The 72,089-nt window shown below is 35.6% G+C and overlaps 2 protein-coding genes across 3 annotated transcripts in view; both read right to left on the reverse strand.

Moving 5' to 3' along the window:
- ACOS5 (acyl-CoA synthetase 5) overlaps window positions 1–5,494 on the reverse strand; it is a 6,806-nt gene extending 1,312 nt beyond the window's left edge. The window contains exons 1-5 of the mRNA XM_086457185.1: window positions 4,670–5,494; window positions 3,954–4,541; window positions 2,215–2,413; window positions 1,046–1,191; window positions 276–343 (exon numbers count right to left, since the gene is read on the reverse strand). Of these exons, the coding sequence (XP_086313311.1) occupies window positions 276–343; window positions 1,046–1,191; window positions 2,215–2,413; window positions 3,954–4,541; window positions 4,670–5,089 (1,421 nt within the window). The 5' untranslated portion in view covers window positions 5,090–5,494. The remainder of the gene's footprint in view (window positions 1–275; window positions 344–1,045; window positions 1,192–2,214; window positions 2,414–3,953; window positions 4,542–4,669) is intronic.
- Window positions 5,495–6,696: 1,202 nt separating this feature from the next.
- LOC147393132 (CemA-like proton extrusion protein-like protein) lies at window positions 6,697–39,162 on the reverse strand. 2 transcript variants are annotated; one of them, XM_086457187.1, is made up of 9 exons: window positions 38,247–39,162; window positions 29,163–29,248; window positions 22,253–22,426; window positions 16,681–16,795; window positions 9,704–9,801; window positions 9,028–9,163; window positions 8,317–8,435; window positions 8,050–8,209; window positions 6,697–7,446 (listed from the first exon to the last, which is right to left on the reverse strand). In XM_086457187.1, the coding sequence occupies exons 1-7, from the start codon at window positions 38,850–38,852 to the stop codon at window positions 8,367–8,369; spliced, it is 1,284 nt and encodes a 427-aa protein (XP_086313313.1). In that variant the 5' UTR covers window positions 38,853–39,162; the 3' UTR covers window positions 6,697–7,446; window positions 8,050–8,209; window positions 8,317–8,366. The 2 variants fall into 2 exon arrangements, with proteins under 2 accessions (XP_086313313.1, XP_086313312.1); XM_086457186.1 differs by lacking the exon at window positions 6,697–7,446 and having other exon boundaries at window positions 7,913–8,209.
- Between the last annotated feature and the right edge of the window lie 32,927 nt (window positions 39,163–72,089).

Consider the following 72,089-nt stretch of genomic DNA (forward strand, 5'->3'; position numbering starts at 1 on the left):
CAAATGTGGCTAGGCCAGTAATTTTGATAAAACATCCTAAAAACTTGAATCCAAGCTTTTAATAATTTTTTTCTTGGCTTTAATCTAGGGAATGTAGTTGGACCAAACAATAATATATAGTGACATAATTATTAATCTATCTTTAATCTCAACTATGAATAGCCAAAAGGTGAATAAGAGGAATCTGATCTATGGTTCTAAAATTATATATCTTGTATCAAAGCATACCAAATAATAGTTATTAAAAAGAAAATGAGATCACAAGTAACACTTACGGGACAACTGCAGCATCTTCAACTGAAGGGTGAGAAAGAAGAATGGCCTCCAACTCAGCAGGAGCTACCTACATATATCTCAAGGCTTTTAGAGTTGTAGCCTTAGAATCTTAGGTCACTATGAAGCCTGTTTGGCTTTTTATATTTATAAATCCTTATCTTGGCATTTTGTATGCCGACACGACATGATATGACATTTTTGTACACTTGTAGTGGAACCAGTTTTTACTTATTTAATTTTTTTCAAATGAGTGTGGGTTATAAACTTTGAGTAACTTGGATAATTAACTAACTCAAAAAGTTTTCTATATACATTACCCACCTAAAAGATTGGATTGGTTTTACCACAAAATTAATATTTATACTAAATTACTAACCACTTACCACCACTACTATGTGTCAAGGCAATATTGATCATCTAAAGTCTAATATAACTAATATATCTTTAATCTTAGATGGAATAAATTGAGTCCAACTTTGAAGCCATCAGTCGCTTTAGAATTTTGAAGGAACCCTCCTTGTAACATAACACATAGTTTTTTATTTATTTATTTTTATTTAGTTAAGTGGGGTAAATTAGACGTGTAGTACTACTTTTTCATTAATATTTGGAATAACCACGTGTTACTTAAAAGGATAGGGTTCTACCGAAATTTTGACATTGGACGGACGCTTCAAAGTTTTTTTTAAAGAGTAAATTGGGTGTTTACTGATTCTGACTTCACTAAAGAGAAAAATCAATGAAAACTAAGACATCTTCATCATCTTACTTGAAAACCTTTGTACTTGATTAATTCCTTGATTCGATCCACAATAAACAAGTCTCCATCATCATCGATATACCCAATATCACCAGTGTGGAGCCACCCTTTAGCATCAATGGTTCGATCAGTTTCCTCTTTATTTTTATAGTAACCTGTGAAGCTTGTTGGTTAAAACAACGATCCTAAAATATATATCTATATATATATATATATATATATCTATATATATATATATATATATATAGGGAAATGTTCAGCACCCTAAGTTTTACCACACACTTTAACAAACGTTTTTTGTCCTACATGGGTTAGAAGTTTTAGAATGAGCTGATTTTTGGAGAGGATGATCTCTATGATTAGAAGATCATCCTCCCCAAAAATCAGCCCATTCCGAAATGTTTAGCCCCATGTTTACAAGTTGAAAAATCGTGAACCGTCCATTTTTTGTAAATCATTTTTGATGGGATTAGAAGTTTTGGAATGAGCTGATTTTTTGTGAGGATGATCTCCTCACCATAGAGATCATCCTCACCAAAAATCAGCCCATTCCGAAACTTCTAACCCATGCAGGACAAAACGCGTTTGTTAAAGTGTGTGGTAAAACTTAGGGTGCCGAACGGGACCCATATATATATATATATATATTATATATATATATATATATATATATATATATATAGGGGGGCGTTCAATGGCCAACTTTTTAGCAAACTTTTTGGCAAAACATTTTTCAAAACATGGGTTAGAGGTTTTGCAATAGGCTGATTTTTGGTGAGGATGATCTCTACGGTGAGGAGATCATCATCACCAAAAATCAGCCCATTCCAAAACTTCTAACCCATGTTTACAAGCTGAAAAATTGTGGACCGTCCATTTTTTGTAAATCATTTTTGATGGGGTTAGAAGTTTTGGAATGAGCTGATTTTTGGTGAGGATGATCTCCTCACCATAGAAATCATCCTCACCAAAAATCAGCCCATTCAAAAACTTCTAACCCATGTAGGACAAAACATGTTTGTTAAAGTGTAGGGTAAAGCTTAGGGTGGGGAACAGGACCTATATATATATATATATATTGACCAAACATATGTGAAAATAATTTGACCCATTTATTGGTCCCTTAAGTTAAAACCAGTGAATTTGATTTTGGCCATCCAATCTGTTTAACATTTTACCTTGCATTACACATTGGCTTCTAACGCAAATTTCACCAGGGTTGTTCTTAGGGAGAGATCGTCCGGTCTCGGGATCGATGAATTTGATCTCGAGGTTGGGAAGGATGAACCCAACTGAGTTCTTCTTTGCTATGCCATGTTCATTCATGGGGTCCCCATGGCTAAGAGTAATGCAGCTGTGCTCGGTCATTCCATAAGCCTAGTGGTAGTGAAACAAAACAAAAAAATAACCAAGAAATTAGTCCCTCCCTACTCTTTTCCTCAAAGACAAATATAAGAGAAGATATTTTGATAGGTTACTCTGAACCAATGACACATAATCACTTTTTCCTATTAAAATTCATTTTTAAATTATTCTAGAGCACTGATTGTTCATCAACTATGACCTCATTTTAGTGTAGTTTTGCTTTAAATAGAAGTGATTTCATCTAATCACTTCTATAAGAATCACAATTACTACTTTGATTGTTTGAAGATAACAATGTTTAGACAAATGCTTTTTGAGGTCTAGAAGTGCTTCTGAAAACTATCATGGTGTTTTGTGAAAAGTAGCTTTGTGCACATTTTGGTCATTAATTAAAAATCCCATAAACATTTCAAGGTATTTTGATCACTAAATCAAATGTCAAGAAAATTTTAATCCAAAAGTTCCTTTCTATGTCATGTTCCAGTTCTTGCAGAATTGGAATTTGAAAGCTAGTTTACCGCTTTTAGATTTTGACTTGTGCAAGAATCTGAATGCTAACGTGACAAACAATAATTTAAATTGTAGTTTTAAAGCTCATAGAGACGATTCAACTTGATTGGATTTTAAGGTGATTCGGGCTTAAACTCGATGGATCCAACTTGTTCAATCAACTCATAAACTCTGTCGAGTCAACCCAAAAATGCACCGAATAACGTTAGAAACTCAATTGAATCTTTCAGTTGTATCTAACCTAAGCTAAACTAGTGTATATTCTTTCAATAATAATAATATTGTTTCCAGCTGAGGCATTCAACACCTAAGCTAGAGTTATTTTCAAAATAGTAATAATTTTTGGTTCAGTTGAGTCATTCAACCATTGGTACGAGTGCCTTCCTTGCTGGCCACAAGTGCACAAATTTTCAAATAATCAAATCTTGCCCCCCACGAGTTGTCAAAAGTAGGGGTGCAACTTGGTCCGGTTCAATTCGAGAATTGAACCAAATCGATAGTTTTGGGATGGTTTGATTTGGAATAACTTGCGGTTCGATTCCTAGTTACGAAATGGAGAACTGATCAATTTGGTTCGACTCTCAGATCAAACTTGTATGAAACCGAATCAAATTGAGAATCGAACCCTTATGCAATAAATAAATATATAAGTATATAATAATTATTATGAATTATTTTAGGAGTTAGGACATAGATTAGCAATCTTTTATGAATAAACTAATGAATTTTTATGGATAGATTTGTCATTTATTGTATAAAATTTTATGTTTGTTTTTTCATTAAAAAATATTACTTATAATTTATAGAATATTGGCAATCCGTAGAACCGAATCGAATCAAACCATACCAACTTTAATTCAGTTTGGGTTGGTTTGGTTCCAATGGAATTTGGTTCGGTTCTGGAACCAAACCAAACCGAATTACTCTCTATGTGAACTTTGAGTTCCATTTCAATCTGGGATGAAGATTGAAATGGATTTCATCTTAATCTAGAACAGAATATATATATTATGAAAGAAGAGGGTTGAACAGTAAATTTTACCTCTTGGACTTGGACACCAGGGAACTTGTCCTCAAAGGCTGCTAGTATCTCTGGTGCAAGAGGAGCTGCTGCAGTCATAACTGCCCTCAACTTGAGTCGACTCAGATCAAATTCTTCAACAACTGGATTCTTAACCAAAGCCAACATGATTGGTGGCACAATTGGAGCAAAACTCACTTCATGTTTGATTAAAACATTCAGAAATGTTCTTAGTTCAAACCTTCCCATCACCACAATCTTACCTTTGTTTCTTAATGTGGCACAACATATTCCAGTGATCCCATATATATGGAAAAATGGTATTAGGCCCAATGTTGTGACATGGCCCACTAGCTCAGGCCCAACACTGAAGAGTGTGGAGCATAGGTTGGCTACTAGGTTTCTGTGGGTCAGCATTACACCTTTTGATGTCCCTGTTGTCCCTGATGAGAATGGAAGGGCGCATAGATCTGTCTGATTGATGGTTTCATTGGCCCCATTAGTGGTGGGTCCGGCACGGTCGGCTGCTTTCAGCAAATCATCCCATGATATAGTATTTTCTATCTGTTCTTCACCCAATATTATGACTGGCACCTCTAGATCCTTTACCTGTTTGAAGTTTTTAATGTACAATTGCTATAATTCAATTTGATGAGCAAGTCTACTTATATTCTATGGTTAAGAAATTATATCTTATATTTATAACATGATTAATCATTTTAAGTACACACCATCACCTTCTCATATATGGAACCGTTCGTGACGATCAGCTTAGCATCAGCTGCTTCAATGTGCTTCCGTATCTCAGATGCATGAGAGGACGGGTTTGCACCAGAGAAAACACCCCCAGCACCCATTATCCCAAGGGCGATAATGGAATACTCGGGCACGTTCGGGAGCAAGACCACAACTATGCATCCCTTCCTGAGTCCAAGAGACCTCAATGCCTTAACAAACCTCTTGGTGTCTTGGATTACTTGACCATATGTGTACTCCTTTCCAGTTATGGCATCTACTATTGCTACATTGTCGGAGTACAACTCAGCCTCATGGAGAACAAACTCGGGCAATGTCATGTCATCTGGTACAGGGACCGCTGGGAAGTGGCTTCGGAACACATGTTGTTCATCATCTTCTTCTAGGATTTCTTTTGCCATAATAATAATAATGGTCAAAAATGCAAGTCTAGGGGAGAGAGAGTAGGGAGAGGGATTTTAAAGGAGATAATAAGTTGAAATCATGGTTTCTTTGTGTGCATGGGGTGAGTTAAGTAAGAAGGTGAGAGTGTCATGGGAGGGAGGAGCAGGTTTGATAGGTACGAGTTAGTTGAGTCATGTTGCATTAACAGCTTTCTTATATCAAGTTAAAAGTTGATTCAAAAGGTTAATGTAGACAACTGTGGACTGTTGGATTGGATCGTATGGCCCAGGATTCACCACAATTATTTTGGGGTGATTGATGGTCAGTGTAGTAGAAATGATGATAACCAGGCACATTTCCTAGGTACTAATTAGGTGTCAAGTTGGCTCATTGGCGGCTAATCTAATGAGGACTAGCCCACCCCCCCCAAAACAAATTAAGGGGTAGCCCATGTACTTGAGCTACTAGTGTCAGGCTTATAATTCTCAAACCCAAAAAATTCCCATCTTGGGCTTGGGCTTTTAGAGATCCACACAATGACATCAGCTTTTGTATGATTGCCAATGGAAAATGTGAGTTTCAGGTTTATAGTTGCACCTTTTTCCATGGAAACCATTTTCCTATTTTTCCGCTTAGGCAGAAAATCAATTTCCAAATCCACCCCCACAGGAATTTGATATTCTCCCTACCACTCTTCATAACATTTTCCAAGGAGCAATTGAACACCAAAATTCATTTTTCTTGGGAAATTTTTTTCCTAAAATCCTAAGAGACCAGATTCTTTTTTCCCCCTTACGCAAGTCATGGGAACCAAGCAGTCGATACAAATCCCCAAAGCAGCAAATTTCTTTTCTGATAGTGCGGAACGAAATAAGAAAACAACCAAAAGATCCCAACCACCATTAGGGTGCCGGACCTTCTCTTTTTTCTTATTCTTTTTTGTTTTTTTTTTTTTTCATTTCAATTTTTTATTATATTTTTTTTTTCTCTTTTTTGATAATCAAGAAAGGTTAGTGGTTATGAATTTGTAGGTGAAGGCGGGTTACGAACCCAGATTGTGATCAGTGATGTCAAATGTGATCGCTTATGCCATGACATATACGATGATTTAACGTTTTTGGTTCATTATGCCATGACATAAAACAATAGGCAATGTATATTACTCCAATGAGCAAAGATTTGAATATTAGAACATTAAATTCAAGTTTCTTTAATCTATCTTCTCCTACAACTACCCTATTTCCATTCCACAATCCTGTATTGTTCTAAACTATTTCTTTTATTCTTTCACTTGCATATATTCTACAATCTTATTTTTTTTATTTTCAAAATATTGGGTTTATGCATTCTAACATAAGATCATAGTATTCAATGATTAAAATATTAAAACGAATCCACTTCAATTATCTAGAACTAGAACTTGATAATTAAAGTAAACCACCTTGGTATCATGAGTATTTTATATATTATTGACTATTTAGCTTCTTAAATTCTTTAATTCTTGTTACTAAATGACTAAATGTAACCAATTTTATTCAATTTGAAAAATAAGTGCTATCCAAATATGTTGTCATAGGTAAGTTTTTATTTTCTTATATTTTTCTAGTTTTTTAAACATTATTTCCTCTCTTTTTTTCCTTACTTTTTATTATTTTTATTTTTATTTTTTGAAATAAAAAAATATTGTGCAATATGCCACGACATATGCCATATATGATTTCGCATATGCTATTTGATAACATTGATCGTGATATTAACACTCACAGACTTTACCAACTTATCAAGCTGTGAGCCTACAAATGGCTGGTTGGGGTCTAAGAAAGTCAAACTATCGAGTCAGTGACCCAGCTTTCAGATGGTCAATATCAATTTATCGGCAACCACCCCAAACATATCCTGTAATTGGGCAGTCCGTGCTGATTGGCCAGATAGTAGAAACATTCTCACATAATTGTAATACCCAAATGAACGATGTCCAGATCAAAAGAGGATAGTATGTACTGTCCTTTACTATCGTACCTGTGACATGCAAATGTGTCGGAACCAACCATTTAGTGCTGGCCAGAAAACAATCTTGCATGACCGATCAAATTAAGCGATTGTAGCCAACCTAGTCAATCATATAAATTTTGGAGTTCAAGAAAGAAGTCTATAGATCAGATAGTTATGATCATCAGAATTTATCAGATTTTGGCCCAGGTGGGCATGCTTGGGTCTGAATGAACGTGTTTCCCCCCAAGGAGAGTAAATATGGAATATATGAGTTTAAATAGTTTTGGAGGTCACGAGATGAAAATAAATACTTAATTACACCATATGGAGCAGGACAAACAAACAAAAAAAAATTAGTGTATTGGGATCCATTGTTGATGCTCTGCAACACAAGTGAAAATAAAATAGGAAAAAGGAAATTCTCTCAAACTAGATGAAAGAAGATGCTCATGAAATTTGGTTTGGTTAGGCTGAGTGATACCAATTACTTGGTAAGAATTAAGAAGGATCACTTAGCCAAGTGGTAAGACCTTGTGGAGGTTGTTCCCAAGGTCTTAGGTTCAAACCCCTTGAGAACCCCTTCTTATACTAAATACTAACTGTCAACCACCAACCCCACCAAGCAAAAAAAAATTACTTGGTAAGAACTGAGCAATTATTATTGTAAATTAACCATCTAAGGGGTTGGTGAGATGGCCAAGATCACACATAAGGAAGTGAAGGCCTTGAGTTCGACTCAAGGATTTATCCCAGAAATTACCGTGTGCATGTGGGGCGACGGGACTGCACGTGCCCTGAGGATTAGTCAGTTGCTTTAAGAGACCCAGATACCTCAGTTTCACACAAAAAAAGAAAGAGAAAAAAGTATTTATTGTAAATTAGATAACTTTGAGATTTTTCTTTTACTAAAGGGGAAAAAATGATTCTAAGAGTTGGTACAAGTAATATACATGAATAGGACATCCTCTGAAAGATGTGATAATACCTGCAAATAGCTTTGGTAAGGGCATCTGAATAACAACAAACTCCTCCGTGACTTGCAACATGTGTCAGTGCAAATAGCTTGGGTAAGGGCATCTGAATAACAACCCAACTCCTCGATGACTTGCAACATGTTTCAGTTCCACTTAAAGCATGCCTGAGACCTGAGTTGATATTCTAATAATGACTACAGGTACAGAGCAGCCTATATAAAAGAAAATGAAGGAAAAACCATGAGCGAGAACTAAGATAGCAATGATTATGTACTAACCTGGTTTGGTGGTTTCTTCGATGGTCAAACAAAATCCAAACGAGAAACCTCTAATGACGCTTCATTTCCCGGAAAATATTTGCCACCCTCGGAGACAGTCTTGGGAGGAATTTGAATAACTGTACAACAAACAACGGAAAATAAACCATGTTTAGCCATATATGGAATCTTCCTCCTAGAACACTTCAGTAGTGATTAACATCGCTTACACAATCCAAACACTTCATTTCCAAAATAGCTAATCCCATATTAGAATGCTAAACTAGAAGATTACCACTAGTTGAAAAGTGTCATATGCAAGAGCATCCATGCTGTTGTGCTTGTCCGAAAGACAACACATGAGCATGCATTTATTTGCATGACATGCAATTCATAATCAACTAATAGAAGCATTAGGACACAGTTTAGTTTCCATTCATAACTACATGTATGAAAATTTGTTGTCTTGCACGACCATGCACACAAGCGACTTTTGTATATACATGGATGAGTAAAGATGGTATGCACAAACTTTTAAGCAACGATAGAATCAAGAAAGTATTGAGGCATCCATTATTCATAGGTTCCCATAGATACCTTTACATGTTGATCAGCATCAGAACAATATCCCACTATTTAACATGAATCCTATTCCTCCACTCTATTGTATCATGAACCAGGTTGCAAATACATATAATAGTGTATAAAAATATTTTAAAATGTAAAACATACCCAAAGCTTCACACATGCATCCATAATGACTGGAACAAGGCAGATAAAAATGGTAATCACAGCTTGATCCACCTCAAGCCCAAAATGCTCAACAATTATTTCTAACAAAGTCTGCCATCCAGATTCAGAATGATACCTGCAAATAAACATATTTTAGTGGTTTATTTTGAACACAGGAAGGCAAATCTACAAAATAATGGAAAAGTTTGTTTATACCATTCAACTCTAGAGAACTTCAACTTCGTGCAAGGCACAATCCACCACCTCTGATCACTATCAGGTGGAAAGATTGTGCCATCTACAGCTTTTATATCGAAAGGGACCCCAACATATTATCTTGAGATATTAGAGTTGGAAGATGCGAGGTTTGAAAAGAAAAAAAAAAGCATAAAGAGGCATGTGGAAAGGTTTTTGATAGTCATAAAATTTTGATCAACTTACACAGATTTTAATTAACAAGTCATTCCATTTCCAACTTGGAAAAAAAAATATACACATAAAAATCAAATTCATTGGGGAACAAAACCAGAAACCATCACGGCCATATATGCATGATTGTAGGAATAAGTTGACATCAAATTATTCCCCTATGGAATTAACTTTACAGTCATAGATTCTTGCTTAGTTTGTCTACTGGAAAGAAGTTGTATCAATAGTTCCAAAGAACAAAAATTACCCCAAAAAAATGTCGGTAATAAGAATGATAAGGAATGCCTTTCCAGTATCTGAAACATTATTAATTATTTTATAACCTGTAAATTTCAGCAAAGCTACCTGCACAAGCAAAAAAAAAAAAAAAAACATGCAATAGTAAGGAGAAAGATACATTATCAATTCGAAGGTTGACTATAATACAACTTAATCTGCATAATATATTAGCTAATTTTTGCCTACATATTGATGTGGAAGCAGAGTAAAAATACATTTGTCAAGGAAAACAATGCCCATGGAGTACGCATAAAACCAACTCAACAATAAATAGTATTTTAATATATTTTAAGTCAAAATATCAAATATATGAGAAGCCCATAGAAAATGGAAAGCAGTTTAATAGCAAGTGTAAAATCATGTCCAAGTAAACTCTATGGGTCTCTTCAAACAATTAAGAAATGATGAAATGCTATATGCTTAAATACATAAGCATTTCTAGATGTGAAGAGAAAATAAAATTAGTGCCTATAAAAGAAATTTGAACCTGAGTTACCCAATTCGTTAAAGAGGTAGCGAACCGGTTCGCAGTACAATTCGCTCTAGGTACGTGAACATTAGCAAATTACCTTGTTTTGCCTTAATTTCTTCACCCCCCCTCCCCGGTCCACGCTCTACATGTTGATACATTGAGATACCCCCTTAAATTTTAAATTGATAGAATACCCCTTTGACCTTGGTCTTTATAAGTAAACTGATGAAAAATGACCAAATACCTTAATCTCTTTACCTTATTCATCACTTCAACCTTCAAATGCCCTCATCTTTGTCTACCCCTACGAACCAGGTTTGTTCTCAAGTGGTGAACCACGAATCGCGAACCCATGAATCAAGTAACATAGATTGAACAATATATATTACGACTCCCAATTCCCACCTTCCACCTTCACTTTCACACTTCTCATAAATATCATGAATGAAAAACTTATGGTAATTGAACATGTGGTACTTATAATTCATGGGCTTAGTGAAATGTCCTATATCAGAAGAGCAGGTCATGGAGAGTAAGTAGCTATCAAACTCGTGTTTTGTACAGCTTCGAAAGAGAAGGATGTCACTCCAAAAGGGCCCCACTTATTCACGTAATACATACTACATAGTATGACAGTCACATGGCAAACCCAAGTAGGTAGAGAGCAATACAACTAGTCTGAAATACATCACATGCTACAATAATAAGGTTCAAGCTAGATTTATCTCTTAATACCTATGCAGCATTTTTTTAAGAAACTATGAGAAGTCCCAAGTGTTAAGAGTATCTTAGAGTTTAAGGGTATTTCTGTCTTGTCTTTTCTTTTGGGTATTCTTATATAAACCCATTCTCTTCTTGTAATAGCTTAGGGTTTTCTAATGCAAATAGATCTCTTTCTTCTTTCTATTTTGTCTAACATGGTATCAGAGCACCAATTCTAGGGCTCTATAGCATCTTGTTTCGCATCTCAATTCTATAGCATCCCCTACTCATCGCAGCAGCAACAACGACCTCACAGCAGCCTCTCAGCAACAGTAGCAACCACCTCGCAGCAGCAACTACAACCTCCTCTTCGCAACAACATCAACTTCATTACTACCTCTCATTGCAACAACCACCACAACATTGCAACAACTTCGGTGATGATCTTGGGTGCACAAGGTCTATATGATGAAAACTATGTGACAATCCATGCGCAATAAATCAGAAGATTTCAGCAGCAACTTTTGACGATGATATTGGGTGCACAAGGTGTGTTTGATGACATGTCTGTGACAATCCATGTACAACTTTGATGATATCGGTTTGCATGATTGTGATTTTCTAATTATCTCCTTTCGATCCCGATTTCTTCTCCTTTGTTAATCAATTTCATCTTTTTATATATTTTCTTGAGATTAATTATTACATTGGGTCATTACCTTGATTTGAATTGCAATATCAAGTGAACGAGATGATTCTTTTCAGTACATTAGTGTTCGACATAATGAAAATAATTACTCCTATTGGAGTTCTGTGATGAAAAATTTTCTCAAGGGAAAGAAAATGTAGGGATATGTTACTGGTGATTTGACTATACCATCAAATAGGGCAGATGTGAAATATGTTAAGTTGTTAGCTACATGGGAAGTCAACAATTCCAAGGTTATCATATGGTTCAACAACTCTGTTGAACAATCTATTGGTATTCAACTATCCAAATACGACACAGCCAAGGAGATTTGGAATCATATATCCAGATTGTTAACCCAATCAAACTTTAAGAGATATCAATTAGAAATAGGCAATAAGGTAGTTCAACAAGGAGATGAAACTATTTAGGAGTTTTATTCAGTTATGACTGACTTTTGAGATCAGTTGTCTCTCACTGAGTCAACTACACTCAGTTCGTATGCTCCCCCTACTTGGCTTATAAAGAGGAGCAATGCCTTGTTCAATTCTTAATGGATTTGCGTGACGACTTTGAAGCTCTTCGAGGGTCCATTCTTCACCATAGTTCTATGCCTTCTGTTGACTCTGTTGTTAGTGAGCTTCTGGCTGAGGAGGTGCGCCTCAAGTCTCAGGCTGGAAAGGGTCTTCTCCCTGTGCCCACTTAAGCAGTAATGACGGTTCCCTCTAGATCATTCTCGCATTCATAGAATTAGAGTTGACATAGATCGAAGGTTGTTGGCATAGATGAGTATAGCGTTTGCAAGCAAAATGGTCATTGGAAGGCCCAATGCCCTATGCTCATTACCCATGGCCAACACTCTCAGCATCAACAGCACACTTCTAGACCTGGACAGTTTCACTCTGCAACTATTACTTCTCTTCCTGGACATGTACCAGTAGTTGCTTCCTCTCTTGGCGATTCAACAGTATCTTCTTTTGCTTTGTCTGGACTTGTAAAATAGTTCCAAAGATTTTTATCTACACAACCTCAAACTTTCATCTCTTCTTTGCCTATAAGTCTGTCATCCTCAACCTCCTCAGGTATACCTCGGTCTACCTGGGTCTTTGACTCAGGAGCTTCTCACCATATGACATATGATTCCTCTTTGTTTACTTCATTATTTTCATCGTCATCTTCTATTCCAATTATGACTATTAATGGCACTTCTATGTCATTAGCAAGTGTTAGCTCCATAGCTAACTCACATTTGACTCTTTCAGATGTTTATTACATTCCTCAACTTACTTTGAGTCTTATTTGTATTGGTCAATTATGTGACTCTGGATTTTCGATTCATTTCACATCTACTTCTTGTTATGTGCAGGACCTTCATTCGTAGAGGCTCATTAGGATAGGCCGTAGAGAAGGAGGTTTATACTTGTTGGAAGAACTTCATGTTCCCGTCATTGTTGCTTCTAGTATTGATCTGTCGTCTTTTTCGTCTTAGTTCTTCTTCTTCTAGTTTTTACTTATGGCATTCTTGTCTTAATCATATCTCTAGTTCTAGGTTGAAATATTTAGCTCCTGGTGTCTTGGGAACTTTACAAACTCACGATATTTCAGATTGTAGTGGTTGCAAACTTGCTAAGTTCTCTGCTTTACCTTTTAACAAAAGTACTTCAATTTCTCGTGCTCCATTTGATTTGGTTCACTCTGATGTTTGGGGACATGCCCCTATTGCTACTAAAAAAGGGTCTAGATATTACATTTCTTTCATTGATGATTATACTCGTTATTGTTGGGTGTATCTTATAAAGCATCGTTCTGATTTTCTTCATAATTTTAATAATTTTCGTGTTTTTGTTAAAACGCAACACACAACTACTATTAAATGCTTTAGATGTCACTTAAGTGGGGGAATACACTTCCGGTGACTTTTCTAATCTTCTTGACTCTGATGGAACTATCCACCAATCTTCTTGCATTGACATTCCCAAGTAGAATGGTGTTGCTAAACGAAAACATAGACATATTATTGAGCCTGCTCGTTCCCTTCTTCTCTCTGTCAGTGTTCCTAGTGTGTTTGGGAGAAGCAATTTTCACTACTGTGCACTTGATCAATAGGATTCCTACTACTCTCACCTTTGGCATTTCACTTTTTGAGAGCTTCTAGATATAGTTCCACATTACTCATGTCTGAAAGTTTTTTGTTGCACTTGTTTTGTTCTCAGACCTCATGCTGAACGTACTAAACTTTCTGCTCGATTTGCTATTTGTGTCTTTCTTGGCTATGGTGAGGACCAGAAGGGATATCGTTGTTTTGATCCCATCACTCATAAGCTATATGTATCTCATCATATTGTGTTTTTGGACCATATTCCTTTCTTCTCTGTTCTTCATAGTTCCCATAGTCTCACTAAATCTAATCTTATTTACATTGATCATTTTCCAAACGATGATTATATGTTACCCACTGAATGTTCCACTCCCACACCACCTCCTTCTACACTTGTTCCTTGTGCAGATCCTGATGGTCTTCCTCCCTCCTTGGACTACCATGCAATTCCTGAGACTAAAGTTCTTATTCCTCCAAGTTATCCTCAGCATGTTTGTAAGCCTCTTCCTAGAAATTGGGATTCTCTAACTCTTGTTATTCTGATGCATTCTCTTCTTTTTTTAGTATTTGTTCACGATCTTTCTGAGCCAACCTCCTATAAAGAGGCTATTATTGATCCCCTTTGGCAGTAGGCTATGGATGAGGAACTCTATGCTCTGCATTTGACAGGCACTTGGGATTTAGTGTCACCTCCAACCGGCAAGCGTACTGTTGGTTCTTGTTGGGTTTACAAAATCAAGACTAAGTCTGATGGTTTTGTCGAGAGATACAAGGCTCACTTGGTTGCAAAGGGCTTCACACAGCAGTATGGGTTTGATAATGAAGAGACATTTGCTCATGTAGCCAAGATGCCATTATTCGTACTCTCATTGTAGTTGCATTTGTCCATCAGTGGGCTCTCTCTCAGCTTGATATCAAGAATGCCTTTTTGAATAAGGATCTCACTAAGGAAGTTCACATGACCCTTCCTCCTGGCGTGTTCCATAATCCTGGTGAGATATGCAGGCTCAGGAAGGCATTATATGGTCTCAAACAAGCTCCTCGAGCTTGGTTTGAGAAATTCTCTATCATTGTGGGTTCCCTTGGCTTCTGCTCTAGTGATCACGACTCTGCATTATTTGTTCGCTCCACTTCTCCTGGCCACATCATTCTCCTTTATGTTGATGATACGATCCTAACTGGTAATGACACTGATGGGATTGCTCAATTAAAACTTTAGTTGAGTCATTAGTTTGAAATGAAGGATTTGGGTCCCCTTCACTACTTTCTTGGCATCGAGGTAGCCACTTCTCCTAAAGACTATCTCCTCTCTCAATCCAATTACACTACTGACATCATTGAGCTCCCTCGCATGACTAACTCTCATACTCTTTAGACTCCCCTTGGGCTTAATGCACGGTATACTCCTTCTGATGGTCTTCCTCTACCTAACCCGAGTCTCTACCACACCATAGTTGGCAGTTTGGTTTATCTTACCATCACTCGGTCAGATATTGCATATGTTGTCCATATTGTTGGTAAGTTTGCTTCAACTCCCACCACTGTTCATTGGGTAGCAATTGTTCACATTCTTCGCTATCTTCGGGGGTCTCTACATCAGAGTTTATTATTTTCCTCCACGTCTGCTCTGGAGCTTCGAGCGTACTTTAATGCTGACTGGGCTGGTGATTGCTCTGCTCGCAAGTCCCCCATTGGCTTCCATATTTTTCTAGGTGACTCTCTCATTGCCTAGAAGAGTAAGAAACAATCTGTTGTTTCTCGTTCCTCCATAGAAGTTGAGTACCGTGTTATGGCCTCCACCACTACTGAGATAGTTTGATTACGTTGGTTGCTTTTCAATATGGGTGTAATTCTCTCCAACCCCACTCCTATGTATTGTTATAATAGAAGTGCGATCCAGATTGCCCACAACTATGTGTTTCATGAGCGCACTAAACATATAGAGATTTACAACCATCTCACCTGTCATCATAGCACCATCACCTTGCCTTTCATCTCTTCAGCCTTGCAATTGGTCAATTTCTCTGTGAAATCTCACACAATTTAACGTTTCCACTTTCTTATTGACAAATTCTCGCTACTTCTAACTGCCACATCGTGAGTTTGAGGGGGGATGTTATAGTATATATTAGAGTATGTTAGAGTTTAAAGGCATTTCTGTCTTTTCCTTTCTTTTGGGTATTCTTATTATTCTCTTCTTGTAATAGCTTAGAACATTTTGTCTAACACCAAGAACATTTTAAAACAAAAGGGCCAGTTGTAGAACTGCAAGAATCAAATAACACAAAAATCAGATATCTCTCAAGCTCAGTTGGTTGACATGTTGAAATAAAACGTTGAGGTTGTGGCCCTTGTGGGTTCAAGTTCAGATTATCCATCCCCAAAATTGGTCATTTTAATGTTTCTTGGGAAATATGTGCGCGCACACACACACACAAGGCTCTGGTAAAGTAGAGAAGGATTGACCTGAGATAAAAAGGAAACCACAAATTTGTAATAATGACGTCCATTTATGATGTTAAATAAGTATGTGAAGTTCAATGATTATGCAGTTTATACTGAGACTTGAGAATGAAGTAATAAGCATTGATAATTAATTAGTTTGTTGTGTAAATAAGGTCATGTAAGCGTAGAGTAAAAGATGAAAAAGAAAGCATAAAGAATGGGCTAAGCGTGTTTAATTAATTATATGGTGTGCAAATTACAGTCGTGTGCCTCTTCTTGTAAGCTAATGTTATTAGTTGGTTTTTCATAGTAAAATCACATGTATAAGGTAATGGCTTAAGTTGACAGTATAAATCTAATTGGTAATGCAAGGATATAAAGAGTTATAAGTTGAGTTTTGGTTATTCGGCACGTGCGCGTGTATGTGTCTCCCTCTATATATATTTTGTGTGTGTGTGTGTGTGGCTATATATATATATATATATATAGAGAGAGAGAGAGAGAGGCACGCTTCAGTTGAAAAGTGAAATGGTAACTCACTTGGCTCTGGTTGAAGTATATTAGAATGAATAATGAAATCCCAAATACCATATCCGACCATATATTGGCAAATGCTCTCCGATTCTCTACCCTATATTCATCTCTCAACTCTAACCTGGTTGAGACAAAGACAGATTCAATAAAGCATCATTAAAAAAAAAATACATATCTTAACACTAACTTCAGCCATACTAGTGAACTAAAACTAAATTCTGGAAAGCAAACACTTAAAAGGTATAAAGCATAGTTTCAAAAGGGTATTGTATATATATCATGTAAGACTTCTTGATGAAGTGTAAAATATTTCCTTAAGTGGCATGCCTAGATTACAGAAAGAAGAGTCCCAATTACAAATAGATAAATGGCACCAGAAGGAAAAAAAGATTCACTGCAACAAAAAACAATGAATGGACTGCTTGTAAAAGAGTAGAGGTGGCGGACGCCATACTAGGATCATGCCATGTCAATTACTGTAATAAAAAGAATATCAATGTTTGGACTTGACAAAACAGTATAAGAAGCATTTACGAATGATAGATTCACACAAAAGACACAAAATTGGAATAAATATAGGATGTTTTTACATATTTGGATGACAAGAACCGAATTTCATGATAGGATTCTTACAACAAAAAGAGTTTCTTTCACTGATGCGTCAAGTCTTTATAGGGTGTTTATTACTCATAACTCATTTTTGTAATTAATGTTTTATTCCAATTATTTCTTCAATTAACAAACAGAAAGAGACATGGCAGGTTTTGACGTGGTTCATTCATTTGGATTAATGATGGGTTTGGCAAGATCGCATCCCTGCTATGTGCCTCATGTTGTAAACTTATTTAGATATCTATTGAGCTTCATGTCTGATTTACTGCAAGAAGTTCTGTTGTGATGGTGCAAAGTTGAAAACATGTCTTAAACTTCCAGTGCAACAAACCCCATATAACATACAGTAGAAATGAAATGGAAAAAAGAAGGATATGCGTATTTTTCTCACACTAAGTCAGGAAATTAAGAAACAATAGAAAGTTTTTTTTTTAGAGTTTGGTTCAGCCCACTTCTCTTTCAGGAGTATATTTATGCACTTGCTCATTATCATGGTTCAAATAGATTGATTCTTGTGGAAAATTTCCATTTAGGTTATGACAAAAAATCCAGGCTGCATCTAACAAGTGAATCGGGGAGAGTGGAAGAGGAACATGAGGACACTAGAGAGCACATTTTAGCATATTGTTTCTGACCCATAGATGAACACACAACATCCAAAATGGGCTTCTTTGTGAAAAAGCAATTGAACTCTTGAAAAGAGTAGATGTCTCTCAAGATGAATATACACTCTTTTTAGATATTTCTATCCTATCAAACTGTTGGGAAGAAGCTATTCTACCTTCATTACTCTTCATTCAGTCAGGGTTGGTCAATCAGAAACAAATTGTTTTTATCAAATATTTGGTACAACAAACAAATTGGTTCTCTGATATATTTGTTTTTTGTCGAATTTGGAAGTGTTTTTGATAGGCATGAAATTCAATACCCCTCTCCCAAATGCAAGCTCATCCAATGCTCCATAGCTTCTTATTAAGCAATTTATGGGCTAGTTCCCATGTTAGGAGTTATAAATGATTAGTTGGAGAGAATTGTTCTCCATTTCATTTTAGTTTTAGCACTTCAACGAACCACATCAATTTGGTATCAGACCTTCAATCGGCCTTTAATTAGCCAATTTGGCCTCAACAATGGGGCTAATTTAATCAAATGGTCAGCAGTGATTAGCTAAGTGTTTGGATAGATTTTTAGTTGTTTCTTAGTTTTCTATGAAACTTGGTTTCCTCCAAGAAATGCATGATATCCAAAAGTAGAGAGATGATCTGTGGCTGCTCCTACCCAATTGGCATTTGTATATCTTGATATGTCAAGATCACCATGAGAATGATATATAAGTCCACAATTGAGACTAAACTTGATGTTACCGAAGAATGTGATGGACAGTAGCATGGTGAGAAGCATGATAAGAAGGCATGAATTTGCTCACCAGGCTAGCCACAAATGTGATGTATGGCCGATTGATAGTAGATAAATCCAGCAACCCATAAGATGTTGGTACTCTAGATGATCAAAATGATCGCCCTCACTCTCATGAAACAAATGTCTAGAAACCATAGGTGATGAAGAGAGTTTATAAACCCCAAGCATACTAAAAACACTAAGAAGATCAAGCACATAATTCCTTGGAGAAAGAAATATTCCTTTCTTAGATCGAGCCACCTTAAAACCCAGAAAGTACTTTAAATTGTCCCAGTCTTTGAACCAAAAAATAGGACCAAGCTCACTCTTCACATGAGGAATAAATGACGAGTCATCCTCAGTAAGAATAATCTTGTCAAGATAGACCAATAGCATAGTACGCCCAATCACATTAGAATGAACGAAAATAGGATTGTCAAAGTGGCATCTTTGATAACCCATATTAATAACAACAATGATGAAGCGATGGAACCAAGCACAAGGTGACTACTTCAAACCATATACAAATTTTCAAAGACCACAAACCTCCCCAGTCTCCCCCTAAAGCGGGAAACTGGAAAGGGGATCCATCTATTTCTCTTCTCTGAGATTCCCATGAAGAAAAAAATTCTTCACATCCATAAGATATAAAGGCCAATCCTAATTAACAAGGGAAAATAAAACATGGACATACATCAATTTTTCCATATGAGCAAGTATGGCATCATAATCCATGCCATAAGACTGAGTAAAACCCTATTCAATAAGACAATCCTTGTACCAAGTGACACTCGCTATACTTCATAGCAAAGACAGAACTGCAACTAACAACGTACTTCCTTGATGGAAGAGTGACCATGTTTGATGTACGATTACATTGCAACGTAGTCATCTCATTCTCCATCGTATCTTTCTAACCAAGATGAAGAAGAGCAAGATGTAAAGAGTTAGGAATATATATAGTATCAATGGAAAAAAAAGATATCCATTGTATGAAGGAGACACAATTTGATAACACACATATTGATCAACAAGGTAAGGAGTAGAAACACACCTAAAAATCCCTTATGAAGAGCAATAGGGAACTCAAGGTCAGAAGTAGTAGGAGCAATCCAGTGTTAGATAAAACAAGAGATGAAAATAAATGATTGAGAAGCTTCGATTCCCCATTATAGAGGTTTGGTTTTGAGTGTCTCCGAAGTCCTTCTTGATCGATGGTCCCCATTAGCATTAGTGCCAATGAAATTATCAACCGCTTTTTTGGAAGACGAGGTACTCATGTGTGATCTCGTATTATCACTTATTTTAAGGGATCCCCAGGTTGTGGTTTGTTGTACAAGACCAATGGTCATAATCATCTGCAGGGGTATATAGATGCAGATTGGGTTGGTTCTCCTTCTGAAAAGAGATCCACCATTGGGTATTATACCTTCTTGAAAGTTAGTTGACGGGGACATCAGATCATCACCCTCTAAATATTACTATAGGAGAAGGAAATCACAAGCTTCCTTGTGGATTGATGATAGCTACAGAGAGGACTTGAAGACTACATATGCAAGATCTTTTAAAGACTCCACATTGGAAAGTGCATATGAGTTGCATTTGGATCGAAGAAGACTTGTTAGTTGAATTAGAACGACCAACGCGTGCCCGTGTTAAAATACTTAGGATTTATTTAATTTTCTGTTTTGGACTCTATTTTGGATTTTTTATGTTTTGGGCTTATTTTTATGTTTTATTGGCCTATGGTCATAATATAAATGCTTGCGAGTAGTTTAGTAACTTTAGGTTGTCTTTTATTTAAGTTTTTAAGGTTTGAAATTTTAGGAGAGAGAAAGTTACGAAAATTAGATAATTTTTGTAATTTATATTTTACTTAAAGGTAACTTAATTTTCTCTTTATAGTTTTATTTTTACTATTTAAAGACATCTTTATGTTATTTTATGGAGTTTTTTTAATACAATTTACAGAATTTATGGTTTTCCTATCTTGAATGTTGGGGCATTCATCTTGGTGAGCAAGAATCATCTCTCTTCTATTTTCTTCTTGGTTTGTAGGTATAGTCTAATTTTATTCTTCTTTTCATCTAATTTTCATAGTTTTCTGTGAATTTTTTCTATTACTAAACCCTAAGTGAGCCCTTACCAACATCTTTTAGAGATCCTTCACATACTAGAACCTACCAAAACTCTCCCAAAACTACCATGTTGCTGCCCAGCCCAAACCAATCCAAAAACCCTTGTCTAGTCAACCTAAATGAACCACAAAATCATCCATATTTACTGCCCAATAATTTACAGCAAGCTTAGACCATCCTAAAATCCTTATTTTTATTAATCTAACCTTATTCCAACTCTAAATCTAACCTTAAGAATCTTAATTTTCTAGATCTTTTTAGATATTGTTAGACTAATACCCTAGGCTCGTTGGAAGTTCTACCTTCCATAAGATCCCTCAATTTAATATTTTAGATTCAGACCAGAGGGATTTAAAACATTGTCTAGAATTATTTGTTAACTATTTACAAGACTTCTCTTATTTCTTTGCGGTAGTATCTGGTTGCTTATAATATTCATTGTCCTTGATGAAAATTTTTGTAATCTCAGAACCATCACTTTAGTTAGTTCATAGTCCTACATCATTAATTGTGACATGGAAGAGTAGAAGAAGACAATTATTGCTAGATCTAGTGCAGAGATTGAGTATAGTGCCATGTCTCATATTTCTTGTGAACTATTGTGACTGAAACACTTCCTTTAGGAGCTAGGCTTTACAGTTATAACCTATAAGACTCTTTATGATAATCAGGCAGCCATGCACATTACAGCCAATCCTATGTTACACGAGAGGACTAAACATATGGAAAGATATTGACACTTTGCTAGTGACAAGCGGCTTAGTGGGGAAATTACTATTCCTAGTTTTTGAAATCCGAAGATCAACAAGCTGATTTGTTGAAGAAGCCATTGGGTTGTAGTAGAGCGGATTATATACTTTTAATAAGATGGGATTATATTATATGTATTCTCCATCTTGATGGGGAATTCTAGGAATAAAAAGTTACTAGTAATAGACTAGTGGGGTATATGTGTAATTTCATTTATGTTAAACTTAATACATATATATAGAGCCGATTGTTAGGGTTGGAATTACTTTCACTTCTCCCAAGTTTTCTCCATTCTCTTTGCTTCTCTTCTCTCCTCAAACTCTTATTCTGCATATTATCCTCATGCCTTTTACTTTGGTAGGGTTCCTTGTACGTCAGTCTCCTCGATTTCCTCTTATTTTTATAATATAAATTAAATTGTATTTATCGGGAGAAGATAAATAATAAAAAAACTAATGTTTCCAATATTTGCTCCTTCACTTATATGTTGTACTCCTATGATATACTTGCTTAGAAACATGTTCCAAAAGGCAAACTATCATAAAGAGATTGAAATACTAATTAAAAGAGCATAGAATTCATCATGAAAACAGTGAAATAAAACATGTGACATTAAAAATAAGATAGAGAAAGAAAAAAAATATCATGGGGGAATGAAGATCAAACAATCGTGATCTTACGCTTTATGTCGTAACTCCAACCAAACCTCTTCATCAGAAAGAGGAGGAGATTTACCGATCTCTACTTCAAACCGGAATCTTGCTTTATCAACTTTTAATGTCTTTATCATCTCAAGCTTTTGAGGTCTTCTCACATCAAAAAATTCTGCTGCGAGTGGTACAGTCCTCACATACCTATTCAAAAACATAAAAAGTGGCTAAAGCATATGTGTAAGCACATATAAGGTAAATGAATGGAAGAACAAGACAAAAACAACATAATGACAAGGTAAATGAATGGAAGAACAAGACAAAAACAAGGAAACAAAAACTTTTAATCATTTCCTACATACAAGTTCCCATCTTAAAAGGATTGTACCATAAGAAAATGCAGTCAAAACACGAAGGATGACCTCATGAACTGATTGTTCCTTCCTCTTATAAGTGTAGTTATTTCTCTCCTAGTACCCAATAAGCAACGGAGGACAAACTCCATAAAATCCCTTTTTTACCCATCCAAATACAGGTATGCAGGCTTTGAAGGGGATAGAGTAGATATAGGAAGAACCTACTAAAAATGACAGAGAAATGAAATGGAACCAAATAACCCATATAAGGGCATTGAATGATCGGGCAATTGATGGATTTACCATTATACCTCGAGTGATGACATGGTCCAAAGTCCAAATTCTAGTCAAGGCAAACACATGAAAAATGCTACCTTGGATGGGACTATGGACCCCAAATGGTTTAAGCGAAGAAATCACAAGATGACAAACGAGCTAAAGACAAGTAAACAATTGAAGTGAGAACACTCCGACACAGCTCCTTGGCCACACCTGATGATTTTCATCCAAAAGAGAGGGATGATTGAATATTCAGTTAACCAAGCTAGCAAGAGATTCAATGAAATTCCTAATGAAACCAAAATCCTAAGATAACTCACGTCTAGACTGAATCATGAAACTCTAGATCTAGTAAAAGTTTTTTAAAAGAAAGAGAGTAAAGATTTGGCAATTGTCCTATAAGATTAGGAATACCACATCAACAAATCTTCTCATAGCAGGATAATGCTCCCTCAATTGACTCTGAAAGCTATCCTTTTATGAAACTCGTGAAACATTTTGAGGACACTTCTCCACACACAAAACTCATATGACACTCACGCTAAACAACCTCCCACCTCATTCCCAAACCATAGTTCATCTGAATGTGTTGAATAATTCTGGTTTATTAGAGTGTTTTTAGTTATTTATCCTTTTTAGTCTTTTCCATTTTTAAGTCTTATAATTCTTAGTTAAAAGCCCAATTAGGGCAGATAAACATAATTAACTTTTCTCTCTATCGTTTTCTAACTTGGTATCAGAGCTTACTCTATCGACATCTTCTTTACTACAAACTCCATCTCTTCAACAGCAGAGTTGTTGTTTCTAGGTTGTTTGTAGTTGTTGAACCATACGATGGCCATTGAACTATCCTCAGCAACTTGCAACAACAGTCCTGTGGCTGTTTGACATTCACGACAATAGCAGAGGTGTTGTTTGTCATCCACGACAACAGTAGAGGTGCAGTTGGGACTTGCGATCACTGCAAAAGAGATTTTAGGTAGCTACGATCCCTGCAGAGGTGCTGTTGAGGCTTGTGACCATCGCAGAAGGGGTTTTGGGCGGCTACGATCACTGAAGAGGTGCAGTTTAGGTAGCTACGATCACTGTAGAGGTGCTGATTTTTGGTTTTTAATCAGAAAATTTGCAAGGTGCAGTTTTGAATCACTGCAAAGGTGTTGTTTTTTTAATCTAAAATCATAAACTAACTTAGCAATCTCTGTACTTGGAGGCTACGACACTCTAGACTCTGTAGTTTGGTGGCTGCGATCACAGCATATCCTGATTTGAAAGCTACTATCCTTCTACGATCCCTCCAAACACTGTTAGAAGGCTACGATCATAGCAACCTTGCTGTTTGTAGGTTACAGCACCCCGCATAATTTTTTATTTTTATTTTTTATTTGACCTCCCTTCAAACCACACCTCATACATTCTCTTGATGGCCTCTGAGACATCTTCTTCCTCAATCACCGGTAATAGCGATGGATCGGGAGGTCTTCCCTCTCATACAACCGACTTTCCAGGCATTCAAATTACCACCGTAAAATTAGATGGTCCTAATTACCTTCTTTGGGCCTGATCAGTTGAAATGTTTATTGGTGGAAAAGGGAAGATCGATTACCTCACAAAGGTGGAAAAGTAACTGACACCGACTGACATCACTTATCCCCAATGGTTTGCTAATGACTCTATGGTCCGTTCTTGGCTAGTTACATTATACAACCACATATTGCGGTTGGATTTATGTTCTCCAAGACAGCCAAACAGATATGGGATTCCGCAAAGAATATCTACTCGTAACGTCAAAACAATGTCCAGATCTTTAACTTGGAGCGTGAGATTTCCAGCCTTTCACAAGGTGACTCTTCAGTTACCTCCTACATATCCCAGCTTCGGGCTCGATGGGAAGAGTTGACCTTCTACTCTTCGTCCTATGCTTAGAAGGACTTTACTAATGAGGCATTATATGCATCGATTCTAGATAAGAATCGAGTTTTTCAGTTTCTAACTGGGCTCCGGGATGAGTTTGAGTATGTGAGAGTTCATTTATTGGGTATGGATCCCTTTCCGTCCCTACAGACTGCATATTCTTATGTCTTGGCTGATGAGAGTCGTCGCACAGCTATCCTACCTCATTCTTCAGGAGACCACTCAGGTATGCTTGCTCACCTACCTTCTCCACAGCCTCTTAGTGGGTTTCTACCTACCCATCAACGACATAAGTGTGATCATTGTGGAAAGTTGGGTCACATGAAGACTTGTTGTTATGCACTTTATGGTCGTTTTAATCAGCAGCATCAACAGTCTCAACGATCTTCAGCTCATGTAGTCTCTCAGCCGACTACTGATCTAGCACCTCCTTCAACTCCTACCTCTTCTTCGGATTCTGTATCTCTATCCCAATCCGAGCTTGACAAGTTCAAGAAATTCTTCAATCAGATGGAGGCTTCATCTCAGCTAGTCTCTACTTTCGCTCACTCAGGTACATTTGCATCTGCATACAGTGTTTTCATCATTTCCTCACCATGGATCATTGATTCTGGTGCCTCAAATAATATAACCGGTACATCCTCCCTATTCCAAACTTATAGTGTTTGTTCTGATCATCGTAAGGTTCGCCTTGCTGATGGTTATTTGTCATCTATAGCTGGTCAAGGTCAATTTTCTGTTACACCTTCTTTATCCTTAACTAATACACTGCATGTTCCTCAACTTACTACTAATCTCATATCTGTTAGTAGCATTACCAAAAATTTGAATTGCAGTGTAACTTTTTATCCCTCTCATTATGTCTTTTAGGATCTGGAGTTGAAGAAGATGATTGGCACTGGACGTGAAGTGAATGGCTTGTATATCTTGGATGCACCCGGTTCACCTAGCACTCACTCTATTTCTCAACTTAGTAGTAGTAGTCAGTCTAATAAGGCTCTTGTAATGCGTTGGTATTTACGCTTAGGCCATATTTCTTTTGGATATTTAAAACACATGTTCCCTAATTTATTTCATAATAACAATTTACTTGATTTTTCATGTGAAACTTGTCAATTAGCTAAACATGTGCGTTATCATTATTCTATAAGTATAAATACTATTGCACCTGCTATGTTTGACCTAATTCACTCTAATGTGTGGGGTCCTTCCCCAGTTACTTCCACTCTCGGTTTTCTCTATTTTGTCTTGTTTATCGATGACCACAGTCGCATCACTTGGGTTTATCTTATGAAACACAAGAGTGAAGTATATGAGATCTTCAAGCAATTTCTTGTTATAGTTCATACCCAGTTTGGTCGTATCATCAAGACATTCCGTTCTGGTCATGGTACTAAGTACACTTATAGCGAGGTTTTGAAACTTTGTTTAGAGTCTGGTATTGAGCACCAAATGTCCAATGTTAAGACTCCTCAACAAAATGGTCGATCCGAAAGGAAAAATCGTCATATTTTGGAGTTAGCTCGTGCCCTTTCTATTGGCATGAACATACCACAATCCTATTGGGCAGATGCAATCCTTATTGTTGTTTATATTATTAATCAGACTCCCTCCCGGGTTCTTCAGTTTGCTACGCCCTTCTCTAAGCTACATCCGGATTGTCCTTTATTTCCACTTTCTCCACGCGTGTTTGGGCTGCGTCTGCTTTGTTTAAATTCTTGACCAAACTCGTACTAAACTTGACCCGAAGGCCATTAAATCTATTTTTTTAGGGTATTCCTCTACCTAGATAGGATACCGCTGTTATCATCCTCCTTCTCAAAGGCATTTCATTTCTCGAGACGTTTCCTTCTTTGAGCACACCTCATACTACAATGGGTTAGTTGATATTCAGTCTGAGTGGTTTCCTCTAGATTCTCCTAATGATGATCCCTCTCCTCTATTATTTCTTCTTCCAATACCTATTCCTCCTTCTCCACCCCCTGTCAGCTCATCACCTCCTTCATTACAGGTTTACTCTTGGCGACTACACAATACAACCATCACTTATATGCCAGACCAACGCACTTCCTTGCCCTCAGCTCCGCCTCCTATTGTTCCTTGTGATGACCGTCCTATTGCCACTCGCAAGGGTAAGCGCACTTATACTTATCATATTTCTAATTATATATCTGATTTTGCTCTCTCACCCTCATATCAGAGCTTTCTTGTTTTTGTTTCCACTGTTTCTCCTCCTAATACTGTTGCAGATGCTATTGCCTATCCTGAGTGGCGAGCCGCTATGATTGATGAGTTGAATGCTCTTGAAAAGACTCGGACTTGGGAACTGGTTCCTCTTCCGCCTAGGAAGAAGGTTGTGGGATGCCATTGGGTTTTCACCCTTAAGTATAATCCCGATGATTCTATTGCTCATTATAAGGCCCGTCTGGTGGTAAAGGGCTATGTTTAGACTTATGGGATTGATTATCAGAAGACATTCGCTCTCGTTGCCAAGATGACCACCATTCGAGTTTTTTTTTCTATTGCTACAATCAAAGGGTGGCCTCTCCTTCAGTTAGACGTCAAGAATGCATTTCTCAATGGTGATATTTAGGAAGAAGTCTATATGGTTCAACCTCTTGGTTTTCTCACATCTACTTCTCCTATATATGTTTGCCGTTTTCATCGCACTCTCTCTATATGAACTGAAGCAGTCTCCTCGCGCATGGTCTGAGCGCTTTACAAGGGCAATGCATCAGTTTGGTTTCCATTAGAGTTCTGCTGATCACACTCTTTTCTTGCGGCACTCTAAGGGCAAAACTGTCGCTTTATGTGGATGATATTGTCCTTACTGGAGGTGATAGTACTGGCATTACCGAGGTCAAATCCTACTTAGGACGTCAATTTGATATTAAGGACCTTGGCCATATTCACTATTTGTTAGGTATTGAAGTTGCACGATCCCATTCTGGTATATTTATCTCTCAGTATAAATATGTCCTTGATTTACTCCGTGACTCCGGTTAGCTTGGTTCTCGTATATTGATACTCCTATTGAGCAGAATCACAGGTTGGCTGATTCTGAGGGGGAGCGTTTGTTAGATATTGACCAGTATCAGCGTCTTGTGGGAAAATTGATCTACTTGTCTATGACTCACCCTGACATTGCCTATGCTGTTAGTGTCGTAAGCCAGTTTATGCACTCGCCTCAAACATCTCATCTTACTGCTATCTATCACATTCTTAGATATCGTAAGGGATGTCCTGGTCGAGGTATTTTGTTTAGTAATCATGGTCATCTTCGCATTGAGGCATGGACAGATGCAGATTATGCTGGGTCAATGACTGATAAACGATCCACTTTGGGGTACTGTACTAAAGTTGGTGGCAACTTGACGTAGTAAGAAGCAGGATGTGGTTTCTCGGTCCAGTGCTGAGCCAGAATACAGAGCTATGGCACTTGGAGTGTGTGAGTTGTTGTGGCTCAAGACCTTACTAGCTGAGTTGTTTCTTCCCGTAACAGTCCCTTACACTATATTGTGATAATAAATCAGCCATTAACATAGCAGCAAATCCGGTTCAACATGACAGAATTAAACATATTGAAGTTGATCGACATTTTATTAGAGAGAAAATTGTTTCTAGGTAAATTTGTACTCCATTTGTTTCGACATCTCAGCAACTTGCCGATATTCTTACTAAAGATTTAGTAAAACCACCTTTGAAGGTGTCTTGTCCAAGTTGGGCATTGTTGATATCCATGCACCAACTTGAGGGGGAGTGTTGAATAATTCTGGTTTATTAAAGTGTTTTTAGTTATTTGTCCTTTTTAGTCTTTTCCATTTTTTAGTCTTGTAATTCTTACTTAAAAGCCCAATTAGAGCAGATAAACATAATTAACTTTCCTCTCTATCATTTTCAACTGAATGACTATCTTTTCAAGGGCTAGATTGGTTGAGACCAAACTTCCACAAACATTTTGCATGAAAGATTGAGTTGTTACCATGGTGATTCGATTCTTAACTCCTAACTCGGATAAAATAAAATGATATGTATTCTCACAATCGAACATCTAAACTATATGGTGTTTTTTGTCCCAAATAGATGTGCCATGTGCAAAAAGACTTGAGTGTCGAGTAGTTCTTCATACACTATAAGATAACTCATGTGATAAGGTGTTTTGTAGTGTCCGTTTTTGGATGCTGGTGGATTTTTTCAAAAGACACAGTGAATGTATTTGGGTTATCGAACGGTGAATATTTGGGGAATGGATGAGCGATTTATTGAGAATGCTTCCATATGTGAAATCCAACACTATGTATTGTAGTGTGTTTTGTAGTGGATCAGGAAAACATGATTTCGACAAAAGATAAAAATTAGATGTTACAACAGACATGTCCAAAAGATTAAATTACCTCTCTAAAAATGGCATGAGAACATAATCGTGAACCAAAAAATCCAAAGCCCATGGAATAATCACCAACAATGCCAAAAATTTTGCCTGGAAGTAACAAAGATAGATAATAAGGCTCACAATACCTAATCTTATGAATTAACAATAATAAGATAATAAAAAAAAGCACGTAATCTAGCATTTGAATGAATAAAATTATCATATACACCATTTAAAATAAATTAATATTCTTCAAATTCCAATGATTTGATACTATTAAATAGTCATGATATAACTTCAAGGCACAATTATGTTAAAATTAAGTCTAATGGCATGAAAGTCTTGATTGTCGTTTACTATGACTATAAAAACCAAATGGCAATAAAAGATCCAAAAAATCAAATAAATATATCACATTACAATTACTAGATGCAAATCATTTAGAAAAAACATTCATATGGAAAGGACTACGGAGGTTTATATTTGATATGAAATATTCATAAAGGTGTAAGAAATGGTTTTGTTAAGTTGAATTTGGGGTCTTCTCGCTTTTTTTTTCTCTCTTTTTAATAAAATTTCAACTTACCAAAAAAAAAAGAAACGGTCATTCAAAAAAAATATGCTATTGATACAGGAAAGAAGATGCAATGTGGGGTAAGGGATATGGTTTGGGAATGGGAAAAACAAAATAAAACATAAAATCTAACTAATGTCCCAATAGAAAAGGCTTATGATCTCAGATGCCCTCATCAGTTATTGTATATAGTAAATTAAAGTATGCTTGGGTATTCATGGAAAAAAAGATAATTTGGCATGCAACACAAGCAAGGAATTTTAGTTACCAATGAAGCGCTCTTAGAAAGGAAGTATTTTCTTGGTCACTACCATTATCTTACAAAGGAGGCACTAGGAAATAATCACTATATGGCTTCCAGATGATGTGAAACCTTCCATCACCAATTCAAAGTGTTCATGAAAGCCAACCTTTTGGAATTCATTGCTTATATTTGCCTCATAGAAAATGATACAATCAGTATGATCGTCACCATTCATCAAAGCCTTATTTGAAAAGGCTTTGATGATGATTACAACAAAGAAGCAACTAATCTGAAAAGCAAATAATCAATCCCTTTACTTATCCAAAATAATTCATTTCCCCATAGATAGCAACGATTAATTTTGACCAACCATAAATCTAATAAAAAAGACTACAATATTTTAAGTTGAAATTTCTTCTTGTTGTTACTACGTTTGCTCTTTTTTTGTACCTTTCCTTTGCTCTTTATTTTGTTTTTGTCATATTTCTTCTTTTTTGGTTATAGAAACAAAAGACTAAAAAGATATGACCCACACAATCTTTGGTGAATAAAGTTGAGGAGTAGTTCAAAAGTATTATTTGACCAACGTGAACTGACCAAAATAAAAGGAAAGTTAGCGAGACAACAAGAAGACAAATCGTGCTTTATGTAGTTGAACTTTGGAAAATCAAGAAAGAACATTTCATAGAACGAGCATGCTAGGGATGAGGATGTTGTGATGGATTAGTAATAGGACTAAAATATAAAATAAAATGAATGCATTTGAGGGACTTCAAGAATATCCCAATTAAAAATGAAATAAAGGAAAACCAAAAAAATTAGTTGAAGAAGCCCTCCGAGAAAAGATCCTTAAAGTTGTGGTGTAGTTGGGAGGTGATGAAGTATTGGTCCATATGTCGGATTATTGTATGACGGGACTATTAACCAACCATATGTCCCTAAAGGCCGACCTATTAGGAAGGGGAAGAACAATGAATGTAAGAAAGTCATAGAGCTAAACAGGGGTATGATAATACATAACACTCGGGGGAGAAGGTGAATCCCACACTCAACACCCCCCCCCCCACCCCCACAACGTACAAAATTGAACCCTTGACCTATACAGACCTCCCTCTTTGATACTATGTTAACCAATCATCTGTCCAAACGGTCGACAAATTAAGAAGTGAGCAACCAATGAACATAAGGTCACAAGCAAAACAGGGGTACGACAATATGTAACACCCAGAAGCATGACAATCTCATACTCAACAAGGACTTCGTGGAGGTAGCTAAGGAATTCAATCAAGATGCCTTTCTTGAATTGGAGATTTAATGCCACACTTTATTACTCTCACTTAGAAAATAGAAGGGTCTGAAACTTTAAAAAAAGTTATTATGATCCCTTTCCAAACTCCTATGCCATTTGTTGTCTTCATCTCCCCACTCAGTTGCACAGTGTGCCCTTCATTTTCTACTAATACTCCTTGTCCAGGGAGATTGGGACTATTCCCTAAATATATCTACCTGATATAAAACAAATTTCTCTTGATTTTCTAGAGAAAATAAACCATAAATATTTGAGTTTTATTTACAACCATAAAACGAGCATTCTAGAGAATTTTCATGGCCTTATCAACCCATCTAGATCTGGCCAAGTTGACTCAATTTGACCGAGTCAGTTTGACTAGCCTGGTTCGGGTTGACAATCCTATGTGTTTAGTTTAATTTTAAGTTATTTAGAAGTTGTTTAGTTAGTTTTTATTTCAACTTTAGGAAGTTTCTATTTTGTCTAGTTTCTAATTTGTGTAGTATCTAATTTTTTTCAAGTTTCTATTTTGTTTAAATTCGTTTTTATTCTTTAGGCTATATTTTAGACGTGTTCAAATTGAATTATAATAGGTTTAAAAGTTTTTATTATATTATACATAGCTTAGGAAAGTTACTTTCTAGTATTTTAGAAGGTTTCTAAGTTATTATGATGAAATTATCTATATAAGGTACTTTTCAAAAAAAAAAGTTATCTATATAAGGAGCTTCAAAAACAAAATTCAATCATAAGAATTCATTCAATAAATTTTGAATTTAGATATTTCTCTTGTTTCAATTTATTTTTCTGGTTTTTTCCTTCTTTGAAGATATTGGTTTTGTGTGTTCCATTGAACACAATCTCTCAATTCCTTTCGATCCTATTGATTCACATGCTTCTACTACGTCAGTATCCACTTCCACGAGAAGGCCATATACATGCCTACCATTCTTCTCAACCAATTATAATAGGGACATCAAATATTGAAGAGTAGATTTTAGTTTTTATTTAATTTTCTATTTTAGAACTTTAATTTTATGTTTTGGGAGCTTATTTTGATGTTTTATTAGCTTTTATTGTTAGTATAGGTGTTATAGGGCAATTTGGTAACTTTATAATGAGTTATTAATAAGTTTTCATGGGCTGAAAATTCATGGGAAATAAAATTATTGGATTGGGATATAGATGATATTTCTACTTTTGTTTTATTTAAGTTGTTTTAAGTTTTATTTACAACCATTGGATCTCATTATTTTAGTTGGATGGTTGAGATTAGATTTAGGGTTTAGAGAACATTACAAATACTTGCTTCCTGCTGTAATTTTTTTCAATGAACAATGAAGATTATGATGAATAAAAAGAAAGCTTGAGTTTGAACTTCCCAACAATGGGTGTTGTATGAGGCCATTTTGGAGTGAGTCCAATATAATATTCTTTCTTCTAATTTTTATTTTTCTTTTCTATTCTTTTGTTTTTCTTGATTTTCTTTTAGTTCCTTGTTCTTAATTTTCTTGATTCTTGAAACCTACAAACCTTTACCCTTAATCCTTTTTCCCATTTTCTTTAACCCTTATTTCATTAATCTATTTTTCAAATCTTTAACCCTTTATCCTTTCTCTTAACCTTTAACCATTCTTTAACCCTTTTTTCATCTATCCTACTGAAATTATCATAATTACGGGAAAAAATATATATTTTACTTTTGGGTTTATCCTATCCTAACCCAAATCGTAAACCCAATCTCAAGTCCTTAATTCTTACCCAATCCTAAATCAAATTCGCTAAACCCTTTTATTTTCTTATGTCCCCTCACTATCGTGCATCAAATTCCCCCTAGAATTCTAGGCTTGTAGACCAAGCTCCATTTGGCCTAGAGGTATAGCCTAAGTGATAACCACTATTGGGTAACAAAAAAATTCTATTATCTATTCCAAGAAAAAAAACTCAATATCTTCACTTTCTTATGAACATAATAATCTAATATGGGTTCTTAGAAAAGATAAATAAATCTAATCTATGTGAAATATTCAGTTATTTGGGATGTATTAGTTGATTACATAGATGTACCACATCTTTGATGGAAAAAAGATAAATATCCAAAATCATATGAGATATAAAGAGTTTAGAGAGGATACTTGCTCCATCGAAGAAGTAATTGTTACCAAAGGGAGGGAAACTCGGTCTGGTAAAAAAGCATATTATCCATCCTTCTTAGTTTTTTCCTTTTTTTTCTCTATGCCCATAAGTGTAATAAGAATTTAGCGAAGCTAGTCAAAGAATTCTCATGCACGATAAGGATGAGGGTTTCAAGGATCACTTAGTATACTAAGACAGAGAGTCTTGATCAGAACATGAAGGAAACCTTATAACAAGATATGAAAAAGCTATATTCCATAAATGGTTGTGGAGGTTTAGGGAGGAAATAAATAGCTTATGGAGGATGGTGATCACTAGCAAATTTGGTTGCCTTAAGGATGGATTAGATTGAGAGCATTCCTTCACTTCTTAGAGTTGATTGTGTCATGTGTGGAAGGGCATATTCAAGAATTATAAGAAGATTGTTGCTCAAAATGGCCTCAAGCAATCCGTTAGTTTTATAGGATGATCTATGATGTCGTGCTTGCCCCCTTCATATATAGCATATCCTTCTATTTATGTCATTTCCAATCGCAATGGTGTTCTAGTATTAGCTTTTTCACTAAATGGTCTTCCCAATTTGAACCATTAAAAAAAATTTATGATAGAAGTGGAAAATATAATCAACCTCATTGGGAAGTAAAATTGGAGGTTATTCAGTGTCAAAGGAAGGCATGATAATATGGTCTAGTCTAGGGAGCCCGAGAGGTAAGTTCTCAGTTGGATTGTCAATTTAGACATCACCAGTGTTTCCTAGGCACTTCAATTTCTACATTTTTGTTGTGCCGACAAGAGAATTCATGGCATGGCACCATATGTCTATCCATATGCTATTGTAATGCCAAAAAATTGTTCCTTCAGGGACTAGCACGTGGCAATAAAAATACAGTTTTCAAAAATTTAAATATTTTTCCTAAACTAAGAAATATATTTCATCATTGTAAATGTGCAACTTGAATATCCAAATCATCAACATTAACACATCACATAAGACATTGGTGGAATATGTATTAGAGAATACATATTTTGGGCCCATAAACCTTGTGGATTTTCGGACCACCATTGGTTGACCTATATACCTAAACTAAGACAGACTTATGTTCTAGACACATACTTTTGATTTGTAGGTCCACCAAGTGGTTAGTTCAAATATACATAGAGACACTATGTCTGATATTGTGCGTCACATTGCATTTTGATAGTATTTTTCATTCAAAGGGTAAATATCTTTATACATCCTAATTGTAATTACCCACTAGATGAGTCTACGGGATTCTAAAATAAAATTCAGTCATCTCAGGTGATCCTAAATGACAAAGAAATTGAATTTATTTTAGAAGCTCGAAAACAAAAACGAATGGAGGTCAGAAGGAAGATGGACTTATAGGATGTATAGGGCAATTCAATCAAGCTATTTTTTTGTCAATATCTACTTTTGCATGGGATCCATTGATCCAATTATCCAAATCATCACAACTATGCACACAAGGACCATAAATGTAGTAAAATTAGTTTTCCCAAAAAACATTCTCAAATAAATCAACTATAAGAGTGGATTTTATAGTTTAGTAACTTGGATAGCTATCCAACTCCAAGCTGGATCACTTGCCAAAGGTTACTAGAGTACCACCTAGAAGATCTGTTCTACCAACAGTTGATATTGGTACGTTGTGATGCCATATCGGAATTTCCATAGATTTCCAAACCAGACACCTTTGTACACCTTCACACTTAGCACTCATGCAAATGTGTCAAGGTAACACTAGATATCACCATTAGGGAAATGGATTCACCCTTCTGAAGTTATATAAGATGGGGTTCCTCAAGTCCAACTAAACTTGCATGCGTTGTTTGGAAAATATCACTTGACAAGACCCCTAAGTCGACCATCTAATCAATCGGGGGGTTTATCCCCAACAGACTCATCCTATGCAAATCAAGTGAGTCACTAGTTGGTTGTTTGCTTCTTCATTATGACATTTCAAAAAAGGTGTGGAAAACGTTTTTCCAAGTCATTTGGCACATGTTGGACAAATCCCAAAGCGAGATTTTCTCTCCTAGTGGGAGGTGGTTGGGGAGAATGCTAGATTTTGGAAGGAAAATAAACATGCCTACACTCATCTTTCTAGCTTTAGATATTTAGGATCACAAAGTTTCATCGAAGGTGTTCCTTTCATTTTGTCGGATACTTTAGATAGGATATTGACCGTTGATCATAATATAGCTAGGGTTATTATTCATGTAGAATATTGTTCCCAATACCTAACCAATAAAGAGTTAATTAATCATTTTTTGATCCATTGCTCTTTTTCCCGAGACAATTGGTCCTATTTCATGTCCCTTTTCCATATATTTTAGATTTTTCTAAGATCAATTCTCATCCTTTTCCAAGGTTGGAAGTGTTCACCATTCATGCAAAAAAGAAAGGATCTTGTGGTGAGATGTGCAAAGGAATTTGGATGGAGTGCAACTGATGCAGGACGGTGAGGGGAGAAAAATAAATGGGGAATTTAGGAAATTTTGGTTTCGGATTTGGGCGACAATAGGAAAAGGGTTTCCAAAATCCCAATCACTATATTTTGAAATGTAAAACGCAATTTTCCACATTTTGAAATTACGATTAGGGGAAAGTTAGGGATTAGGGAAGTTTTACATGATTTTTAATGATTAAAGGTTAAGAGAATAGAGAAAGGATTATGGATTATAGATTGAGGTTTGTGGGTTTCAAGAATCAAGAATCAAGAGAGGGTTTCAAGAAATCAAGACTTCAAGAATTAAAAAAATCATGAAAAAAAATGAAAAATGAAAAATGAAAAGATGATAGAAAAGATAAAACCTTGGAATCACACCAAGGGTATCTTGGAATCGCACCAAGAATGGTGGAGAACTCACTGCACTCCATGAAAGAAACTCATTCTTTAGTTATCAAAATTCTTCGTTATCATTATTAAAAAAATCATAATACAACCTATATAAAGAAAATAAATGAAGAATCCAGTCAAACTAAAATACCAAATGAATAAACTTATTTTCGTCACTTTCTGTCTCCTAATTTTCAAATCGTAATAAGCCTAAATAAAAGACAAGCTAAAGTTACTAAATTGCCCTTAAATATTATACTAAGACCATGGGCCAATAAAACATCAAAATAATTTCAAAAAACATTAAAATAAAATCCTAAAACAGAAATCTAAACAAAAACTAAAATCTACTCTTTAAGATTTGATGTTCCCATCAATTCTCCTCAACTGGTAAGATTTCGTCACTGGTGAAACAAATTTATAGTAATTCTCATCATCGGTTGCGTTCCGCATTAGCAACAACAAGGTATTTGAGGAAAACCCACAAGGTCATCACCATCATGAAGGGCATCATATTCTATTGGTGCAAAAATGAGTTTTAAGGCGCCTCTTTTTTAAGGAGTTTCTTTTGAATTGGGAGCTAATGGGAGCTAAGAGTAAACATGTATTTAGATCCTCTCAAGCAATATATTTTGTCTACATTTTTTTTTTCTCATTCTTTTTCTTTTTTTCCTTTTTTTGATAGGTTTAAGTGTGAAGGTGGGGTTTTGACCCCAAATCTACGGTACTACCACACACAAACTTACTACCCACCAAGATGGCACCTTCTTTCTTTTTGATAAATAAATCAATTATATTAAAATGAACCGACCGATTGAGATAACCAGCCACATTACAAGAAACAAAAAACGGATTACCAAAACTAAAGAACGAAGTTAGTTTAAGCACAAAGAATTCCCATCTAAACACAAAATCATCAAAGAATACTCCTTTGAAGTCTGAATCTAGTTTGCTCCAGTAAAACATGAAGCCTGACACCTTCAAAATAAGTTCTTGAATCTCCAAAGCCTACCCATTGAATACTCTTTGATTTCTTTCTCGCTGCATTACCCAACATTCGGCAAAGGGGATAATGGACCAAAGGTACCTATTCCTACCCAAGAATACATTATGGTTCCACTCTTGACAAAGTGACATGACTGAATTTGGAAACACCCACGAGCAATTAAAGAGACCCAAGAAGTGAACCCATAGACTACAAACTAGAGAGCGATTCCCCACTTTCTTTGCACATGAAACAAAATTTTGGCCCAAAAAAGCCTTTGATCATAAGATTATTATAGGAAAGGATTTTACCAGAAGCAACCAACCAAATAAAGAAAGACACCTTCGAGGGGTCTTTATGGCACCAAATGGGACTCAATGGAAAGGAAGATAAACCTTGTGGTACCATTGAGTCGCGGAATGAGCTTACCGAGAAGTTTTTGTCCTTTGTGCAAGTTCATACCCTCTTATCAAACCCCAATAACTCCATGTTAATCTGATCAAATTTGAAGGTCAACTCTGCCAACTCCTGAATCTCTCAATCATTAAAGTCCCATCTAAATCCGAAATCCTAAATCTCCCAAGATGGCACCTTCAAAAGGGTATACGGAAAACTTTGTTTTTTCCCTTTATTGTAATAGATAGATGTTCTACATCTCCTCTTTATATTTTCTTTCCAATAAAATTATATTTATCAAAAAAACAATTGAGATGCAAAGAATTTGATAATACTCCAAAAGTCTTGAAAATAAAATTATTGTATTTTTTTGGTGTTCTATTACTTGAAGATTTAGGGAGGTGGGGGTTTCAATTTGAAAATGTTGTGTTTTGGTTGGAGGAAATAGTGTATAGTTCATGCTAATTGTTTTGCTTTAGTCATTGTATGTTGAATAGTGGCTCCTCATGCGTTATTTCCTTTTGAATCCATGGTACATTTTACAGATCAAAATATTAATAATGACAACAATAACTGTAAATTCTTATGTGCCATGAATGTTAAGCAATCACAGTGGACTTACCGAATTTAATGAGGCATATCGGAAAACACGGTCTTCATACAACAAATCATCTTCTTCCTTTCGAAAGACCAAATCCCTTATTGATCCAACAAATCCCTTGTCACCAACCACCTCACTTGAATCAGACCGGATATCTTCAACTGACCCATCCAGTCCCTCACTCCAATCTTGACTCCAAGAAGAATTGTGAGCTTGAGTGGGTCCTTGTAAAATCCAATCTTCCCACTTTCGACTCTCTGCATTCCTGATATCTTCTTGGGCCTCCCTCAGCTCTGTAATTGCCTCGGCTCTCCTCTTCCACGCTTCAAACCTTTCTTCCTCGGATAATTCCTCTTCACTTGAGCTCTCTGACTCTTCAAGCATATCCTCCTCTTTCAAACCAAGCCAATTTCCTTGCTCATCCAAAAAGAACTTCTGCCACCAAGTTCTCTTCCTTGAGTGACTATTCTTGGCATTTACAATCAACCTACAAAATCGTCTCCTTCCATTAATAAACGAATCCACGGAGTTCAAATTCTTGCGGGTACGAGGCAACTTTTGAAATGAGGTTTGATTATATGAGATGAAATTCTCACATAAGACCATAGAATTGCTCATTAAGAACATGAACAGAACGCCACATTTTTCATCCTCTACAAACCCTAGAATAGCTCATTTTCAATAAAATCCAACATTCTTATAGCTTTTCAAAATTCAATATCGAGCATTTATTGGCGGAATAAACTCAATAATACCTAAATTTCACAAATATTAAACGTCTAAAATTCAAAATTCCCAATATCTTAATATCACAGATTCCAGCATGAAATCTCTCCACAAAGTCTCGACAGAGAGGTGTCGTTGTGAGACACTTTGGTATCTTCGAACCCTAAAAAAAATGCAAAGGCGACAAGAGAAATATTGTGGTTTCGAGTTCCTGCTGCTGTTGCTACTGTTTTTCAGAAAAAATCTCCGCTCTCACTCACCAACGGGACAGTCGGTTATACTTACATGGGGATGGGGGTGGGGTGGGACGTGGGAGAGGATAACGGTTTTGCTTGCTTAATAGATTTGATAAACCTATTTTTTATTTCAATAGCTTGAGGAATGCCCTTAGTGTTCCAATAAATTACTAAATTGCACCTGTTCGACCAAGAAAACAAAAAACCATCAAACAAAATATTATCTATTATTTATTCTCTGGAAGAGTAGGTGACACGTTTTGCACAAATTTTTAAAACTGAAGCCAACCGAAAATTTTCTTCACTCGTCCAACCGGATTTAATTCGGCTCGGATCAATTTTCATTTATATAATATATATAAATAAAAATTACACTGAAGAAATCAAAATGATTTAGTATGATGGGAAAAAAGAAATTAATTTAAAAATATTATCAATATTTATTTGAAATGCTTATACAAAGAGTTAGTTAATATGGTAGAATTAAAGCTTTCCTTAAAATTGAAACTTAAAAAATAATTGGAAAAATAAAAATCTCGAAAAGAATTAGGAGATTTCTATTATCAATTTGGAAAAGAAATGTTTAGAACTCCTTCACAAAAAATAAATAGAAGATCTAAAAAACTCAATAAATTTAAAAGAATTTCAACAAATGATCCTCCAAGATTTCAAAGAAAATTTTCAAAACAAAAAAGAGATTTAAATACCAAAGTTAAAATAGAAAAAGAATCTAAATCAATAATATGTTACTAATGTGAAAAACCTGGACATATAACAAACAAATGCCATTTAAAAATTTTTAAGAAAAAGATAAATGAATTACAAATATCTTCTTCCAATGAAATCTGTACTTCTTCAGAAAATTATTGTAGATGCCCATGGCATTTAGACTCAGTCTTTTCTACCTCATCTTTTTTTAAGTAATTCCACTTGAATATCTAGGGTTAACTTGAGTGGGGAAAGAACAACATATTTTGATAATTTAAATCATCAATTTTGAATTTGTTATTGTTAACAAATTTCTCAAAATAAGAAATTTGTTCTCAAGGGAGAATTTGAGGGATAGAACCATTATTTTACCACCATTGGTTGAAGAACTAATAAGGAATTTGATTATTAAACTTTTGGCAGAATTAAATAAATCATGAATGATACCATTTTGTATTTTGAATTAAAAGAACGTATTCCCATGCATTTTGATAGTCTCAATAGGTATATGAAATTTGTCAATCGATTGGAGATTTGATATATTTTGAGGTCCAGAAAGACGAACCCCATTCTTAACAAGGGATGATTATTTGGATCTTTAATTTAAAATATGATATTTCTCCATTTTGATCAAGATTATGAAAAATAATTACACTTTGAGATTGAAAAAGAATTACTTCATAGTATTTAAAAGATAAATTGGGTAGTTTAGGATCGTAAAGATTATTGATAGGGAATAATTGCTTTTGAATTTGAGGAATCGTTAAAGATTCAAATTATTTTTGAGATAACGAAAATAGGGCTTGATTTATTTTATGGAGGTATTCAGATTTTTGGGCTATTGGAGAAAAACGATAAGAAGAAATTTGAATTTCAACAGGAATTTTCTCTTTTCCTTTTGACTTTTGTTGACTCTTGGAATAGTTCATTGTGATTTTTGAAGAAACTTCCTGGATAAAATATTAGGGAGACTGTTTTGAGAACCAGGATCAGGTTTAATTTTTGAACTTTTTGAACATATATTTTGATCGGAGGTTGGTCGGATAAGATGGTCAGAGAAGATCGAAGGTTGGTCGGATAAGATGGTTTTTCGAATTGCCTTTTCAAATGAAGGAGCATGGTTTTTATAAGGGTTTCAGAAGGGTGTAGAAGGGATAGGTGTTCGGTTGATGTTTAGGAAGGTTTGAGAAGGGACACGTGTTTAATTAGAATTTTGTCGACATTTTTGAACATGTAAAGTGTACACGTGGCAACTTATTATTTGACCGATAGTGCTACAGTTGTAGTACATGTGACAGCTATATTGATTTTGTTTGACGGCTTTGGCGACTAAAACACTATTTGATTAATTGTAATTTTGACTTTTGAATAGTATTTTACTATTCTTTTCAACTTTTGATACGCGTTTAAATAGTAGTTTACTACTATTTTAATCGTAATTTTTGACGAACTAAACTTTTGCATATTTATACAGACTCTTTGATATACTTATACAGACCTTTCGACTTATTTACATACCATACAGGCTTAAATTTACAGATAACTCTAGAAACATATATTTTTAGAACAAAACTGTTCTTTATTGTCATCATCAGAAATATTTTGAGGAGTATTTGAAGAGAACGATTTTGCAATAGAACCTTGGGCAGATATTGCATCTTTGAGACTTTTAAGTTATTTGGATATCTTTTGCATTTGTTGGACAGAAACTTTTGCAGGAGATGTTGTAGGTGTGGTTGTTGTTGAGGCAGCTGCTTAAGCATAAGATTTTGCTAAGACTTTTGATAATTTGGAAAATTGTCTAGAGACAAAGTCTTTTGTGTTCTTTGAGATATTTCGGGAGTTACTTTAGTATGATCATATTTATCCCACCATTTAACATAAGCATTTTTTAAAAAGGTAGGAAAGCTGTCTAATAATTCTTTTGAGTGATTCTACTTGAGTATCCAGGGGTAACTTGAGTGGGCAAAGAACAACATATTTTGATAATTTAAATCATCAATTTTGAATTTATTATTGTTGACAAATTCTTCAAAAAGAAAAATTTGTTCACAAGGGAGAATTTGAGGGATGGAACCATTATTTTACCACCATTGGTGGAAGAATCAATAAGGAATTTGATTATTAAACTTTTGACAGAATTGGATAAACCGTGAATAGGACCCTTTTGTATTTTGAATTAAAAAAACGTATTCTCATGCATTTTGATAGTTCCAATAAGTATATGAAATTTGCCGATTTATTAGAGATTTAATATATTTTGAGGTCTAGAAAGATGAACCTCATTCTTGACAAGGGATGATTATTTGGATCTTCAATTTAGAATATGTTATTTCTCTATCTTGATCAAGGTTATGAAAAATAATTACACTTTGAGATTGAAAAAAAATTGTTTCATAGTATTTATAAGATAATTTGAGTTATTTGAGATTGAAAAGATTATTGCTAGGGAATAATTACTTTTAAATTTGAGGAATCGTTAAAGATTCGAATTACTTTTGAGATAACAAAAATAATGTTTGTTTTATTTTATAAAGGTATTTAGATTTTGGGGCTATTGAAGAAAAACGAGAATGAGAAATTTAAATTCGACAGGAATTTTCTCTTTTCCTTATGACTTTTGCTGACTTTTGAAAGAGCTCATTGTGATTTTTGAAGAAATTCTCTGGTTAAAAAATTAGGAAGATTGTTTTGAGAACCATGAATAAATTCAATATTAAACTCACAAATAGAGAGTAAAACTTGTCATCTAGCAAAAATTTGTTTTAATGCAAGATTTTTTACATCTTGTTATAAAACATTTTTTGCGGATTTGCAATCAATTTTTAATAAAATTTTTTGATTTTGAATATCAATTTGAAATGTTAAAATTGCTAAAACAATTGATAAAATTTCTTTTTTAATTGTTGAATAATTTTGTTGACAGGGATTCCAAATTCCTATTGTATATCTTATTATTTGTTCTTTATTTACTGATTTTTACAATAATATTCCTCCATATCTTATTTTTGAGACATCTGTTTGGATTATTTTTAGGAGTTCTAGACTTGGAATATGTAAGCAAGGTAAAATTTTAACAGTTTGTCTAATTTTTGCTTGAGTATGATTTTGAGTCAATGTCTTTTTAGCTTTATTTTTCTTAAGTTTTTTAAGAAAATTAAAAAGAATTTTTCGTTCTTCTTTAAGATTTTTTATAAAATTGAGAACATAATTAAGACATCCTAAGAATCTTTGTAATTATTTTTTATCTGTGATTTCATTAAGAAATTTATCAGCAAATTGTATAACACGATTCACTGGTGTATATGTTTTATTTTCTAAAGAAAATCCTAGAAATTGAATTTTTGTTTGAAACAATTTAATTTTTATTTGGGACAAAACTAGTCCATTTTGTAATATTGCCTTTTTTAATATATACAAATGTTTCTAATGAGAATCTATGTTTTGTGAGAATATTAATATATCGTCTATGTAAACTAAGATGAATTTTGAGTAATTTGAAAATATATCGTTCATCATATTTTGAAATTCACTTGGAGCATTTTTTAGTCCAAAAGACATTACAATTTACTCGTAATGGCCAAATGGGACTGTGAATGCAGTTTTATATTTGTCGACTTCTTGAATTTGAATTTGCCAGAAATTTTAAAAATACATTTGCACTTGTAAATCAATCAATAAGGTCTTGTTGTTTGGAATAGGGTGTCTTATAGATCGTAAGACTTTATTAAGAGGTTTATAATTTATTACAAGCATAGGAGCTCCTCTTTCTAATTCTACTGCATTTTCTACATAGAAAGCGACACATGTGGCGCCCCGCTGAACGCTAACACAAATCCCCATGTCAGATCTCGAGGTATTATGTAACACCTCGAAATTTCGGCATGGTCTCCTCTGTTTATGTTAGCATTCCAAGGCGTTCAACCTGCACCTGATAACCGACATACAATCCTGCATACATATATAAAATATAATACTAACGGAAGCTTATATACGTCTAATAACATACGAAAGATCAGAGTGCGGAAGAATAACTAGAATACAGGATTATACAAAATTTCTCACTCTGACAAAAATCCTAACACTCAAGACAGAATCTATAAAACTATTTGAGGGAATTGACACCACTAGAAGGTAATAACCCCAATACTCACCAAGTGACGAACTCTGGCTGTCTATCTGACCCACCAGATGATTCTCACTCGTGCTCTATATCTGCCTCGCCAAACTTCGGATCTGAAACTAAAAAAATGGAGAAAGAAATGGTGAGTAACAATGGTTACCTAGTAGGGAAACAAACAATTTCTGCCAATAACCCCTCCTAACATGAACGAATAAGCATACTGAATCATTTTAAAATAATCAAAGTTTTACAGAAGAAATTACGATTAACTGGTACATATAGCCAGGAATGAACAACTAAACATTTTAAAACTCACATTACATCGATCAGCAGTACTCACTATAACATTATCTTTTTATACAAATCTAATTGATCAAAGGGAAATAATAAACATGGATTTCATTTTATATATCAAAATAAACAACAGATACATAATACACAATGGTGGAGTATTGGAATTAGAGAGTTGGGATTCACGACTGGATCGCTCCCAGTCGGGACATAATGTTATAATTCTTCTCTGGTTTTTAGTTCCTGATTTTGTGGCCGGTCGCTGCACTTACCACGCTTGGTTGACCATTTATCCGGCTCAGGCTGGCCGTTTGACGTGACCGTAAGCAATGGGTCTCTTTTCGATGTGTCAGAACGTTCGACTACTATAGATTGTTAGTGATCACTGACCAATCGTCTTCGTCTATGCCTATCAGGCGTGCATGTGATTCCCAAATATACAAACCATTCGTATACGACCACCTTTACATTACAAGTTCACTGGTAAAGATAGAGAGGAATATCCTGGATTCAAGTTGTGACTCCACTCTCATACGCGTCCCATACCACGTATGAGTTTGGTGGTCCCTACCGTACATCCCAAGATAGTACATCACTCCGGATGATATGACGTACTATCCCTTCAGGCATTCACAAACTCTTTAACAGCTCACAAAATAGCTACATATATATATTATTTTCATTTGAAAACAAAAGAGAAATTAACAATACAAGGTTGAGAATAGATATCCAGTTTCCTACCATGCAAGTGTGGCCTCCCGGCCTAAAATAAATAACATAACGGAGCGCCTCGCGCTAACAGAAATTTAAATAAACATGCAACCAACAATATTATCCCTGGATATCTGTTCACCAACCTGCACACACAACAACGTAAAATGCAGACATCACCCCTCGGGTGTGACTCTGACATTTTACCGTTTCATGCCCTTTTTCCCTCTTTCCGATTTTTACAATTTTCAATTTCTTCAATAAAACATCCATTTTCTGATATTCATCAACTCAATATGAGTTTATTGAATATTAAATCACATTTTCCAACTAAAGAATTTATTTTTATCAATAATATTGAAAAAGAAAACAAATTTTATATCAAAACGGGGTCCGAGTAATGCACGAAACCCAATTTATGGAAATAACCCATTCAAATACCCTACCCACGTATAATTTGTTAAAAATACAATTAAACATATTAAACATGCAATTTCTGGCGTGAATATTTGAAATAACAAAAGAATTCTACATTTCGGAAATACATCAAAAATTTTCAAATAAAATCCTAAATGCAATTTTCACAATCTACGATTACTAATAGAAATTGAGAGTTCCTTACAATGTCTAGGCGAAAGGATCAAAGCGTGTGCGCGGAAATCGAGGCGATCGACGCGGAAATCGAGATGGATCGAACTTCGAAGCGGTTGATTTTCGAAATCGATCCGGTGGTTTCGAAGATCTTGATGTGCTCGTCTCTTCTCCCTTCTACGGCGAAAGACGGTTTGACCCCGAAACCGATGAAAATCGAGGTCGAAGTTACGAAATCTCCGTATAAAAATACGACTGATTTTTGACTATATGGGGTGAAAAAGACGAGAAAACGGAAGGAATTTGGGTGGGTTATGTAGAGAATGAGGCTGCGGACATTTCTCCCTTCTGCGTCGGAAGACGGTTTGACCCCGAAACGGACGAAATCCGAGGTCAAAATTTCAAAGTTTCCGTATCCAAATACGGCTGATTTTTGACGATATTGGATGAAATAGAAAGTGAAACGAAGAAAGGTTGGGTGGGTTTTGTAGAGAACGTAGTTGCGGACATTTCTCCCTTCTGCGTCGATCGTCGACGGCGAGCCGTTTGTGAGAGATCTGAGATGGAAGATCGAAGAGAAAAAAAGAAAAAAAAAATTTATTTTTTATATGTCTCAGCCGTATGGACGTGTTGGGGAAGATGACATATATAAAAAAAAATAAAAAATATTATTTAAATAAAATATGGGACGAATTCGGTATTTTGTCAATTGTTTCGATCGATGATAACTTGATCATCCGGACTCTAAAACTGATAAATGAATACTCTATTTCACCTAATTTTTCGTTCCGGATCTAATGGTATAGTCAATTTCTACAAATTATGTCTCCAAAAAAAAATTTACATTTTTGGCCTGATGTGACCCCTAAACTTGATGTCGTTTTCATTTTTGGCGATAATTCGACTTCCTGATCTCCAAAAATGACAAATAAATAGTCTATGTTGAATAATTTTTCGTTATGAACCCAATGGTATAATCGAATTTTAAAAATTATTACTCTAATAAAAAGTCACTATTTTAGCCTAGTCCGACCCGATAATCGAGGATTTTGCAACTTTTATATTCGGACTCGCATTTGAGCGTGCTTACAGGCTAAACTATGTTTTTCGATCATTTTGAATCTAATGGTGAGGTCAGATTCCATTAAAAATGATCAAAAACATCCTAAAATTTTACCCCTAAATCCCACTTTCAAGATTTTCTTAATATTTCACTATTTATTTTTCCTCGAGATACGAATTAAAAATTCGGGGTGTTACAACACAACTCTAAAGTAATTTTGATTTTCTTATTAATTTTTTATCGATGAGATTTTGACTTTCTTTTTTACATAATTCTAGATATCTAGAATTCATTTGAATGGGTCTAGCTTTTGTTGGAATATCTTTCTCACTAAAGTATGGAATATAAGGAAGAACAACTTGATGAGATTTCCTATGTCAAAAGGCATTAGGAACATCTGAACAATAATTTTTACTAATATTTTCTCATAATTTTTTATTTTTATTTGTAGTTTCGGGTTATTAATATTTTGTTTTATCTTTTGAAATTTTTTTTCTTGATTTACAAAATCAAGTTACTTTTCTTTAGATTGAATCAAGTTTATTAGTAATTCGACTTATCCAAAAATGGGAGATGATATGAAGTTAAAGAGTACTTCAGTATCTCTTATTTTGCAAAGGATTCCTTCTGAAGTTATTATGAATGGTTGTATTTGATTTAGGAAAGGATTTCCTAGGATTGCTTCTTATTAAAGATTAGGTACAACAAAGAAGGGAACAATAGGAATACTGACTTTTTATTTACAAACAAAAGTGTCTGTTAATTTATATTTAATGTACATACTTTTTCCATTTGTTGTCATTAGAGAAGTTTGAGTTCGTTCACAACAAGATATAGGAATTAATCATTCTTTTATACAATTTAGATACACGCCTGAATCTATTAAAGTTATAAATTTTTTAGAGAATTTTTTATGTTTTATAGTTATTGTAGTATACCACTTTTGATACTTATAGTGAGTAATTGTATTAAGGAATTGATTAGTTTGTTTTTCTGTGTCAGAAATTTTTTCTGATTCTTGTAGAAAATTTGAAGACATTTGTAACTCAGTGTAGACATCCCATTTTCGCACTTGCCTGATTAATCAACTCGTCAACTCGATTGCAACAGTTCCCAATAATGGATGTTTATTCCAATGCTTTATTTGTTAATAGATATGTTTCAGAAATTCGGATGAGGTATCTTACACTAACAAAACTTTAGAAACCATACTACGCTAGAAAAATATAATCCCAAAAATATAGAAATCATAATTTTTCAGACAAAAAGAAGCTTCACGATAAGAATCACAAAAAGATGACCAAATTATCAAAATACCCCTAACATCAAAACATCCCTAGAGCCTACATTACGCTTAGGAAAATCCTTTCAAATATATAAAACAACAAATCGAAACCAAATAAATTATTTCACAAATTTTCACAAAATTTGACAAAATTACGAAAATGCCTCTCATAAGATTCACGACCATTTCGCACAAAAAAATTTCATAAATGATACAAACCAATATTCTATTGATTCCTTACAAAAAATCAATTCCAAAACATCTTAGAACATCAAAAACTGACTTAAAACGCAAAAAGTCCTCTCTGAGAGTAAAACGATAATTTTATAATTTTAATAATTAAAAATTCTGAAATTAATAATTAAAACATTAATTAATGTAAAGTGAAATCCTAATTAAAATTAAAGTCAATCAAGTAAGACTAAAGTCAAAATCTTAAAAGTCAATCAAGTAAGACTAAAGTCAAAATCTTAAAGTCAATTAAGTGAGACTAAAAGTCAAAACCCTAATAGAATTCTAATTAAACATTAATTCTATTTAAAATAATTCTAATTAAAATATAACTCTATTTAAAAAAATTCTAATTAAAATATAACTCTACCTAAAACAATTATAATTAAACAATAACTCTTTCTAAAAGAATTATAATTAAACACTAACTCTATCAAAATAAGTACATAAAAAAATCTATAAATAGGGGTCCCTACAACCTATTTTCGTATCAAAAAATAAATCCTAGAAAAGGTAGGTCAAAAAGCTTCCCTAGCCTCCCCAAAACCCTACTTTTGAAGTCCCAACTCCTTACCTAACATCCCTACCCCAACTTTAGCTCAGAAAACACCAAGAAATCCTTCCAAAACTCCTCAGAAATCCATAAAAAATTAAAAAAATTTAAAAGGAGATACTTTGTTTTGGAGATCCGAAACGAATCCGGTGACAGAACGAAGCGAGGAGTGCTGTACGAAGAACTATTCTACCAGATCTAAGGGAACAAGACCGTTGTCTTCGTAAAGGTAAAAATTTTAATTTTTTTATTGATTAGGTTTTTTTAGCAATGTAGTCCTATTTGGGAATTAGTAGAGACCGACGATTGCCGGGCGGGGTTGGTATCTAACACCTTCCAACCCCGTAATGTGATCCCCGAACTCAATTATTTTTAAGTAGATAAGTTATTTTTATCCGTTTAGAGTCAATGTTCGGTTCCTAAACCGCAATAACTAGATAGCGACTCCCAAACCTCAAAGGTCAAAAGTGGATCCGCGTACCCCACGGATCGATGGCGCTTTCACTCAGATACTTGTTCTTTCGAGTATTTAATTTCTTCTTTTAATTGGTTAATTTGTTGTTGTAAATTTGAAAGAGTTATCGAGGAAGTAGATTCTTTTGAGGAAATTTTGTTTGCTCTTAAATAAACATCTTTTAAGGAATATAATTGAGTTGATATTGAAAAATTTTGAGCTTTTTCTTTTTCAGGTTTATTGTTTTGGTCTTAATTCTTTATGTTTTCCATGATTTGAATTAGATGTTGATTGCATTAATCTTTGTCTGGTATTTCATCGAGTATTTTTAATATTAATTTTTCATTTTTCGATAATATGTTTAGTTGAAGCATATTTATAGAAGATGAGGTAAAAGAAACAGAGTCTAAATGCCATGGGCATTCACAATCATTTTCTGAAGAAGTACAGGCTTCATCAGAAGAAGTCATTTGTAATTCATTTACCTTTTTCTTAAAAAAATTTAAATGACATCTGTTTGCCGTATATCTAGGTTTTCACATTTATAACAGATTATTGGTTTAGATTTTTTTTCTGTTTTAACTTTGGTATTTAAATCTTTTTTTATTTTGAAAATTTTCTTTGAAATCTTGAAGGATCATTTGTTGAAGTTCTGTTAAACTTATTGAGTTTTTTAAGTCTTCTATTTCTTTTTTGTGAAGGAGCTCTAAACATTTCTTTTCCAAATTGATAATAGAAATCTCCTAATTCATTTCAAGATTTTTATTTTTCTAATTGTTTTTTGAGTATCAATTCTAAGCAAAGCTTTAATCCTACCATATTGACTTTTTGTATAAGCATTCAAAATGAATATTGATAATAGTTTATACTATCTTCATCACCTTTAAGACTTTTTCTTACATTGTCTACAAATAGTTTTGGTAAGCCAGATATAAAATTTTCTTTCTAGAATACAACATTGCATCCGATATTTAAGGAATATAATTTGGACAAAAATAATCTTTATACCATCTGAAATCAGTTAATGTGGGACATTTCAAATTCATTAATATTTCTCTATCCTTTTATCCTAATTCATCTAGCTTTCCATTAAAATGGAGGAAAATTGTAGAAATTGGGGTTATAAAACTATCTGGTTGTTCTTTTTCGTCTTCATCTAACTCTGGTTTGTCATTTTCGTTTAGTTTAACATGTTTTAATATATCATTCCTGCCTGATTCGTTTAACATATTATTCCACCAACCGTATAATTGACCGGTGAAACCACCAACTACAACTTTGGTCATATGTTTTACTGATAGATTATATCGAATGTAAGCATTACCAAATATTATCTGTAGACACCCCAATTTGCACAAACTCATTAAAAAAAATCCAAATTTCCTCAAATTGATTTCGATTTAGTACTTAAGTTTTTCGACGGACTCACATTGCCACTTAGCATCATTTTCATGCATACATGCATCATGTCACATAATTATGCATGCTCAACCTTGTCCTTAACCAAATTTAGTTCCATACCACCTCTATGATCCAATTCGAATCCATATACATTCTTCATTAGCTGATCCATCACCCACACCTTAACCCAATGTCCATAATGTCATTACCCATAAATCAAGTCCATCCCTAAACTTATTATCCATAAACCAAGTCCATCTCCAAACCCATTATCCATAAACTAAGTCCATAGCCATAATACCCATAATCCATAGCCCAAGTCCATCCCCTAAGCCCAATACCAAGTCCATTCTAAGCCCATTCTCTCACACCCCCTCAAAAGATGACACATGTTGATCTCTCATAAGCCCCCAATATCCAATGCATCAATATAATTGGAGAGTCAACTCCCTTTTGTGAAAACTCAAGAATGCCCTTCTCAAAAGGTGTGGTCAAACCAAAAAGAAATTTTGGTCTTTGGTAATAATTCATAAAGTTGAGAGAACTTCCAATCATACCTCGAAAGTTGGAATCTTCAAGTATATACATGGAGCTCCCCCATTAGTCCATTTCAAAAATATACTTCCACCCTTGTTTTATGAGTTATTTAAAAATGAACCAAGATCCACTTTTCACATATCACTTCACATTTACACATATCACTCTCCTACTCACCCTCCCAAAAGTATTTTTGTTTTCATATTGGTCAATTTAAAAAATATACTTCTCACCTTGCTTTATGAGTTATTTACAAATGAATCAATGTCTACTTTTCACCTATCACTCCACCTTTACACATGTCACTCTCCTATTCATCCTCCCAAAAATACTTTTTCTTCTCTCACCTCTATTTATAAAAAAACCAAAGATCAAATAATATTTTTAGGGTTTCTTCACAAATGTCATCTTTATCCTCATACAAATGAAAAATCCAAAAAGAAATAACTTAAACCTCTTATGCATTCTCTTTATTTTTAGGGTTGGATTACTTTATCCCCAAAAGTTTTCCAAAAACTCTATAAATACCCTAATTTTCTATGAACAATTCATGCTCTCAAGCTCCCATCTCTAAACCTAAAACTCTACAAAAATTCTTACTCATTCTCTAATCTTTCAATCTTCAACTCACTCCACCCCCAACTACATTACTCAACACTCAAGTTTATCTCTCAAAACTCAAAGTTCATTCAAGACTATCAAGGGGACAAGGTGGGTTAGAATTTAGTTGCTTTTAAGTTTCCTCTTCTTCTCCTACTCCTATTTTTTCTTTTCTTTTTAATAGCATTTAGGATGTAATAGATAACCTTCATTCATCCCGAGTAGCTTGAACCTCAACCTTGGGCATGGAATGCTTAAGGCGGTTTAGTCGAAGGGATGGAGGTTGAAGCCCTTCTTAACTCATTTTCTCGCATGCATCATGTAAAATCCCAAGTTTTCAATTCGTATCTCGATGAAAAAAATAAATAGTGAAATTTTGAGAAAATCTTGAAAGTGGGATTTAGGGGTAAAACTTTAGGATATTTTTGGTCATTTTTAATGGAATCTAACCTTACCATTTGATTTAAAATGATCAAAAAACATACTTTAGCCTGTAAGCACGCTTAAATGCGAGTCCGAATATAAAAGTTGCAAAATCCTCGATTACCGGGTCGGACTAGGCTAAAATAGTGACTTTTTGTTAGAGTAATAATTAGTAAGATTCGATTATACCATTGGGTTTGTAATGAAAAATTATTGAACATAGACTATTTATTTATCATTTTTGGAGATCAGAAAGTTGAATTATCGTTAAAAACAAAAACGACATCAAGTTTAGGAGTCACCTCAAGTAAAAATGTAAATTTTTGTTAGAGATAAAATTTATAGAAATTGACTACACCATTAGATCCGAAACAAAAAATTAGGTGAAATAGAGTATTTATTTGTCAGTTTTGGAGTCCGGACGGTCAAGTTATCGTCGACCGAAACAATAGGTGAAATACCGATTTCGTCCCAAATTTTATATAAATAAAATTTTAATAATTTTTTTTTCATTTCGTCTCTCCAACCAATCCAACAGCCAACGCGTTATAAAAAAAATTATTATTATTTTTTTAAACTTCCACCTCAGATTTCTCGTAAACGGTTCGCCGTTGACGATCGACGCAGAAGGGAGAAATGTCCACATCTGCGTTCTCTACAAAATCCACCCAACCTCTTTTCATTTCACTTTCTTTTTTATCCAATATCGTCAAAAATCAGTCGTATTTATATACGGAAATTTCGAAACTTTGACCTCGGATTTCGTTCGTTTCGGGGTCAAACTGTCTTCCGATGCAGAAGGGAGAAACGTCCGCAGCCTCAACATCTACAAAACCCATCCAAATTCTTTTCGTTTTCTCATCTTTTTCACCTCGTATTGTCAAAAATCAGTTGTATTTTTATACGGAGATTTCGTAACTTCGACCTCAGATTTCATCCGTTTCGGGGTCAAACCGTCCTCCGTCGTAAAAGGGAGAAAGGACGATCACATCGAGATCATCGAAATCACTGGGTCGGTTTCGAAAATCAGCCGCTTCAAAGTTTTGTTTATCTCGATTTCCTCATCGATCTTCTCGATTTCTGCGCACACATTTCGATCCTTTCGCCTAGAGATTGTAAGAAACTTTCAATTTCTATTAGTAATTATAGATTGTGAAAATTGCATTTAGGATTTTATCAAAAAAAATTTGATGTATTTTCAAAATATAGAATTCTTTTGTTATTTAAAAATTCACGCCAGAAATTGCATGTTTGATATGTTTAATTGTAATTTTTAACAAATTATACGTGGGTAGGGTATTTTAATGGGTTATTTCCATCAATTGGGTCTTGTGCACTGTTCGGACCCCATTTTGATATAAAATTTGTATTATTTTTCAATATTATTGATAAAAAAAAATAAATTCTATAGTTGGAAAATGTGATTTAATATTCAATGAACTCATATTGAGTTGATGAATATCAGAAAATGGATATTTTATTGAAGAGATTGAAAACTGTAAAAATCGAAAAAAATGAAAAAGGGTATGAAACGGTAAAATGTCAGAATCACACTCGAGGGATGATGTCTGCATTTTACGTTGTTGTGTTGTGTTTAGGTTGGTGAACAGATATCCAGGAATAATGTTAATGGTTGCATGTTTATTTAAATTTCTGTTAGCGCGATGCGCTGTTTATTTTTTCGTTATGTTATTTATTTTAGGCCGAGTGGCCACACTTGCATGGTAGGAAACTTGATATCCATTATCAACCTTGTATTGTTAATTTCTCTTTTGTTTTCAAATGAAAATAATATATATATAGCTATTTTGTGAGCTATTAAAGAGTTTGTGAGTGCCTGAAGGGATAATGCGTCATATCATCCGGAGTGGTGTACTATCCTGGGATGTACAGTAGGGACCACCAAGCTCATATGTGGTATGGGACGCGTATGAGAGTGGAGTCACAACTAGAATCCAGGTTTATTCCTCTCTATATACGAATGGTTTGTATATTTGGGAATCACATGCACGCTTGATAGGCATAGACGAAAATGATTAGTCAGTGATCACTAACAATCTATAGTAGTCGAATGTTCTGACACATCGAAAAGAGACCTATTGCTTACGGTCACGTCAAACGGCTAGCCTGAGCCGGATAAATGGTCAACCAAGCGTGGTAAGTGCAGCGACCTGCCACAAAATCAGGAATTAAAAGCTAGAGAAGAATTGTAACATCATGTCCCGACTGGGAGCGATCTAGTCGTGAATCCCAACTTTCTAATTCCAATACTCCACCATTGTGTATTATGTATTTGTTGTCTTATTTTGATATATAAAATGAAATGCATGGTTAATGTTTCCATTTGATTAATTAGATTTGTATAAAAAGAAAATGTTATAGTGAGTACTATTGATTAATGTAATGTGAGTTTTAAAATGTTTAGTTGCTCATCCCTGGCTATATGTATCAGTTAATCGTAGTTCTTTTGTAAAATTTTACATATTTTAAAATGATTTAGTATGCTTATTCGTTCATGTTAGAAGAGGTTATTGGTAGAAATTGTGTTCTTCCTTACTGGGTAACCATTGTTACTCACCCTTTCCTTCTCCATTTTTTTAGTTTTAGATCCGAAGCTTGGCGAAACAAGTGTAGAAAACGAGTGAGAATCATCTGGTGGGTCAGGTAGACAGCCAGAGTCCGTCACTTGGTGAGTATTGGGGTTATTACCCCTAGTGATGTCGATTCGTCCAAGAGTAATATAGATTTTTGTTTTGAGCGTTACGAATTTTATTAGAATGAGGAGTCTCTGTATAATCCTGTATATAATTTTTGTTCTTCCGCACTCTGATCTATCGTACATTATTAGACGTATATAGGCTTCCTCTAGTATTGTATTTTATTTGTTATATGCAGGATTGTATGTCGTTTATCAGGTGCAAGTTGAATGCCTTGGAATGCTAACATAAACATAGGAGACCATGCCGAAATTTTGAGGTGCCACCTAGTACCTCGAGATCTGACATGGGGATTTGTGTTAGTGTTTGGCGGGGCGCCACACATCATGTGTACACTACACACACACACACACACCGCACATGTTTGGCCATGATGAAGAAAAGTGTGACTCTCTCTATAGGGTTGAAACACTAAGTTTCTAGCCAAATATACATGCATTAAGGTTATAAATCTAAGGGAATTCCATCCATGGAACTTCTTTAAAATTCTAAACCAACATTTCCACCCATGTAAAATGTGATTATATAGGATATCCTCTTCTATAGGATATTTCTCATGTCTACACTAACATTAAATTATCTTTCAAAGAGGTACATACATACCATATGTACCCACCCACTTCATGCATCTCATGCATTTTCCTTGTTATGTTAATCTTTTAAAAAATGGTCAAATTTAAAGGTAACCACCTTAGGTGGAGAGAATGGGGTGATTAATACCTTCCCCATTTTCTAACCGAATCCCTTTACCTAGATCTTAGGTAGACTATACATTTTCCATGAATAAGAGTCACTATAATGCCATGAAAAAATGATTTTCAACAAATCGATTTGAGTGCTCATTTACTTCCATTTCCAAAAAAATAATGGTGGCGACTCCAAATAATGTAGCATTTAGGTTCAAAGATGAACATTCTCATGTCTACAACTTGACGACTCCATTGGGGAAGTTGCGGGTTCAAACCATGACCAATTGGCCATTTTTTACAAAGTTTAAAAAAAACAAAAAGAAAATTTGATATGTGTTTACTAACATTGTTGTTTTTTGTATTTTGTTTGGTACTTTGTTTTATTTTTCTTGGGAAATGGTTGTAATATTTTCTTTGACATTTTGTGGGTTGAATGTTTGTAAGGGGGTTGATACTTATTGTGTTTTAAAATGCACTTTTACACCTACGTTTGCATAGCCCATTACACAAACCTCCTTTACCTATAAAAGTTTAAAACCCGGATGCCTAGTAGTTTCACTACTCGAGATCGCTTATTTCGGGTACGAGGACGAATACATCCAACCCAATCACCAACCTAAGACGTGTGTATTTCGGTATGCATCGAGATTTGAAGAATGGGTAACCGTAAAGCCACCGATAGTCGCATGCATTAAACACAATTAGAGGCTTAGGACACAATTTTTTAAAAATGATTTATCATCCCCTCATTATTAAAAATTTTCCCGATCCAAGGAGACAACTTTGTAAATTTTATTTCAAAGCCCATGAAGACAACATTGTATAGAATTTAGGATTTTTTTCTTACTCTCCCCTAGGTAAAAGGGGAACATCTTTATTTTTAAGTTTATTTATATTACTTCGCATAGGTGAAAGTAAAAAAAAAATTCGGCCCAAGAATAAGAACAGTGAACAATGCACTCAAAACCAGTGAACATTATACCTATGATAGGTTTTTAAGAAAAGTAATTGTTTCTAGTCCGTTTTTGCGAAACGGATAAGCATAAATTATACCTATCCATTTTTGAAAAATGGATAAAAAAAATAAAATTTTTGCCCATTTCGTCCCTTATATAAGTCTTGACAACTTTTCTCTTAGACTTTATTTTTCTTTTGAGTTTTAAGGCTTAAAAATGATTAAATGAATAATTTTTATCGTTAAGCTTAGGACCTACCCCTCACCACTTTGTGATTGATCCAAACGGAGCTCGCCTACGCTCTACCTATGGAAATTGATCCTAACTCAATGTGATACGCTATCAACCTTGGTCACAATCAAACCCACTATCATCCATCACCAAGATCCACTTTAAATATGGGCTCACGACTCATACCCACTCCGAATTGGGGCCACGACCCATATCTACTCCGAACCAGGTCCATGACCCATATCCATTTCGAGTCGGGTCTACAACCTGTACCCAATCCAAACCGGGTCAACGACCAGTATTCATTTCGAACTATGTCTACGACCCATATTCAGTCCAACCCGGGTCCATTATTCGTATCCATTTTGAATTGAGTCCACGACCCACATCCAGTCCAAACCGGGCCCACGACCCGTACCCAACCCCAACCAGGTCCACGACCTATATCTAATCCAAATCAGGTCAACGATCTAAAGTTGACCCAAACGAGGTCCATGATCCCCATCCAACCCAAATTAGGCTCACGATCCACATTTTACCTAAACCAAGCATCCTCCAATTTCAATTCGAACCATAATCCATATGTGACCCATCAGAATCATCAATCCTCAGATCAATTCAAATAAATCCAATCATTTTCCAACAAATTAAAATCGAAAAAAAAGATTTTAAAGCACTAGTTGCAATTTTTGATTGAAGTTGGTGCTTAAGAACGATCTTTCTTTGTTAATACGAGGGTAATAGACTATGTATATTCAAGGAAATGAGATGACTTAATAGTGCCCTTGCTAAAACATTGTGCGCCACATTTTCCTTGGGGATTTGACTAACCGATCTTGATTTCAAATAATTGAATTGGGGGGCTAACAAAATGATTTTTCCGATTCAATCTTTTTATAGTAATCCGTCTTTACAAAATGTTTTTCCTAGCTTCGTGCTGACCAACCTTCAACTACGCACCGATAAACCTCTGACACCGTGTCGATATACCTCCAGCCCTGTGCTGACAAATATCCAGCTCTGTGCTAACAAACCTCCGGCTCCGTACCGACGAACTTCCGACTCAGTGCTGATAAACCCCAGCTCCATACTAACAAACCTTCGACTCTATGTCGATAAACCTCCAGTTCCTTACTGACGAACCGCTGGCTTCGTACTAATAACCCTACAGCTCTGTGCTGACCAACCTCCGGCTCTGTGTCGATAAACCTTTAGTTCCATGCTGACAAACCTCCAGCTCCGTACTGACAAACCTTTAGCTCTGTGCCGATAACCCTTCAGCTCTGTGTTGACCAACCTTCGACTCCGTACTGATAACCCTCCAATTTCGTGCTGACCAACCTCTGGCTCCGTGCCGATGAACCTCCAGCTCCGTGCTGACAAACCCCAGCTTCGTGCCTACGAACCCCAGCTCTGTGCTGACAAAAAATCCAATCCTAACCAAATTCAGGGCTTTCTTAATGCAACTTAACAAATTTATCCAATTTGACCTAATGAATCATCATGCATCTTTATTATGTAAATGATATATTAATGCTTAACCTTTTTGTCCACAGGTGGCCAAACAACTTAGAAAAAAGTATTTGCCACCTGACAACTTCTATATTTTCTACGCTCGCAACCAATTATAAGCACCTTAGAGCAACCTCAACAGTCAATAACCGAAGTCTTAACAGATCTCACTTCGAAGTTAGATATAGTGGTGAAGGCGTTAGAAAAACATGACAAGATTCTAGATTTACTAATTGCAAATCTGAGCATCATTTAGGTTGTTCAACATCAAACCTCAAGTTCAAATCAGGCCATACTGGAACAACCACAACAACTACCACTACCAGCGCAGAATATCCTACCACCCATGGCTCCTATTAACTAAGGGCCGCTAATCCACATTCATTGCAACCCACAGTGACAAGATGTCGTTCAAGAAGAAGAAGGCTAATTGAGAGCAACTGAGATAAGAAGCACCACAGAGGAAAAATTAGCCAACAAGTTGAAAGCAGTTGAGGAGGAGATCCAAAGAATGAAGGGAAAGGATTCCGCAAGCGGAATAAGGTTCAGAGATCTTTGCTTCTACCCAAATGCACCATTACTGTCGAAGTTCAAATGTCTTGATTTCTAGAAGTAAAACGGCATTGGGTGCCCATTGTCCCACCTGAAACTCTATTGTGGAATCATGTGCTAGTTTGAGGACAACGATAGGTTGCTGGTCCAACTTTTTCAAAGAAGTTTAATGGGGGCGACCCTCTCGTGGTTCTCTCAGTTGGATCATTCTTGGATAAAAAACTGGCAAGATCTAGCTACAATTTTCTCAGAGGAGTACATATTCAATACAGACATGAGATTGGACAGAAATGACATGGCCAAGATGATTCGAAAGCCAAAGGAAAATGTGAAAGAGTAAGCCCAAAGGTGGCGGGAATCGACTTCTAAGGTGAAGCCACGAATGACTGAACAAGAGATGAACACCATATTGATATCAACTTTGGGCCACTCATTCTACATGCATTTAGTGGGTCATACAATTGCGAGCTTCTTGTCATTGGTCCAGGTGACAGATCGAGTTGAGGACGGTATTCGGTTAGGTCTGATCTATGACTTGTCTAGTTAAAGGGTACCAACAGGGGGTCTACTCAACGGAAATCGATAGTCTTGAGCAAGAAGAAGGATGAAGCACAAGTTAACAATATACAACCTGTTTAACCCTTCTTCATCTCAGCACTAAACCAGAGGCCGCCAACACTTCAAGTCCCCTTCAAGGTTAACCCACCTCAAGCTGCACCAGTTCCATAGACATTCCAGTTCGCGCAAATTCAGTGTTTGGTTAGAACTTACAGTTTGCCCAGAATCATCAAATCGAGCAGCACAGACCCAACAGGATCCCTCGAGTCTTCACTCGTCTACCTATGACTTTATTAGAACTACTCCCAGCACTGCTCAGGGGAGAATATATCACTAAGAGGCAGTCAAACCCAGAGGCGATAAATGGACTAGGATACAATCCCAATCAATTCTGTGAGTTCCATATGGGTGCACCGTGGCATGCGACCGATCAATGCTGACAACTTAAACATTAAGTTCAAAACCTGATAGACAGGAAAACAATTATCCTAGACGGCCTGGCGGTCCAAGTGTCTCAATAGAATATCAATCAGAACCCCTTACCGACACACAACGAGGGAAGCAATGGACCCACAGTAAATGCCATAGAAAGGGATGAACCTAGCTTCAACCATTCAATGTTGATAACACTTATTGGCTCTAAAATCAGAGTCAACTTGAAGAAGGAACCAGCATCCTCAAGCATCAATACTTTGCCACAAGATTCAACCAACCAATCACCATCCCAACTTCCAACCAAAATCGCCAATCTCACCATGCACTCCAACTACCAAACTTCGAATCCTTCACGACCACCACTCATCATACCCTACACATTACCAACTGCAAGTTCTTCCTTTCGATTACCCCTTGTTATACCTTGCACCGTACCAACTTTCATTTCTTCCTCTCGACTACTTCTTATCATATCCTGCTCTGCATCTACCTTTCAAATTTTAAACTTTTTCTCCTGACCACCTCTTATCTTATCTTATACTAACCCACAAACCCCTGACATCACTACATCAACTAACAAGCCCAATCCACCACCTCTTATTCTCCATCTAAAGCCGGATCCTCAACCCAGGACCATCATATCCCTTAAACCCTTTCCATATCGCTTAAACCAAATCGTCCCATGGAGTTATGAGATTATGATCGTCACCGTGGCAGGGATCAAAAAATCGAAGGAAGCCATGGTAATAGATATTAGTCATATAACCAGATCAGGGAGGTGTTACAAGGTGTCAAAAAGGGATCAGAAGAAATGGACAGAGGATGAGGAAAAAAAGAAGGAAAATGGAAAGAAAAATTGGTGGAAGAAGAGCGAACACTGCAAAGAGAATCGGAGAAGAAGAAGAGTCGAGTGACCGACAAGGAAGCAACTGATCTCTTTAAACTCATTAGAAAAAGTGAATACAACATAGTAGAGTAATTGAACAAGATGCCAGCTCAGATCAGTATATTGGACCTGCTATTAAATTCATAGCACCACTGAGAAGCACTACTTAAGGTCCTTAGTAGTGCACACGTACTTGAGACCACCTCACGAGAAGAGTTGGAAAAAATGGTGGGACAGATCATGATCTCCAATCCGATCACCTTCATAGAAGATGAATTTATAAGTAGAGGACGCGGTCGTATTGAACCACTGCACATCGTAGTAATGTGCAAAGGCATGATGGTAGCAAGGGTACTGATCGACAACGATTCAACTTTTAATGTCTGTCTCATACAAACTTTACACAAGCTGAATGTAGATTTGTCTCATCTCAGACGAACTAGAAGGACCGTTAGGGCTTTTGATAATAGGAAAACTGAGTCGCTAGGGGAACTGGATCTCCTAGTCACCGTTGGATCATGCACATTTGAAGTTGCATTTGAGATCTTTGACATACCCTCAACATTCAATCTCTTCCTAGGAAGACCTTGGATTCATATTGCTTGGGCAGTTCCTTTTTCCCTACATCAACGGGTCAAATTCATTATGGGACAGAGGGTGATCTCCGTCCTTGCAGAGAATCTCAAACCCTTTGATTGATCGCCAAATGTACCTTATATTGATATGGAAATGATCGAGGAAAATGATGGGTATTATTCATTTTAGTTCACATCTATCAATTATATCCCGAGAGAAAAAGAGAAGACAAGGGCAGAATTATCAGAAATCAATTTGATGATTGGAACAGTAATGAAGAAGGCATGGTATTGTCTGAAACAAGGGTTAGACCCTAAGGAAAAAGGCAGAGCCACTCTAATTAATGCCCAAAAACATACTCCCTACTTTGGGCTCGGGTTTAAACCTACGAAAAAGGACATCTAGGACATGAATGATAAGAAAAGGGAGCTTCGACTCGCACGAAGACAGAATCTAGAGCCTAATGTATGGAACTTGGGCAAAGTACCACACATCATCGTCAACTTCCAACGATCCTCGAGGAGGCCAGATGATTTTTCAGAACTATCATCAGCAAACTACATGAGAGAACCAAGAGTTGAAGTATTGAGACCATTCAAGTATAAGAAGACTCATTTATTGAGTCCCCACAGTCCTTCATAGGCGGTATGGACATCCTGTTCAAAGGGGATTCTGAATAGAGTCAAGAGGAAGAAAATAGAGCCCGCCAAAGCGGAAGTTGCAATATGTGAAGAAGAAAAATCAATGTTCCCCTTTTAAATCGATTAGGGATCTGTCGTAATTCCACCCACCCTACAAATACCTATACCTAGATTTGACAACAGTCACCCGAAAGTGATGGTCATATCTAAACCATCAAGGGAGCTACTTTCCCAACATATCTACCCTACAGAGGAAGGGAAAGTCCTAAAAAATTGGGAGGAGTACCCAATCACTTACGAGGTCGTCGTGGGGTCCAGAATCCTTACGGCCTCTAAAAAAAATACCATTAGTAATATCTCATCTGCCCGAGGACCATAATGAGCCCTCATTCTTGGAGTAAGATTGTTTTAGGGCTCACCTTCTTTGCTAACGAATTTGCATGATTTTTGTTTATCTTATTTCAAGAATTCAAATGATTCACAAAATCCAAAAAAATAAAAAATCTTTCAAAATTCAAAAAAATAAAAAATCTTTCAAAATTTTAAAAAATAAAAATTTTTACAAAATTCAAAAAATCAAATATTTTCAAAAATTCAAAAAAATCAGAAATCTTCAAAATATCGAAGGTCTTCAAAGAATCTCCTTAGTTGAATGAGCCTTGTGATAGAACAGAGTATGAATGCGATGAATACAACTTTAACCTCGAGCTCGACTTTGATATCATGGGGATTGAAGAAGAGCCAGAGGAAGAGGTTAAATATCCTCCAAAAGAAATCAAAGAACTTATAAAACATCACGAGAAGGGTGTTCAGCCAAATATAGAGGATACAAACTCAGTGAACCTAGGCATCGAAAATGACCACAGATCGTTAAGATCGGAGTCCTATTGACAACTGAACAGAAAGAAGAGATGACAAAGTTCTTACAATTGTACCAAGATGTCTTCGCATGGTCCTATCAAGACATGCCCAGTTTGGATACAAATCTAGTCGTTCACAAGTAACCTATTAGATCGAAAAGCAAGCTAGTCAAACAGAAATTACGAAGGTTAAAACCAGAATGGACACATAAAGTCAAGGATGAAGTAATGAAGCAGTTCTAAGTAGGATTTCTCGTGGTATCCACCTACCCTGAATGGCTCGCTAACGTCGTTCCTATACCAAAGAAGGATGGAAAAGTGCGCATGTGTGTAGACTACCAAGATCTAAACATAGCCAGTCCTAAAGATGACTTTTTGTTACCACATATCGATACACTTGTGGCGCCCCGCCGAACGCTAACACAAATCCCTATGTCAGATTTCAAGGTACGAGGTGGCACCTCGAAATTTCGGCATGGTCTCCTCTGTTTATGTTAGCATTCCAAGTTGATTCAACCTGCACCTGATAAACGACATACAATCCTGCATATAACAAACAAAATATAATACTAGCGGAAGCCTATATACGTCTAATAATGTTCGATAGATCAGAGTACGGAAGAAGAAAAATTATATACAGGATTATACAAAATTCCTCACTCTAACAGAATTCCTAACACTCAAGACAAATCCATAAGACTACTTGGAGAAACTGACACCATTAGGGGGTATAGTCCTAGTACTTACTAGGTGACGGACTCTAGTTGTCCATCTGACCAACCAGATGATCCTCATTCGTTTTCTACACTTGTTTCGCCAAGCTTCAGATCTGAAACTAAAAAAAATGGAGAAGGAAAGGGTGAGTAACAATGGTTACCCAGTAAGGAAGCAACAATTTCTGCCAATAACCTCTCCTAACATGAACGAATAAACATACTGGATCTTTTTAAAATATACAAAATTTTACAGAATAAACTACGATTAACTGGTACATATAGCCAGGGATGAGCAACTAAACATTTTAAAACTGACATCACATCAATCAGCATTACTCACTATAACATTCTCTTTTTATACAAATCTAATTGATCAAATGGAAACATTAAACATGCATTTCATTTTATATATCAAAATAAGCAACAGATACATAATACACAATGGTGGAGTATTGGAATTAGAGAGTTGGGATTCACGACTGGATCGCTCCCAGTCGGGACATGATGTTACAATTTCTCTCTGGTTTTTAGTTCCTGATTTTGTGGCTGGTCGTTGTTTACCACGTTTGGTTGACCATTTATCCGGCTCAGGCTGGCCGTTTGACGTGACCGTAAGCAATGGGTCTCTTTTCGATGTGTCAGAACGTTCGACTACTATAGATTGTTAGTGATCACTGACTAATCATCTTCGTCTATGCCTATCAGGCGTGCATGTGATTCCCAAATATACAAACCATTCGTATACGACCACCTTTACATTACAAGTTCACTAGTAAAGATAGAGAGGAATAAACCCGGATTCCAGTTGTGACTCCACTCTCATACGCGTCGCATACCACGTATGAGCTTGGTGGTCCCTACCGTACATCCCAGGATAGTACACCACTCCGAATGATATGACGCACTATCTCTTCAGGCATTCACAGACTCTTTAACAGCTTACAAAATAACTACATATATATTATTTTTATTTGAAAACAAAAGAGAAATTAACAATACAAGGTTGAGAATAGATATCCAGTTTCCTACCATGCAAGTGTGGCCACCCGGCCTAAAATAAATAACATAACGGAGCGTCTCGCGCTAACAGAAATTTAAATAAACATGCAACCAACAATATTACTCCTGGATATATGTTCACCAACCTGCACACAACACAACAATGTAGAATGCAGACATCAACCCTCGGGTGTGACTCTGACATTTTACCGTTTCATACCCTTTTTCCCTTTTTCCGATTTTTACAGTTTTCAATCTCTTCAATAAAATATCCATTTTCTGATATTCATCAACTCAATATGAGTTCATTGAATATTAAATCACATTTTCCAATTATAGAATTTATTTCTATCAATAATATTAAAAAATATAAATTTCATATCAAAATGGGGTTCGAGCAATGCACAAGACCCAATTTATAGAAATAACCCGTTAAAATATCCTGCCCACGTATAATTTGTTAAAAAATACAATTAAACATATCAAACATGCAATTTCTGGCGTGAATTTTGAAATAACAAAAGAATTCTATATTTTGGAAATACATCAAAAATTTTCAGATAAAATCCTAAATGCAATTTTCACAATCTACGATTACTAATAGAAATTGAGAGTTCCTTACAATCTTCAAGCGAAACGATCGAAGCACGGACGAGAAAATCGAGGCGATCGGCACGAAAATCGAGATGGACCAAAGTTCGAAGCAGCTGATTTTTGAAACCGGCCTGGTGGTTTCGAAGATCTCGATGTGCTTGTCTCTTCTCCCTTCTACGGCGAAAGACGGTTTGACCCCGAAATCGATGAAATTCGAGGTCGAAGTTTTTGAAATCCACGTATATTCGTATGGCTGATTTTTGACGATACGGGTTGAAAAAGACGAGAAAACGGAAGGAATTTGATTGGGTTATGTAGAGAATGAGGCTGCGGACGTTTCTCCCTTCTGCGTCGGAAGACGGTTTGACCCCGAAACTGACGAAATCCGAGGTCAAAGTTTCGAAATTTCCGTATCCAAATACGGCTAATTTTTGACGATATCGGGTGAAATAGAAAGTGAAACGAAGAAAGGTTGGGTGGGTTTTGTAGAGAACGTAGCTGCGGACATTTCTCCCTTCTGCGTCGATCGTCGACGGTGAGCCGCTTGTGAGAGATCTGAGGTGGAAGATCAAAGAGAAATTTTTTTTTTTCGTTTTTATATATTTCGGCCGTATGGACGCGTTGGGGAAGATGAGTTTATAAAAAAAAAATTAAAATATTATTTATATGAAATTTGGGACGAATTTGGTATTTCGCCTATTGTTTTGATCGACGATAACTTGATCATCCGGACTCCAAAACTGACGAATGAATACTCTATTTTGCCTAATTTTTCGTTCCGGATCTAATGGTATAGTCAATTTCTACAAATTTTATCTCTAACAAAAATTTACATTTTTGGCCTGAGGTGACCCCTAAACTTGATGTCGTTTTCATTTTTAGCGATAATTCGACTTCCTGATCTCCAAAAATTACAAATAAATAGTCTATGTTGAATAATTTTTTGTTATGAACCCAATGGCATAATCAAATTTTAAAAATTATTCCTCTGACAAAAAGTCACTGTTTTAGCCTGGTCCGACCCGGTAATCGAGGATTTTGTATCTTTTATATTCGGACTCGCATTTAAGCATGCTTACAGGTTAAAGTATATTTTTCGATCATTTTGAATCTAATGGTGAGGTCAAATTCCATTAAAAATGATCAGAACAAGGTCCTACAGTTTTACCCTAAGTCCCACTTTCAAGATTTTCTTAAAATTCCACTATTTATTTTTTCCTCGAGATACGAATTAAAAATTCGGGGTTTTACAGATACACTGGTCGATAATACAGCGGAGCATAATATGTTTTTGTTTATGGATGGATTCTAGGGTTACAACCAGATAAAAATGGTTGAAGAAGACCAAGAAAAGACTGCGTTCATCACACCTTGGGGTACCTTTCACTATAAGGTTATGCCATTCGGTCTCAAGAATGCTGGGGCAACTATTCCATGACATAATTCACAAAGAGATAGAAGTATACGTGGATGACATGATAGCTAAATCGAATCTCGACGAGGATCATCTGGTGAATCTAAAGAAATTATTCGATTGGTTAAGGAAGTATAGCTTAAGATTTAATCCTACAAAATGTGTATTTGAGGCCAGGTCAGGAAAGCTATTGGGGTTCATTGTTAGTAGAAGAGGCATCGAGATCAATCCGGCTAAAATAAAATACATTATAAATATGGAGTCACCCAAATCAGAGAAAGAGATCAGAGGATTCCTAGGGAGAATTCATTACATTAGTCGGTTCATTGCACAATTAACGTCGATCTGTGAGCCAGTACTCAAACTACTGAAGAAGAATGAACCGAAAGAATGAAATGAAAACTGTCAAGAAGCTTTCGACAAGATTAAGAGATATATGCTTAATCCACTAGTCTTGGTTCCAGCTATACCAGGTCGACCTCTACTAATGCATCTTTTCATGTAAGAAAACTCCATGGGCTGTGTACTAGGACAACATGATGAAACTGGCTGAAAAGAACGAGTCATCTATTACCTAAACAAAAAGTTCACAAGTTACGAGGCGAACTATTCAACCCTCGAAAAGATGTATTGTGCCATCGTCTAGGCATCACAACGACTATGCCACTACTTTCTTAGCTATTCGACTATGCTCATTGCTTGAATCGATCCTCTGAAGTATCTCTTTGAGAAGCCGACACTCACAGGACGCACTGTAAAATGACAACTACTGTTATCTGAGTTCGACATTACCTATGTCACTCAAAAGGCCATTAAAGGATAAGCCAATGCTGACCACTTAGCAGAGCACCCTTTACCCGATTATGAGCCATTAAAGATAAATTTTCCTGATGAAACCATTTTGTTTGTCGAAGTCAAAGACGTCAACGAAGACAAAAATTGAAAGATGTACTTCGATAGAGTAATAAATCAAAAGGGAAATGAAATTGGGGCAATTTTGGTTAAGTTAGACGAAACTCATATCCCCATTGCAATCAGACTAAGGTTCCAATGTTAGAACAACGAAGTCGAGTGTGAAGCATGCATTGTGACTTTGAAAACAACGATCGACCTCGAAGTGGATGACATAGATATATTTGGAGATTCAAGTCTGGTAGTCTATCAGACAACGAGAGAATGGAAGACCCGAGAGCAGAGACTAGTTCCTTATCATGAGCATCTTGAGGATCTAAGTTCAAACTTAACTCGAATCTCATTCATTTATATGCCGAGGGCTAAGAACCAATTTGCAGATGTACTAGCTACTATTGCTTCAAAGATCAGCATCTCTGAAGATACTATCGTCGACCCCCTTGAGATTGGTATTCAAGACTGACCAGCATATTATCTACCAGTAGAGATTGAAGAGCCTGAGAAAAAATCATGGTATGCAGACATCAAGGCATTCTTAAAGGCCGAACTTTCCTACCTGATGCCACAACAACCGACCGATAGACTATTCAGAGATTGGCATGACTGTTTTTATTGAGTAGTGGAGTCTTATACAAAAAGTCGCTCCACGAGGTCCTCCTCAGATGTGTAACAGAAAAAGAAGCTCAACGTTTAATCGAGACCGTGCATGGTGGAGTTTGTGGACTTCACATGAATGGACATATGCTCGCAAAGAAGATTATAGAATGGGTTACTACTGAATGACTATGGAGAGCGACGGGTATCAACATGTTCGAAAGTGTCACATGTGTCAAATCTACGCCAACAAGATCAATGTACCACCTTTAGAGTTGCACAACATGACTTCTCCTTGGCCCTTCTCACTCTAGGGCATGGATGTCATCAGACAGATCAATCCTCTAGCTTCCAATGGGCATCGCTTCATCTTGGTTGCCATCGACTACTTTACAAAATAGGTATAAATCGCATCCTATGCTAATGTTATGAGGGGCAACGTCTTGAAGTTTGTGAAGAACAACATCATATGCTGGTATGGCCTCTCAAGCGGGATAGTAACTGATAATGCCATGAATCTCAAGAACAAAGTCATGATCAAGATGTGTAAGAATTTTCAGATCACTCATCACAACTCAGTCATTTATAGACCAAAGATGAATGGAGCAGTCGAAACCGCTAACAAAAATATAAAAAAGATCATCGAGAAAATAACTATCACTTATAAGGATTGGCACGAGATGTTACCATTTGCTCTACATGCTTATCGAACGTCAATTTGAACTTCGACTGGGACAACACCTTATTCATTGGTCTACGGAATGGAAACAGTCTTTCCCATTGAGGTCGAGATTCCCTTCCTTCGGATCTTAAAATAAGTTGAATTGAATGAGGTAGAATGGGTCCAAGCCCGATTTGATCAGTTAAACTTAATAGAGGAAAAACGACTTTCAACAATCTGTCATGGACAAACTTATCAATGGAGAATAGCATTGGCTTATAATAAGAAGGTTCGACATAGAGAGTTCTCGCAAGGAGACCTAGTTCTGAAGAAGATTTTATCAATACAAGAAGTTGCAAGAGGAAAGTTTCGTCCAAATTATGAGGGGCCATTTGTTGTCAAAAAGATACTGTCTTGGGGAGCGTTGATTCTCACAGAGATGGACGGGAAAGTCTTTTTGCAATTGATCAATGATGACAACGTTAAAAAATATTATGCCTAAAGTCATCCATTGAAATGTTCTACTACCTGAGCAATTATCTACTCATAGTTAACCCTTTTTGAGCCATCACATTCATTTCTTAACCTAGGATTGGGGCAAGTCACCGCCATCAAGGAAAAAAAAATCAATCAATAGTCAAAACAAAATACTCCTGACCCGCATGAGGATAAACTGGTGAATGGCTAAAAGTACAAAAAAAATCAAAAAAGTCAAAAATCTAAAATACTTGATCTCAAGCTCAACCCAAATTTTTTGCTTAAACGAGTTCGTGAGACGCCGGGAGGAGACACAGATCATACTTGCAGAACAAAAATAGCTAAATCCCATGTCCATTCTATCCCTCAGTAAATCCAAATTCAACCTTTCTTATCCTTTCGCAACCATAGCCTAAGCTTACGTTTCGTCCTATTTAAAGTCCTCTCAAATCAGGGAATGGTTCAAGGCAACTCAATCACCGTGGAAACATGTCATGAAAAACATCGTCAGGGTATAGTTGATTTTGCTACTTAATTCAGATTTCAAGCCACCAAAGTTATTGGAAGACCCGAGAGGGGAGGTCAGGTCAAATATTTGAAAAAAATGACTTGAAGTGTAGAGCCATTAATCTCGAAGCTCAACTTGAGTTACCGCGCCATGAAAATCGTTGGAAGAACTTGAGAGGGGAGTCTAAATCTATTACTCAAGAAAGAGCGCCACTAGAAGAGTAGAGTGTTCGATCTCGCAGCTCAACTTGAGTCACCAAGCCATAAGGGGCACAAAGAAATCGAGAAGGTATTCAAAGTGAAAATCTATAAAGTAAGCATAGACTGAAAGGGCATGGTGAAAACCCACAAGGGCATTGTGTGTAAAAAAATCAGTTTATGGCAATATCAAAACCACCGGCACAATGAAAACCCAAAAATGGCATCGATCCACAAAAATGTGGAAATCGGGTCTGGTGAAAATCGTAATTAGTGCCATGGGCAAAAAAAAATGGAAAAAAATACAAAAATAAAAAAAAAAAAAAAATAAAAAAATAAAAAAAATATATAAACTCCTGGCCTGCACGAGGATAAACTATGAACGACAAAAATTTCGAAGTCCTCAATGTTCTAATAGATACAACGAAGATAACTCAGTCAAAATCCTCAGTCTCGGGGATGAATTTGAAGATGCTGAGGATTAGCTGACACTTGTATCATCGGCATTTGGCAAAGGTATCATGATCGTTGATGTTTAGAATCGTCAAACACTAGTCTATCACAAATTATTCGACAAAGGCAATTTTTTAAAACTTAAAACAAAAAAATAAAAAAAAAATGAAAAAAATGCATCATCAAAATTACTATTTTTGGCCTATGACGAAGAATATAGGACTTTGCTTAAAGTCAAGAGTTTTCGAAAGCAGTAAATATATTTGAGGCCATTACGTAAAAAACTTATTTCATTAATTTCAAATAGTATTACATTATTTTCTTGAAAAACAGGGTACAAGAAGGAATAACGGGCAAAGAACCACTCAAGCATTTCCTTGGGAAGCGTAGTAGGCATCAAGTCTATCCTCTAGGGCTTCGATCTGAGCAGCTGAAAGCGCCCTTGATTCGCGGGGTACGCGGATCCGCTTTTGACCCTTGAGGTTTGGGAGTCACCACCTAGTTATTATGGTTTAGGAACTGGATACTGACTCTAAACATATAAAGAACTAATCTACTGAAGAAAACTTAATCTGGGGATCACATTACAGGGTTGGAAGGTGTTAGGCACCAACCCCGCCCGGCCAAAGCCGGTCTCTACTAACTTCCCAAATAAATTACATTGCTAAAAGACCTAGATAATAAAAAAAAAAAAGGAGTTATACCTTCTATACGCAAAAGATCTTGTCCCCTCAGATTCGACAAAAACTGTTCCTTGTACCGTACTCCGTGCTTCATTCTGTCTCCGGATCTGATTTCTGATCTCCGAGGCAAGGTATCTTTTTTTTTGGATCTGGATTCTTCGAATTCGTTATGGATTTTGGGATGTTTTGAAGGGTTTTTAGGTATTTTTTAGGTTAAAATCGAATAAGGGATGTTAGGTAAGGAGTTGGGACTCCAAAACTAGGGTTTATGGGAGGCTAAGGGGGCTTTTAGACCTACTTCTCTTAGGGTTTATGATTTTATACGAAAATAGGGTGTGAGGACCTCTATTTATAGATTTTTTTAAGGGTTTATTTAGATAACATTAGTATTTGATTATAACTCTTTTAATTAGAGTTATGTTTTAGTTAGAATTGTTTTAGGTAGAGTTGTGTTTTAATTAGAATTGTTTTAGGTAGAGTTGTGTTTTAGTTAGAACTCTATTAGATAGAGTTATTATTTAATTAGAATTCTATTAGGGTTTTGACTTTTGGTCTTATTTAATTGACTTTAAGATTTTGACTTTAGTTTTAGTTAATTGACTTTAATTTTGACTTTAGTCTTACTTGATTGACTTTAATACCTTAACCTTAGTCTTGCTTGATTGAGTTTAATTTTTTGGAGAACCCCCCTCTATTATATCTTTAATTCTTTGACCCCCAAAATGGAGGGGTCCTTAAAGAAATATCTTGCGAACCCTCAACAATTTTACTTGAGAGCCTGATTGATCGATTTTTTTAATTCAAAATTTTAAATTAATTTCATTAATGTTTTACTTTAATTATTTAATGTTTTATTTATTAATTTCAAAATTTTTACTTATGAAAATTGTGAAATTATCATTTTGCCCCCGAAGAGGACTTTTCACGTTTTAAGTCGATTTTTAATGTTCTAAGATGTTTTAGAATCGATTTTTCGTAAGGAATTCAATGAAAATATTAGTTTGTGTCATTTGTAAATTTTTTGTGTGAAATGGTCATGAACTTTATGAGGGGCATTTTCATAATTTTGTCGAATTATGTGAAAATTGATGAAATGATTCATTTGATTTC

Source organism: Akebia trifoliata, chromosome 10, assembly GCF_017979445.1.
Source record: "Akebia trifoliata isolate Shusen 1 chromosome 10, ASM1797944v1, whole genome shotgun sequence".
Classification (NCBI taxonomy): Eukaryota; Viridiplantae; Streptophyta; class Magnoliopsida; order Ranunculales; family Lardizabalaceae; genus Akebia; species Akebia trifoliata.

Bases quoted from the DNA above. Each gene is read 5' to 3' on its own strand.
- LOC147393132 (XM_086457187.1), bottom strand. From the start codon at position 38,852: ATGTTCTTAATGAGCAATTCTATGGTCTTATGTGAGAATTTCATCTCA. The intron at 16,796-22,252 runs GTAAGATCACGA...TGTCTCAACCAG, and splicing joins TTGGAGTTACGACATAAAGC to GTTAGAGTTGAGAGATGAAT. The intron at 8,436-9,027 runs GTATGTTTTACA...TTTGTTGTACAG, and splicing joins ATGCATGTGTGAAGCTTTGG to TTATTCAAATTCCTCCCAAG.